A 60,948-nucleotide genomic window follows, 5' to 3' on the forward strand; every position below is an offset into this window, starting at 1 on the left:
TTTAATTGAGTTGTTTGTTATGTTATTATATAATCATGGGTATTAAACCTTTATCAGATTTATGATTTGGAAATATTTCTCCCACTCTGTGCATTGTCTCTTTACTTTCTTGATAGTATCCTTTGATATATGAAAGTTGTTAATTTTATTTTTTCTTAATGTAGTTTAATTTTATTTCTCTTATTAACCAAGTTTGAACCACCTTTCATATGTTTAAAGGCTTGTTTAATTTTTTCTGTTAATTTTTTATATTTATTGGGGTTTTCTTAAGTTTTTGTTTAAATTCCAGTTAGTTAACATACAGTGTAACATTAGTTTCAAATGTACAGATTGGTGATTCAATATGTACATACATCATCCAGTGCTCATCAGGGCAAGTGCACTCCTTAATTCCCATCACCTATTTGACCTGTCCCACACCCACTTCCCCTCTAGTAACCATCAGTTTGTTCTCTATTGTTAAGAGTCCATTTTTTAGTTTGCCTTTCTCTTTTTTGCCCTGTGATCATTTGTTTTGTTTCTCAAATTCCACATTTGAGTGAAATCATAGGGTATTTGTCTTTCTCTGACTACTTCACTTAGCATAATACTCTCTAGCTCCAAACATGTAAATGGCAAGACTTCATTCCTTTTATGGCCTAGTTATATTCCATTGTATGTATATACACCATATCTTCTTTATCCATTCATTAGCTGATGGACATTTGGGTTCTGTCCATGATTTGGCTATTGTTGATAATGCTTCTGTAAACATCAGGGTACATGTATCCCTTTGAATTAATATTTTTGTACTCTTTGAGTAAATACCAGAAAATTAAAGAAAAAAATTTAAATACATGTAAACAAATGAAAATAAAGACACAGTGGTAGAAAACCTTTGGATTACAGCAAAAGCAGTCATAAGAGGCAAGTATATAGCAATACAAGGCTACCCCAAGAAGGAAGAAAAATCTCAAATAAACAATCTAACCTTATACTTAAAGGAGCTAGAAAAAGAACAACAAACCAAGCCTAGAGTGAGGAGAAGGAAGGAAATAATAAATACTAGAGCAGAAATACATGATATAGAAAAAAAAACAGAGAACAGATTAAAAAAAAAACAAACAAGGAGTTAGTTCTTTGAAAAATTAACAAAATTAAAAAAAGAAAAATTAACAAAATTGAAAAACCCCTAGCCAGACTTATCAAAAAGAGAAAGGACCCAAAATAAATAAAATCACAAATGAGAGGAGAAATAACAACCAATACCACAGAAATACAAACAATTATAAAAAAATATTATGAAAAACTATATGCCAAGAAAATGGACAACTTGAAGAAAATAAACTCTGAGAAACCTAAATTACCAAAATAGAAATAGGAAGAAATAGAAAATTTGAACAGACCTATAACCAGCAAAGAAATTGAATGAGTAACCAAAAATCTCCCAATAAACAGAAGTCTAGGGCCAGATGGCTTCCCAAGGAAATCCTACCAAACATATAAAGGGTTGATACCTATTCTTCTTAAACTATTCCAAAAAATAGAAAAGGAAGAAAAATTTCCAAATTCATTCCATTTTCATTCCAAATTCATTCCATTCATTCCAAATTCATTCTATGAGGCCAGCAGTATTCTGATACCAAAACTAGATAAAGACATCACTAAAAAAAAGAGAACTCCTGGTCAACATCCCTGATGAACATAGATGCAAAAATTTTCAATAAAATACTAGCAAATCTTTGTGTCTGGTGTAAGAGAATGGTCTAGTTTCATTCTTCTGCACGTAGCTGTCCAATTTTCCCAGCACCATTTATTGAAGAGACTGTCCTTTTTCCAATGGATAGTCTTTCCTGCTTTGTCAAACATTAGTTGACCATAGAGATGAGGGCTCATTTCTGGATTCTCTATTCTGTTCCATTGATCTATGTGTCTGTTTTTGTGTCAGTACCACACTGTCTTGATGACCACAGCTTTGTAGTACAACCTTTGTAGTACAATATGGTTTTCTTTCTCAATATTCCCCTGGCTATTCAGGGTCTTTTCTGATTCCACACAAATCTTAAGATGATTTGTTCCAACTCTCTGAAGAAAGTCCATGGTATTTTGATAGGGATTGCATTAAATGTGTAAATTGCCCTGGATAGCATTGAAATTTTCACAATAGCAATTGCACTGCTGGGGATTTACCCCAAAGATACAGATGCAGTGAAACGGCAGGACACCTGCACCCCAATGTTTATAGCAGCAATGTCACAATAGCCAAACTGTGGAAGGAGCCTCAGTGTCCATCAAAAGATGAATGGATAAAGATGTGGTCTATATATACAATGGAATATTACTCAGCCATTAGAAATGACAAATACCCACCATTTGCTTCAACGTGGATGGAACTGGAGGGTATTATGCTGAGTGAAGCAAGTCAATCGGAGAAGGACAACATTATATGGTCTCATTCATTTGGGGAATATAAAAAATAGTGAAAGGGAATAAAGGGAAAAGGAGAGAAAATGAGTAGGAAATATCAGAGAGGGTAACAGAGCATGAGAGACTCCTAACTCTAGGAAACAAACAAGGGGTAGTGGAAGGGAGGTGGGCGGGGGGTTGGGGTGACTGGGTGATGGGCACTGAGGGGGGCACTTGACAGGATGAGCACTGGGTGTTATGCTGTATGTTGGCAAATCGAGCTCCAATAAAAAAAATATATACAAAAATACTAGCAAATCCAATCCAACAGTACATTGAAAGAATCATCCACCATGATCAAGTGGGATTTATTTCTGGATTGCAAGGGTGGTTCAACATTGACAAATCAAGCAACATGATACATCACATTAGTAAGAGAAAGGATACGAGCCATATGATTACTTCAATAGATGCAGAAAAAGCATTTGACAAAGGACAACCATCCATTGATTATTAACACCCTCCACAAAATAGATTTAGAAGGAACATACCTCAACATAATAAAGGCCATATCTGAAAGGGCTACAGCCAATATCATCCTCAATGGGAAAAAACTGAAAGCTTTTCCTCTATGGCCAGGAACAAGACAGGGATGTCAACACTCACCACTGTTATTTTATAATAGTATTGGAAGTCCTAGTCACAGCAATCAGATAACAAAAAGAAATAAACGGCATCCAAGTTGGCAAGAAAGCAGTCAAACTTTCACTATTTGCAGATGGCATGATACTCTATTAGAAAACCTGGAAGACTCCACCAAAAAAAAAAAAAAAAAAAAAAAAAAAAAAAAAAAAAAAAAACTTCTAGAACTGATAAATGAATTTAGTAAAGTTGCAAGATACAAAATCAGCATGCAGAAATATATTTCATTCCTATACACCAAAAATGAAGTAGCAGAAAGAGAAATCAAGGAATCCATCCCATTTACAATTGCACCAAAAACCATAAGAACCTAGGAATAAACCTAACCAAAGAGGTAAAAGATCTGTACTCTGAAACTATAAAATACTGATGAAAGAAATTGAAGATGACACGTCTGGGGCGTCTGGGTGGCTCAGTCAGTTAGGCGTCCAACTCTTGATTTTGGCTCAGGTCATGATCTCAGGGTCGTGAGATCAAGCCCCATGTCAGGTTCTCTGCTCAATGTGGAGTCTGCTTGAGATTCTCTCTCTCCCTCTGCCCCTCCCCTCACTTGCCCTCTCTCTCTTTAAAAATAAATAAATAAAATCTTAAAAAAAAAAAAAAAAAAAAAGGGCAGCCTGGGTGGATCAGTGGTTTGGCGCCACCTATGGCCCAGAGCATGATCCTGGAGTCCCAGGATCGAGTCCAAGTCGAGCTCCCTGCAGGGAGCCTGCTTCTCCCTCTGCCTGTGTCTCTGCCTCTCTTTCTGTCTCTCATGAATAAATAAATAAAATTTTAAAACAAAGAAATGCAAAAATATTCCATGCTCATGAATTGGAAGAACAAATATTATTAAAATGTCTATATTACCCAAAGCAATCTGCACATTTAATGCAATCCCTATCAAAATATCACCAGCATTTTTCACAGAGCTAGAACAAACAATCCTAAAATTTGTATGGAACCACAAAAGACCAAGAACAACTAAAGCAACTTTGAAAAAGAAAAGCAATGTTGGATGCATCAGAATTCTGGACTTCAAGTTATTTTACAAAGCTGTAATTATCAAGACAGTATGGTAGTGGCACAAAAACAGACACATAGATCAATGGAACAGAATAGAAAACCCAGAAGTGGACCCACAACTATATGGTCAACTAATCTTTGACAAAGCAGAGAAGAATATCCAGTGGGAAAAAGAATATCTCTTCAGCAAAAGGTGTTGGGAAAACTGAACAGTAACATGCAGAAGAGTGAGACTGGACCACTTTCTTACACCATATAAAAATAAATTCAAAATGGATGAAAGACCTAAATGTGAAACAAAAAATGTGAAACAGAAAACCCTCAAAATCCTAGAAGAGAATACAGGCAGCAGCCTCTTTGACATGGGCCATAGCAACTTCTTACTAGATACATCTCCTGAGGCAAGGGAAACAAAAGCAAAATTTAACTATGGGACTTCATCAAGATAAAAAGCTTCTATACAGCAAAGGAAACAATCAACAAAACTACAAGGCAGCCTAAAGAATGGGAGAAGATATATGAAATGGCATATCTGATAAAGGGCTAGTACCCAAAATCTGTAAAGAACTTATACACACCCAAACTCCAAAACCCAAATGATCTAATTTAAAAATGGGCAGAAGACATACTAGACTTTTCTCCAAAGAAGACATCCAGATGGCCAACAGACACATAAAAAGATGCTCAACATCACTCATTATCAGGGAAATACAAATCAAAACTACAATGAGATATCACCTCACACCTGTCAGAATGGCTAAAATTAACAACACAGGAAACAACAGGTGTTGGTGAGGATGTAGAGAAAGGGGAACTCTCTTGCACTGTTAATGGGAATGCAAACTGGTGTAGGCACTCTGGAAAACAGTATGGAAGTTCCTCTCTTTGCTTTTATGTCACATTTTAGACATATTTGCCATATTCATCATCCATAAACATTTGCTCCTCTATTTCTTGTAAGAATTTTATAGTTTTAGCTTATAAATATAAGCCTTTGATTCATTTTGAGTTAATTTCATCTTGGTATAAGGTAGGGGTCTAAGTTTATTCCTTTATACATGAATGTTTAGTTTTCTTAGAATTTCTTGAGAAAAATAAGGAAAAGTCTTTAATTTTGAAAAACTAATTTATCACCTCTTCCTTTTATTGCTTTTGAAGTAAAATTTCCAACTCCTACATCCCAAAGATTTTTTCCTATGTCTTTTTCTGAAATTTTAATAGTCTTTTTTTTAATATATTTATTTATGTTAGAGAGAGAGAGACAGAGAGCACGACTGGGAGGGACCGAGAGAGAGAGAGACTCTCTCTGACTGCACACATTGCATTGAGTCCAATGCAGGGCTCCATTTCACAAGCTTGAGATCATGACTTGAGGCCAAACCAAGAGTCAGATGCTTAACCGACTGTGTCACCTAGGTGTTCCTGAAATTTTAATAGTTTTACCTTTAACATTTTTTCCTTTTTAAAATATTTTATTTAAATTCAATTTGCCAACATATAGGACACCCAGTGCTCATCCCATCAAGTGCCCTCCTTAGTGCCCGTCACTCAGTTACCCCATCCCCCACCCCCCTCCTCTTCTACAGGCCTTTGTTTGTTTCCCAGAGTTAGGAGTTTCTCATGGTTTGTCTTCCTCTCTAATTGTTCCCCACTCAGTTTCCCTCCTTTCGCTTTTAGTCCCTTTCACTATTTCTTATATTCTGCGTATGAGTGAAACCATATGATGATTGTCCTTCTCTGATTGACTTATTTCACTCAATATAATACCCTCCAATCCCATCCACATTGGAGCAAATGGTAAATATTCATCCTTTCTAATGGCTGGGTAATATTCCATTATATATATAGACCATATCTTCTTTATCCATTCATCTGTTGAAGGACATCATGGCTCCTTCCACAGTTTGGCTATTGTGGACACTGCTGCTATGAACGTTGGGGTGCAGGTGTCCTGTACCTTTAACATTTAAAACCATTATGTGTCCATTGAAAGATGAATGGATAAAGAAGATGTGGTCTATGTATACAATGGAATATTACTCAGCCATTAGAAATGAGAAATAGGGATCCCTGGGTGGCGCAGCGGTTTGGCGCCTGCCTTTGGCCCAGGGCACGATCCTGGAGACCCGGGATCGAATCCCACATCAGGCTCCCGGTGCATGGAGCCTGCTCCTCCCTCTGCCTGTGTCTCTGCCTCTCTCTCTCTGTGCCTATCATACATAAATAAATAAATAAATAAATAAAAATTAAAAAAAAAAAAAGAAATGAGAAATACCCACCATTTGCTTCAACGTGGATGGAACTGGAGGGTATTATGCTGAGTGAAGCAAGTCAATCGGAGAAGGACAAACATTATGTGGTCTCGTTCATTTGGGGAATATAAAAAATAGTGAAAGGGATTACAGGGAAAAGGAGAGAAAATGAGTGGGAAATATCAGAGAGGGTGACAACATGAGAGACTCCTAACTCTGGGAAATGAACAAGAGGTAGTGGAAGGGGAGGTGGGTCGGGGGATGGGGTGATGGGCACTGGAGAGGGGACTGGATGGGATGAGCACTGGGTGTTATGCTATATGTTGGCAAATTGAACTCCAATAAAAAAATTCCAAGATAAATAAATAAATAAATTAATTAATTAATAAAAGCATTATGAGTTCTGACTTAATTTCTGCATAAGATGTGAACTTAGGTTGGGGGTCAATTTTTTGCCTATGGATATTCAATTACTCCAGTTCCATTTGTGAAAAGGTTATCTTTCTTCCATTGAATTGTTTTTGCATCTTTGTCAAAAATTAGTTGGACATGTTGGTTTGAGTCTATATCTAGTTTATCTGTTCTGTTCCATAGATCAGTATGTCTGTCCCTCCACCAATACTACACAGACTTCATTACTAGCTTTGATTGTACTAGTAATTACTAAATTACAGCCTTGATTGTAGTTTGTTTAAGATTTTATTTATTTATTTGACAGTGCGAAAGCACAAGCAGGGGGAGCAGCAGCAGGCAGAAGGAGAAGCAGGCTGAGCTGGAAGCCTGACTTGGGACTTGATCCCAGGACCCTGGGATCATGAACTGAGCTGAAGGCAGACATTTAACCAACTGAGCCACCAGGCTCCCTAGTTGTAGCTATTTAATAAGTTTTGAATTTGGTAGATTGATTCTCCCAAGTAAACATACAAATGGCCAACAGACACATGAAAAAATGTTCCACCACACTTGGCATCAGGGAAATACAGATCAAAACTACAATGAGATACCACCTCACACCGGTCAAAATGACTAAAATTACAAGACAGGAAACAACAAATGTTGGCAAGGATGCAGGGAAAGGGGAATCTTCCTTTTTTCTTTTTTTAGAGAATTTATTTATTTATTCATGAGAGACAGAGAGAGAGAGAGAGGCAGAGACCCAGGCAGAGGGAGAAGCAGGCTCCATGCAGGGAGCCTGACATGGAACTCGATCCCGGGTCTCCAGGATCATGCCCTGGGCTGAAGCCTGCGCTAAACCACTGAGCCAACAGGGCTGCCTGAAAGGGAAATCTTCTTATACTATTGGTGGGAATGCAAGCTGGTACAGTCACTCTGGAAAATAGTATGGAGGTTCCTCAAAAAGTTAAAAATAGAGCTACCCTATGACCCAACAATTGCACTACTGGTATTTACCCCAAAGGTACAAATGTAGTCATCTGAAGGGGCATCTGCAGCCCAATGTTCATAGCAGCAATGTCCACAATAGCCAAACTGTGGAAAGAGCTGAGATGTCCATTGACAGATGAATGGATAAAGAAGATGTGGTCTATATATACAGTGGAATATTACTCAGCCATCAGAAAGGATGAATACTTACTATTTACATTGATGTGGATGGAAATGGAAGGTATTATGCTGTGTGAAATAAATCAATCAGAGAAAGACAATTATCATATGGTTTCACTCATATACGGAATATAAGAAACAGTACAGAGGATCATAGAAGAAGAGAGAGAAAACTGAATGGGAAGTTATCAGAGAGGGAGAAAAACCACGAGAGACTCATATCTATAGGAGACAAACTGAGGGTTCCTGGGGAGGAAGTATAGGGTAATTGGGTGATGAGCAAAGGAGGGTACATGGTGTGATGAGCATTGGGTGTTGTACACAACCAATACATCTGCATCTGAAGGGTTCTTTGGCGCGAGGGTGTGATTAAAAATTAAATTTTATTTATAATTATGAGGCTACTAAAGTTATCTATTTCATATTGCATGAGTTTTGATTGTGTTTTCTGAGGAATTGATTGTTTTCAACTAAGTTGTCAAATCTATGTGTTCATAGAATTATTTATAGTATTCCCTTGTTATTCTTTCGAAAGAATGTTTGAAAATATAATGGTCACATCCTTCCCACATTTGATGTAAGATATGATTATACATATTTAAGAAGTTCAACAAGCTCCAAGTAGAATAAATACAAACATCTCCACAGTGAGATGCATTATAATCAAATGTAAATAAGCCCAAAACGAGAGAATCTAGAAAATAGCAAGAGAGAAGCAACTCATCACATACAAGGGATTTTCAATAAGATTAACAGTCATTTCTCTGATACTCTACATAGAAAACCCAAAAGACTCCACCCCAAGATTGCTAGAACTCATACAGAAATTTGGCAGTGTGGCAGGATACAAAATTAATGCCCAGAAATCAGTGGCATTTCTATACACTAACAATGAGACTGAAGAAAGAGAAATTAAGGAGTCAATCCCATTTACAATTGCACCCAAAAGCATAAGATACCTAGGAATAAACCTAACCAAAGAGGTAAAGGATCTATACCCTAAAAACTATAGAACACTTCTGAAAGAAATTGAGGAAGACACAAAGAGATGGAAAAATATTCCATGCTCATGGATTGGCAGAATTAATATTGTGAAAATGTCAATGTTACCCAGGGCAATTTACACGTTTAATGCAATCCCTATCAAAATACCATGGACTTTCTTCAGAGAGTTGGAACAAATCATCTTAAGATTTGTGTGGAATCAGAAAAGACCCCGAATAGCCAGGGGAATATTGAAAAAGAAAACCATAGCTGGGGGCATCACAATGCCAGATTTCAGGTTGTACTACAAAGCTATGGTCATCAAGACAGTGTGGTACTGGCACAAAAACAGACACATAGATCAATGGAACAGAATAGAGAACCCAGAAGTGGACCCTCAACTTTATGGTCAACTAATATTCGATAAAGGAGGAAAGACTATCCACTGGAAGAAAGACAGTCTCTTCAATAAATGGTGCTGGGAAAATTGGACATCCACATGCAGAAGAATGAAACTAGACCGCTCTCTTTCACCATACACAAAGATAAACTCAAAATGGATGAAAGATCTAAATGTGAGACAAGATTCCATCAAAATCCTAGAGGAGAACACAGGCAACACCCTTTTTGAACTTGGCCACCGTAACTTCTTGCAAGATACATCCACGAAGGCAAAAGAAACAAAAGCAAAAATGAACTATTGGGACTTCATCAACATAAGAAGCTTTTGCACAGCAAAAGAAACAGTCAACAAAACTAAAAGACAACCTACAGAATGGGAGAAGATATTTGCAGATGACGTATCAGATAAAGGGCTAGTTTCCAAGATCTATAAAGAGCTTATTAAACTCCACAGCAAAGAAACAAACAATCCAATCATGAAATGGGCAAAAGACATGAACAGAAATCTCACAGCGGAAGACAGACATGGCCAACACGCACATGAGAAAATGCTCTGCATCACTTGCCATCAGGGAAATACAAATCAAAACCACAGTGAGATCCCACCTCACACCAGTGAGAATGGGGAAAATTAACAAGGCAGGAAACCACAAATGTTGAAGAGGATGTGGAGAAAGGGGAACCCTCCTGCACTGTTGGTGGAATGTGACCTGGTGCAGCCACTCCGGAAAACTGTGTGGAGGTTCCTCAAAGAGTTAAAAATAGACCTGCCCTACGACCCAGCAATTGCACTGCTGGGGATTTACCCCAAACATACAGATGCAATGAAACGCCAGGACACCTGCACCCCGATGTTTCTAGCAGCAATGCCCACAATAGCCAAACTGTGGAAGGAGCCTCGGTGTCCATCGACAGATGATGGATAAAGAAGATGTGGTCTATGTATACAATGGAATATTCCTCAGCCATTAGAAACGACAAATACCCACCATTTGCTTCGAAGTGGATGGAACTGGAGGGTATTATGCTGAGTGAAATAAGTCAATCGGAGAAGGACAAACATTATATGGTCTCATTCATTTGGGGAATATAAAAAATAGTGAAAGGGAATAAAGGGGAAAGGAGAAAAAATGAGTGGGAAATATCAGAAAGGGAGACAGAACATGAGAGACTCCTAACTCTGGGAAACAAACTAGGGGTGGTGGAAGGGGAGGTGGGCGGGGGGTGGGGGTGACTGGGTGTCGGGCACTGAGGGGGGCACTTGATGGGATGAGCACTGGGTGTTATTCTATATGTTGGCAAATTGAACACTAATAAAAAATAAATTTATAAATTAAAAAAAGATTAACAGTCATTTCTCATTGAAAATTTAAAAAATACCTTATGACTACTTAAAGTGCTGCAAGAAACAAGGGTCAACCAAGAAATCTGTATCCGGTAAGCCACTCTTCAAAATGAAGACATTTGCAGATAAACAAAAATTGAGGAACTCTATTACTAATAGATCTACACCATAAGAAATGCTAAAGGGAGCCCTTCTATCTGAAACAAAAATACACTACATAATATCTCAAAGCCATTGTGAACAAATAGAGACCTCCAATAAAAGTGATACATAGGGCAGCCCGGTGGCGCAGTGGTTTAGCCCCATCTTCAGCCCACGGTGTGATCCAGGCTCTCTGCATGGTGCCTGCTTCTCCCTCTGCCTGTGTGTCTGTCTCTCTCTGTGTGTGTCTCTATGAATAAATAAATAAGTAAATAATCTTTAAAAAAAGTGATACATAAATATCAAAGCAAGTATTGCATATTTTGTCTTTTTATCTTCTACATGGCTTAAAGGTCAAATGCATAAAGATTCTCTCCCTCCCCGCCTCCCCCCACTTGTTATCTTTCCCTTTCTCTCTCCCTCTCCCTCTCTCTCTCAATTAATAAATAGTAAATAAATAAATAAACAAACAAATAAATAAATGTTTTTTTTTTAAAAAAACAGAGTTCAAAAATATGTGAAGTAATCATTAACAGGAATGAAGGGACAAACATAATTTTACAATAAGAATTGGAAACTTTAATACTGCATTTTCAATAATGGATAAAACTTCTATACAGAAAATTGATAAGAAAACCAAGGACTTGAATAACACTAAAAACCACCTAGACGGGGCGCCTGGGTGGCTCAACAGTTGAGAGTCTGCCTTTGGCTCAGGTCATGATCCCAGGATCTGGGATCCAGTCCCACATCAGGCTCCTGGGAGGAGCCTGCTTCTCCCTCTGCCTATGTCTCTGCTTCTCTCTCTCTCTGTGTCTCTCATGAATAAATAAATAATTCTTTAAAAAAAAAAACCAACTAGGTGTAACAGAAGACATACATGCAGTGCTCTACTCAACAACAGCAGATTATACATTCTTCTCAAGTATACATGGAACATTCTCCAGCATGTATGAGACTCAATAAATTTTAAGAGATTAAAATCATACAAAGTATATCGTTTACTATAATGGAATGAAGCCCGAAATCAGTAACAGAAGGAAAACTAGAAAATTAACAAATGTGTGGAAATTAAACAAATTCTTAAATTGCCAGTGGGTCAAAGAAGAAATCACAAGTGATATTAGAAAATACTTTTAGGTGAATGAAAATGAAAACACAAGAAAAAAAACTTATGGAATGTACAGAAAGCAGTGCACAGAAGGACATTTGCAGGTTTAAAAGACTACATTTAAAGGAAGATAGATCAAGGGGCCCCTGGGTGGCTCAGTAGGTTAAGCATCTGCCTTTGGCTCAGGTCATGATCCCAGGATCCTGGGATAAAGCCCCACATCAGGCTCTACAAATTCCTTCTGTGTCAGTACCCACAGAACTGTAAAACAGAGTGAACTTAATGGACTTTAAGTGAATAATGATATATTAATATTGGTTCATGGATTGTAACAAAGGTACCATGCTAATGCAAGATATAAATATTTGGGAAACATCATCCCAAATGATGTTTAGGGGATGTGTAGGGGGCAGGGGCAGGTATATGATAACTCTGCGCTATCTGCTCAATTTTTCTCTAAGCCTAAGACTGTTTTAAAAAAAGACATCTCTGATGAAAATAGATGCAGGACTCCTGGGTGGCTCAGTGGTTGAGTGTCTGCTTGCAGCTCAGGGTGTGATCTCGGCTCCGGAGATCGAGTCCCACATCGGGCTCCCTGCATGGAGCCTGCTTCTCCCTCTGCCTGTGTCTCTGCCTCTCTCTCTGTCTCTCATGAATCTTAAAAAAGGAACAAAAAGAGATGCAAGAATCCCCAACAAAATATTAGCAAGCCAAATTCCACAATATATTAAAAGAATCATACACCATGATCAAGTAGGATTTCTTCCAGGGATGCAAGATTAGTCAATATCTACAATCAAACAATATGATGTATCACATTAAAAAATGAAAATCATATGCTCATCTCAATAGATGCTTAAAAAGCATTTGACAAAATTCAACATCCATTTATGATAAAAACCTTCGATGAAGTGTGCATTTATAGGGAATGTACCTCAATATAATAAAGGTTATATATGACAAGTTCACAACTAACATCACACTTAATGGTGAAAAGCTGAAAGCTTTCCAAGATCAGGAATAAGACAAGGGTGCTCTCTCTCACCACCTTCATTCAACATAGTATCATAAATCTTAGCCCTCTGGCTAGGCAAGAAAAAGAAAGGCATCCAAATTGGGAAAGAAGTAAAACTGTTCCTACTTGCAGATGATAGAAAAAACTATTAAAACTATTAATGATTTCAGTAAAGTTTCAGGATACAAAATCCTGCAACACAATCCTATTGTATTTCTATGCACTAATAATGAATTATCAGAAAGAAAAATTAAGAAAACAATCTCATTTATAATTGCATTAAAAATAAATTTAACCAAGAGGTAAAAGACTTGTACACTGAAAACTATAAGACACTGATGAAAGAAATTGAAGCAGACAGAAATAAATGGAAAGATATCCTGTGCTGATGTATTGTAAGAATTAATATTGTGAAAATGTCCATACACCCAAAGCAATCTAAGACTCAATGCAATCTCTATTAAGATTCTAATGCTACTTTTTTCAAAGAAATAGAACAAATGATACAAAATTTGTATGGAGCCATGAATACCACAAATAACCAAAGCTAATTCTTTCACTAGGGATTCTTTCATTAGGGATTGCTAAGTGGTTACTAGATGGCACTGATTTTTAAGAGCTTTCTCTTAATAGCAATGTCTGGTTATCCTGAAGTACATTTCGCTCTGAAAAGATAAAATAAATGTTTTCCTTTAACTACTAATTTTAAGTATAAAGGCTTGCTATAATATTCACATGTAATTATGGCCAATTAATTTCCTTGTTTTCATGCCTTTTGTGGAAATTATTTCAATATGGACTTGGGAAAATATATATGTTGATTCAATAAACTATCGTCATTTTTCCTTAGGATATTTAAATTTCTCTAAATTGGGAAGTCTTGGTTTTTCAGATTTGGAAAATCTGGATGAAAGAGGAAGTCAGAGAAGAGGAGGAGACTTCTAAGCAGGGTATGGAAGAAGGGACTCTAAATTCTGACTTTCACTACATTGTAACCAGGATGCAGATATTTATTTCTAATATGCTACAGAACTCTGAATGTTCATAGCATTCTTATTTAATGAATCTTGGCTTAGATGATTGGTTTTCCTTGAAGAAAGACTCATGCAATAGAAATATTTTTTAAAAGCCCACAGTTCCTACACTTCCTACAAATATTCATTTCTAGGACTTAAAATTTTTCACATCATGTTTTGGTAATTCACAGACTCAAAGATACACCCAAAATACTAAAAATTCTGTTTAATATAATCTTATTTTTTGTGTTAATTTCAAATGGAATGCATAAATGTATTTACATGAAATTGACATTGCATTCTTTTAAAATGTTCTTCGTCAGAATGACTTAGTCTTTTTTCTCACTACAACACAGATTATTTTTAAAATTAGGCACACTTTATGCTTTTTGAAACATAGGGAGGGATGCCTGGGTGATTCAGTGGTTAAGCATTGGCCTTGGGGTCACGTCATGATCCTGGGGTCCTGGGATCGAGTTTCACATCAGGATCCCCACAAGGAGCCTGCTTCTCCCTCTGCCTGTGTCTCTTTCTCTCTGTGTGTCTCTCATGAATAAATAAATAAAATATTTTAAAAAACATTATAGGGATATAAAGAGATACTAAAATAGAATAAATTTAAATGTGTGATAAAACAAAACATGGAATTGTTCATGGTTTGGTATAGTAATACTATTATGGATAACTACAAGGGCCCATTTATCTGGCTACAATTTATATCTTATGTTAGAGAACATTTTTCTTTAATATCTGACATATGTCTAGAATTGTCATCTTATCCCAGCTGACTCTATTAACTTTAGTTATTCTTTCCTAATTTATAATCATGTAGGAGAGGATCTAGAATTTAATTCCAGATATTTGAAAAGAATTTGTTTTATTGTGTTAAATTTACTGAACCCCTCTAGAACTAAGACAAAAAATTTCCTTGTTGTAGTTTCACTAAGTTTTCTGTCATAAATAAGAGAAGGTCATAATAATTTAGAGAAAAATACAGTTGACCCTTGAACAACACAGGTTTGAACTGCATGGGCCCACCTGTATGCGGATTTTGTACAGTACAGTGTTATAAGCGTACTTTCTCTTCCTTATGATTTTCTTAACAACATTATCTTTTCTCTAGCTTATTTTATTGTAAGAATATGGCACATAAAACATACAACATACAAAATATGTGCTAATGGACTGTTTATATTATCAGTCAACCATAGGCTATTAATAGTTAAGTTTCGGGGGGAGTCAAAAGTTATACATGGATTTTTGACAGTGTGGGAGATGGCTGCCCCTAACCCCTGTGTTGTTCAAGGGTCAACTGCATTTTATCTTTTTATCAATAATATTTAATCTTCCAAAGGATTTTTCACTGCTCCTTCTCCCCAGATTTCAAATGATGATCTCATTGAGAACTTTCTTCCTCAAATAATCACCAGATTTTAATCCAGTTGCCAAATTATCACAGATTTTGAATTTGGGGTGTATATAAGCAAATTAAGCATATTCTCCAGTAGTTGATTATGAAGGAGAAGAAAATGATAATGGAAGTTACTATGGCCGAGTTCAAAAAGGGTGTTGCCTGTGTTCTCCTCTAGGATTTTGATGGAATCATGTCTCACATTTAGATCTTTCATCCATTTTGAGTTTATCTTTGTGTATGGTGAAAGAGAGCGGTCTAGTTTCATTCTTCTGCATGTGGATGACCAATTTTCCCAGCACCATTTATTGAAGAGACTGTCTTTCTTCCAGTGGATAGTCTTTCCTCCTTTATCGAATATTAGTTGACCATAAAGTTGAGGGTCCACTTCTGGGTTCTCTATTCTGTTCCATTGATCTATGTGTCTGTTTTTGTGCCAGTACCACACTGTCTTGATGACCATAGCTTTGTAGTACAACCTGAAATCTGGCATTGTGATGCCCCCAGCTATGGTTTTCTTTTTCAATATTCCCCTGGCTATTCGGGGTCTTTTCTGATTCCACACAAATCTTAAGATGATTTGTTCCAACTCTCTGAAGAAAGTCCATGGTATTTTGATAGGGATTGCATTAAACGTGTAAATTGCCCTGGGTAACATTGACATTTTCACAATATTAATTCTGCCAATCCATGAGCATGGAATATTTTTCCATCTCTTTGTGTCTTCCTCAATTTCTTTCAGAAGTGTTCTATAGTTTTTAGGGTATAGATCCTTTACCTCTTTGGTTAGGTTTATTCCTAGGTATCTTATGCTTTTGGGTGCAATTGTAAATGGGATTGACTCCTTAATTTCTCTTTCTTCAGTCTCATTGTTAGTGTATAGAAATGCCACTGATTTCTGGGCATTAATTTTGTATCCTGCCACACTGCCAAATTTCTGTATGAGTTCTAGCAATCTTGGGGTGGAGGCTTTTGGGTTTTCTATGTAGAGTATCATGTCATCGGCAAAGAGGGAGAGTTTGACTTCTCCTTTGCCAATTTGAATAACTTTAATGTCTTTTTGTTGTCTGATTGCTGAGGCTAGGACTTCCAGTACTATGTTGAATAGCAGTGGTGAGAGTGTGGACATCCCTGTCTTGTTCCTGATCTTAGGGGAAAGGCTCCCAGTGCTTCCCCATTGAGAATGATATTTGCTGTGGGCTTTTCATAGATGGCTTTTAAGATGTTGAGGAATGTTCCCTCTATCCCTACACTCTGAAGAGTTGCACTGTTGAGGATTTACCACAAAGATACAGATGCAATGAAACGCCGGGACACCTGCACCCCGATGTTTCTAGCAGCAAGGTCCACAATAGCCAAACTGTGGAAGGAGCCTCGGTGTCCATCGAAAGATGAATGGATAAAGAAGATGTGGTCTATGTATACAATGGAATATTCCTCAGCCATTAGAAACAACAAATAGCCACCATTTGCTTCAACGTGGATGGAACTGGAGGGTATTATGCTGAGTGAAGTAAGTCAGTCGGAGAAGGACAAACATTATATGGTCTCATTCATTTGGGGAATATAAATAATAGTGAAAGGGAATAGAAGGGAAGGGAGAAGAAATGTGTGGGAAATATCAGAAAGGGAGACAGAACATAAAGACTCCTAACTCTGGGAAACGAACTAGGGGTGGTGGAAGGGGAGGATGGCGGGGGGTGGGGGTGAATGGGTGATGGGCACTGAGGGGGGCACTTGATGGGATGAGCACTGGGTGTTATTCTGTATGTTGGTAAATTGAACACCAATAAAAAATAAATTTATTATAAAAAAAAAGAAAATGATAATGGCTTCATCATAATGGAGGCTCTTCTCTTCCTGCATCCCAAATTTCTAATGATGTCATCTCAGGAACAGGACAGACTTATTGAAGGAGCGTCAAAGGCATGGATGGGTTCATACTACTGAGAATATAACTAACTTTCAGGGCATGAGTAAATACAGTGTAGAAACAACTTAGGTGAAGAATGTCAGAATGTCCTGTGTCATTCACATAGTGGCCAAGTACGGACCCATGCTATTCCTCTGGCGGAGGGTCTCACTATGCTTTTGCCATTTTCTGGCCAGTCCCAGGAAAGTAGTCTCACAACCACAGAGCAGTTTGCAGTTTATGGCAAAACAGAGCAAAAATCTGGTATCAAGACCTGCTGTTCTCAGCTGGCTTCCCCACTCCTACACCTGAGAGTAATGCAGCACTTAGTCACCACTGGTTCTTCCTGCAACCCAGAAGATCCTCAGACCCCCCTGTCACTCTTGAGATTCCACCCCACTTTGTCACCTGAGCATCTTTAAGGTCCCCCACAGTGGTGGACTTCTAAAAGTTCAGATTTTGCACTCTGCTGTTTACTTTGTGGTAGCCCCCTAAAGCAGGCTCCTTCCTGCTGCCTTACCCACAGCTATATCTCCCCCAGAAAACTCTCTATACATCCGACCTTCCTAAAGGTGGCCACTTTTCTATTTGTATGCCTGCAGTCTTTGTTCTCTCGAGCTCTGATTGATTTCCTGGGTGTTTGAATGATTTGATAATTACCTGTGTTCAAGGGATGAGACAAGCTCAGGGTCCCCCTACTCCTCTGCCATCTTACCCACCAGCATCTGGATTATAGATTTTAAATACTTGGTTTTTTCCTAGAAATTGACCCCTTCATTCACTGGTTTTGAGAATGTGTGTGTAACCTATTCCCTTCCACTATTTGCTGAGATACAAAAGAATTGGCAGGCTGTGTGATGGAAGTTCCACTTTGTTCTTTGCTACAAAAACACCTCCAGACTTGATGTTTGGGCTTCTAGCTAAATTTAGCATTGTATTTGTGACAGAGCTCTGCCTGTTTTCCCATCTCCTAATTCTGCAGTACCATATTCTGACCTCCTACTTCTTCACAGAATACATATCAGTGCCTTGGGGTAGTAAATTCCAGTAGCAAGGAAGACTATTTGCTCCACCTTTCATCAGAGTCAGCTTCATTTGTTTAACCCAAATCTCTCTCTCTCCTTAATACAAAAATATATTCCATAGGAGAGTTTGACAGTCAAGAAAAGATTCACACTTCGTAAAGATATAGGCATTCTTCTCCCCCTAGTCACATGGCATTGGTATATTCCAGAGGGGATATTTGGCCTCCCTTAACTGTGCCAGTTGTTTCTCTGTATTTCTCTCAGTGTTTTTGGCATTAATTTCATGAGCATTATGTCAAGGGCAATGACTCCTATTACCTCTGGCTTCTATTAGAAATACATATTGATAAAATTATGGGGTGCCGGGGAGGCTCAATAAGTTAAGTGTCCACCTTTGCTTTGACTCAGGTCATGATCTCGGGGTTCTGGGATCCAGCTCCACATAGGCTCCCTGCTCAGCGAGGAGACTGCTTCTCCCTCTCCCTCTACCCCTTCCCCCTCTGCTTGTGCTCTCTCATTATAGATAAATAAATAAATAAATAAATAAAATATTTTAAAAAGTATATTAATATAATTAGATGGTTATAATAGATTTTTAGAATCACTTATTCCATCGTTCTTACTATTCACCTGGAGATTCTGAGGGGAAATATGATTATATATATATATATATATATATATATATATATACAGATTATATATACATACACATATTATATGTATATGCAACTCTCTCAAGCCAAAGTTAAGTGGTAATAAATAGTAAATCAATTGTTAGCAATCCTATATGCTCCATATATGTCATGCATTTGCTAAATGCTTTTCATATATTTACTGATGCATTCCTCCAACAACGCTACAATGAAAGTACTATTATTATCCTCCTTTTACTCATGATAACTGAGACAAAATCAGTTAAGAGAGCAGACAGTGCTCACCCAGATAGTGGAATCTGGATTTAAACAACGGCTATCTTGATCTAGGTTACAAACTACTAAATCCTTCATAATTTTGCACTTCAATAAATAAACGGTGAGAATGGTCCTGCTGGGATTGCTTACCTGGAAGATTCTTATTTCCCCTTGTCTAAAATTTACATCAAAAGGCTTTAGTGTCGGGATCCCTGGGTGGTGCAGCGGTTTGGCGCCTGCCTTTGGCCTAGGGCGCGATCCCGGAGACCCGGGATCGAATCCCACATCGGGCTCCCGGTGCATGGAGCCTGCTTCTCCCTCTGCCTGTGTCTCTGCCTCTCTCTCTCTCTCTCTGTGACTATCATAAATAAATAAAAAATTTTAAAAAAAGGCTTTAGTGAATATTTGTTAGTAAGCATCAGTGTTCCAGATGCTGTGGATCCAAAGACAAAAAAGTCAGAACCTCTGCTCTTGGGGAATTTGCAGGGGAGATAGAAAAGTAAACAAGAGCTACCATTAAATAGGGTAATGTGTGCTTTATTATTTTTTATTTTGTATATTTTTTATCGGAGTTCGTTTTGCCAACATATAGTGTAACACCCAGTGCTCATCCCATCAAGCCTATTGTACCTATTACTCTCTTTTAATATGTGCTTTAATGAAACGCCGGGACACCTGCACCCCGATGTTTCTAGCAGCAATGTCCACAATAGCCAAACTGTGGAAGGAGCCTCAGTGTCCATCGAAAGATCAATGGATAAAGAAGATGTGGTTTATGTATACAATGGAATATTACTCAATCATTAGAAATGACAAATACCCACCATTTGCTTCGACGTGGATGGAACTGGAGGGTATTTTGCTGAGTGAAATAAGTCAATCAGAGAAGGACAAACATTATATGGTCTCATTCATTTGGGGAATATAAATAATAATGAAAGGGAATAGAGGGGAAGGGAGAAGAAATGGGTAGGAAATAGCAGAAAGGGAGACAGAACATGGAAGACTCCTAACTCTGGGAAACGAACTAGGGGTGGTGGAAGGGGAGGAGGGTGGGGGGTGGGGGTGACTGGGTGATGGGCACGGAGTGGGGCACTTGACGGGATGAGCACTGGGTGTTATTCTGTATGTTGGTAAATTGAACACCAATAAAAAATCAATTTATTATTAAAAAATAAAAAAATAATATGTGCTTTAAAAGAGAGTAATAGGTATGATAGGCTCACGGAGAAGGGTGTGTGATGTTAGTGCCACCATGAGGTGAAGGGAAGATACACAAAAATGATTTCCTTGAAGGCATGAGTATTTGAGTTGAAATTCAAATGCTGAATAAGGGCAAGTCGTATTTACATAGAATTATTGTGGTTAAAGTGATGATTCTAGAGATGAAAAGGGTGATGTGATGATTCATAGACTGAATGAAAACACCATTGTTATCAGAATTTCTTATTTTTCTTTCCAAAAATAATGTTGTTTGCTTTCTCATTCACATGAAGATGAACAAATGTTCCAGTTATGTTGCCATAAAAAAAAATGTATTTTATCCTCAAGCTGGTATAGGGATCTCAGAAAACACCTTACTTATTTTCCTCCACATTTTAGTTTTCCTTGTGGGACCCAAGCTCAAGCTCACGGACCTGACCATTACCCACTTAGCTATAATCCATATAATGATGCTCTTCACCATGGGGTTCTTGGTGTCTACAGACATTTGGAGACACGGGGTATCCAGTGACTTCAAATGTAAAGTGATTGTCCTCCTTAACAAGGTACTAAGGGGACTCTATTTGTACTACATGCTTGTTGAGTGTGCTTCAGGCTACCAGCAGCCCCAGCAGCCCTGGGCGGCTAAATTCAAACTTAAATCCCATCCTGTGTTTATCTCTCTTCTTATGGGTCCTGAACATATCCATCTGTAGCAACCTGTTCCTCTGTACTTTGGCCACATCCATTGAGACCCAGGCTAGTCTTTGGTTCCTCGCTGAGCACTGTTCCTTTTTGCCCATAATCTATATCCACAGGGGCTTCTTTTTCACACTGAAGGCATTTAGAGCTGTCTTCTTCATGGGTCTTATGGTCCTGTCAGGGGGTTACACAATAATTCTCTTGTGCAGACATAAGCAGCAGTCAGAGCATCTTCACAGCAAGAGTCTCCCTCCAAAAAGCTCCCCGGAAAAAAAGGGCTACTCAGACAATTCTGCTGCTGCTAAGTTGTTTTGTGATCATATATTGTGTGGACTTCATCATTTCATTTTCCACAGGCATGACATGGACAAATGACCCAATCCTGGTATGTATCCGGATGCTCATGGTCAATGGCCATGACACAGTCCCTTGGTGCTAATCAGTGCTGAGAAACAAATAATAAAAATTATGCAAACCATGTGGGGGAGAAAAGGTCAGGGTTTAACAAAACAGCAATAGAAATATCTTAAGAAAAAATGTTTTCACTCTCATTAGAACAATCTTATGTTTCACAGAATTTTCTCTCTGAAAAAAATTGATTAAACATGGGATTATAAATTTTCTGTTGTAACATGGTAATCTTAATATATATGGATAAAAAGTAAATTGTAGATAATTTGGGCAGTCTTTTTTTAAAATATTTTATTTATTTATCCATGAGAAACACACACACAGAGAGAGAGAGAGAGAGAGAGAGAGAGGGAGAGAGAGAGAGAGGGAGGCAGAGACACAGGCAGAGGGAGAAGCAGTCTCCACGCAAAGAGCCTGACACAGGACTCGATCCCGGGACTCCAGGATCACACCCTGGGTGGAAGGCAGGCACTAAACTGCTGAGCCACCCAGGGATCCCCTGGGCAGTCTTTTTTTGAGAATTATGTTGTCTTTATGAAAATTCTTTTTAGGAAAAAATAGTTTCTTTATCTTTATCTTTTAAGGAAAATTCCTTCCACTCTTGGTGGTTTTAATTTCTTGTATTAAAGTATCCCATATTTTCACTAAAATTTGTCTACATGTGGATATCCTTACTACATTCATATTGTTATGTGTGTCTTATCAAGGCTCAATCAATGTACTTCCTGAGAAGTTTTATATCTTTATCACCTCAAATACTTGTTTTCCTTTTCCTCACTATTTGTGAAGTTCCAATTCAGTGTGTTAAACCTTATTATTTTTTTCTCTATTCATTAATCTTTTTCATATTTTCCACCTCTATTTCTATGAACTACATCCTGAATAACCCCTTTAGTCTAATATTCTAGTTCACTAATTCTCTCTTCAACTGTGTTTAAACAGCTATTTCACATATCCATTACTAGTATATTATATTTATTTTATTTTTTTGTTCCTAAGAGTTAGTTTCATTTGTTGTTTTTTTAATACACCTGGTAGTATTTTAAAATTATGTATTTTCTTCATATTTCATTATTTTTTGTATGTTTGTATGTCTTTAAGCATTTAAAAATGTCTCACTCAAAAAAAAAATAAAAAATAAAAAAATAAAAATGTTTCACTCTACCTAATAACCAATACTTGATATCCATGGAAATATAATCCCACTCTAGTTTTTGAGGGATATTCTCAGCAATTTAAAATTATGGTTTCATATTTGGCAAATGCTAATTCATAGGGAAACCCAACATACTAGTTGAGCCATATTTATGCAGAGAGGATTTGAATTTTCTCCCTCCTCATATACGGCACAGAGGAATTTTCAGATTAATTTTTGTTTTGATTTTTCTGGACTCTATACACATGGGGATAAATTTGAACTCTAAGCCAATATGAAAGCAAGATTTTGTTCCCCAAAAGAAGCCAACAAAGTGGCAGAATAATTTCATTGTTAAATTCCTTTATCAGATTTTCCTAGCTCACATTTTTGCTAAAGACTTCAATCCTTATAAACACAGGCTTTGTGTAGGAGTCCTCATTCCTCTTTTCTGCCTTATGTGGATTCATGACATTGTCTCCTGTCTGTGTATAACTGTTAAGATCCACATTTCCAGGTTTGGTAAATAACTCCAGAGGAACCCCAGCTTCTCAGTTTTGGATCCCTCTTCATGTTTAACCCCCTGAGGATTTCCCACACTATTTTGTAAACTATTATGCATTTTTAAGGTTGCTTTACACATGGCTTATAACACATTAGTGATGGAAAGTTCTTCCGTGTTTCTAGTCTGTTAAAGTACCAGAAGAACCACTACTTGTATATGAAAGTAAAACCTTTTAGACGAACTATATAATACTTTGTTAGGCCATAGTGTCTCATGAGAAATACAAATTTTGTGATGTCCTTACAAATGCTTCAAAAAAAAATTCCAAGGGATCTGTTTCCATTTTTACCTCTTAATTTGAGAATTAGTATGTTAAATTATTAATTATTATTTTAAACAGAATTAACCCTATTAAAACCACCTCTCAGCTTATAAAAAAAATGAGAGTCTATTCATATATTTGAAGCCCCTGTGCATCTTTCTCTAAATGCATTGAACCAAAACAACAAAAAATAAAAAGCTTCTCCCAAATGAATTGCTATCTTCATTATTATAATTATTTTCCTTTTCATTATTTTATTGTTGCTATATATGTCAATGAATATATCATTAAGATATGTAGTTCCTTTCACAGATTATTATATATGTAGATAATTCTTGATAAAGTCCCAATAGTTTATTTTTGCTTTTGTTTCCCTTGCCTCAGGAGATATGTCTAGTACAAAGTTGCTGCGGCCAAGGTCAGAGGTTGCTCCCTGTGTTCTCCTCTAGGATTTCTTGTTTCACATTTAGGTCTTTCATCTATTTTGAATTTATTTTTGTGTATGATATAAGAAAGTGGTCCAAGTTCATTCTTTTTGGTATGCTGCTGTCCAGTTTTCCCAACACCTTTTGTTGGAGAGACTGTCTTTTTCCATTGGATATTGTTTCCTGCTTTGTCAAAGATTAATTAACTAAACAGTTGTGGGTCCATTTCTGGGTTTTCTATTCTGTTCCACTGATCTATATATCTGGTTTTGTCAGTACCATACTGTTTTGATCACTAGAGCTTTGTAATATAGCTTGAAGTCCAGAATGGTGATGCTTCCAGCTTTGCTTTCTTTTTCAAGATTGCTGTAGAAATTCTATATTCATTCCTGGTGACTTGGTTCCTATGCTAAGCCTTGTGTTTTGAGAATATCCTTGATGCAGGAAGCTGTAGTTCATCAGCATTTCCATGGAATGGCATCACAAGAATATAACAAAATGTCTTTATCCAATCTTCTGGACTATGTGCATGTAACAAGGCTCCTCTGAATATTACTCTGGGTGTTTCCTGGTCACATGTATAATATTTTCTCTAGGGTGCATTCCATTGAGACAATTTGCTTATTCCTAAATTATGTCTGTGTTCATTTACATTAGTTTATACTAAAGTGCTTTCCAAGTGGTTTTATAAATTTACCTCCTATATCTGCAAGTGTGTAAGAGTTTTCATTCTAGCCAACACTATGATCAAAGTTTTAAAATTTCTCCAATCTGGTGAGTTTGAAATTATATCTTATTTTATTTTTGATTTTGTACTTCCTTAATAATGAGGATAAATATATTTTCAAATTCACATTAAACATTCTTGTTTCTTTTTCTCTGAATAGCCTGTTCATATGTTTTGCCCATTTTCCCACTGGGCTGTTCGTAGTTTTATTATTAGGAGTCCATTTGATATTCTGTATATCAATCATTTGCCAATTACATACACTACAAATATCTTCTCCTAGCTTGCAGCTTGTGTTTTACCCTGTTCATGGTATCTTTTTCCAATTTTAATCTTTTTATTATATAAAATATGGAATATAAACCAAAACAGAAAGGGTAGTATAATATCAGCTATGTATTTATTACCCCGCTTCAAAAATCATCAATTTATGGTCAATCTCATTTCATTTATATCCACTACTTTCCTATCTTATGCTGAAACAAACACCATTTATAAATTACTACATCAGTAAAAAGTCAATGTTTCCATTAAATATAGGAATTTTCCCTTCAAAACATAACCACAATATGATTATCACACCCAAAAGTTTAACGTTAATTAGATATATCATCAAATATCAACTGGTCTTATTTACTGGTTGTATTTTCTGTATGGTGTCAGGTCCCCAAGCCATAGGATGGCATGGAAATGGAGAGGCACATAACAAATAGCACAAGTAGTGGTTTGCTCTGCCATCCAAGAGCCAACTCTAAATTCCAGCCAAGTCATTTTCAGATTTACACAGAAGCAGGAAAGCTGTTTCTGACTGAATTAGTTTTTCTTCTTGTTGAAAGTCTCCTTTAAAAAAAAAAGTGTCCTTTAAAATTTTTAAATTTTCAAAAAGTCTCTGTAAGTACTAAGATTTCACATATTTGCAAATATTCTTGTGCCTTTTCCAGCCTAATAGTTTTAATTATATGTAGATTCTATTGATAGCTACCAATTACCGTGACCCCTCTGCATTTTGGAGACATTTACTCTGTTTATTACTCATCTATTTTGCTAATGAGAGATTCACTGTCATTTTTTAGTTACTGATTTTTTTTTGAAAAGTTGTCTCTTTTGTAGATAAGATTTTTTTCTTTTTTTAAAAAATATTTTATTTATTTATTCTCGAGAGACACAGAGAGAGAGGCAGAGACACCGGCAGAGGGAAAAGCAGGCTCCATGCAGGGAGCCCAATGCGGGACTCGATCCCCAGACCCGGGATCACGCCCTGAGCCAAAGGCAGATGCTCAACCACTGAGCCACCCAGTCACCAAGATTTTTTTTCTTTATTCTTGATTTATCAGTAGCTTCTCTATTTGTGTGGAACTTTTACCTTTGGACAAAAAATTTTAAACATCTGTATATAACTGTGCTGCATTCTGGTAAAGAAGCTCATCAAATCACATAATTTGTGGGATTTAGCAAAGGTTCCATTATATGAGTATGATGGATTAAATCACTGGTCACTAGTGATGTAACTAGCTTAAACTTGAACTCAACTTTTGAAGAATTTTTCCTTTCAACAATCTTTTTATACTTCTAGTGTTCCATTTTTTTTTTCAGATCTACTTGTATTTATTTCTGCTTTTTCCCCTTTTTAAAAAGATTTTATTTAAATTCCTGTTAACATACAGTGTAATATTAGTTTCAGGTATAAAATGTAGTGATTCAACAATTCGATACAGATACTCAGTGGTTATCATAAGTGTACTCTGAATCCCCTTCACTGGTTTCACCCATGTCTGTCCCTGCCTACCACCGTCAGTTCGTTCTCTCTAGTTAGGAGTCTATTTCTTGCTTTGTCTGTCTGTCTATCTGTCTGTCTGTCTCTCTCTCTTGTTTATAGCAGCATTATCTACGATAGTCAAATTAAGGAAACAGTCCACATGTCCATTGACTGATGAATGGATAAAGATGTAGTTTATATGTACAATGGAATATACTCTGGTTCCCCCACCCCGGGATAAAGTTTTTTTTTTTAAGTTTTATTGATGTATAATTCATACACTGTGAACCTATTTAAAGCATGCAACTGGCTGGGTTTTGACATACATATGCACCCGTGAAACTATCACCACAATTAAAATATCATCAACTGCAAGAGTTTCCTGAATTGCCTCTTCCCTCCTGATTCAACTGTATCTCCAGGTAACCACTGATGTGCTTTCTTTCTTTTTTTAAAGATTTTATTTATTTATTTGAAAGAGACAGAGGGATTAAGAGGCAGGAGGAGCAGCAGAGGGAGAGGGACAAGCAGACTCTGCTGAGTGCAGAGCTTGATCCCATGACTCTGAGATCATGACCTGAGCTGAAATCAACTGACTGAGCCACCCAGGCACCCCTGATCTGTTTTCTATCATTATGTTTGCACTCTATAGAATTTTTATAGAAATAGAAGCACATGGAATGTACTTTTTATTTGGCTTCCTTCATTAAGATTCATCCATGTTGTATCAACATTTCACTTTTTATTGCTGAGTATTCCATTATATGAATATAGCATAATTTAACCATTCACCTGTTAATGGACTTTTTAGTAGTTTCCAGGTTTTTGTTATTGCAAATCAAGCTACTATGAATAAGCTTTTGTATGGACATATGCTTTTATTTCTCTTGAATGAATAGGTAGGCATGAAATGCCTGGGTCATATGGTGAGTGTATGTTTAAACTTTCTAAAAACTGCTGAACTTTTTTTCCAAAATGTACCATTTTGTACTTGTACCATTTGTACTTGATTCCTTTCTCCCTACAATTGGGATTTCAATTTTTTTAATTGAGGAAAAATTCATATAACATACATTTGTCTTAATGTGTACAACTCAGTGCATTCACAATGTTGTGCAACCACAACCTCTCTCTAGTTTTAAAACTTTTTCATCACCTTCAAACATCACATATCCATTAAGTAATCACTCCCAATTCCCCCTTACTCCCTGGCAACCACTAATCCCCTTTCTATCGCTTTGGATTTGGTTGTTCTAGAAATTTCATATAAATGGAATCACACAATATGTGACCTTTTGTGCCTGACTTCTTTCACTTGGCATGATGTTGAAGTTTGTTGACTTTGTAGTATGCATCAGGACTGCATTCCTTCTTATGGCTGAATACATTTCACTGTATGTATATATCACAATTTGTCTATCCATTTATTCACTGATGGATATTTAGGTGGTTTACACCTTTTGGTTAAAGAGCGCTGCTATGAACATTAATGAACAAGTGACTCGGGGATCCCTGGGTGGCTTAGAGGTTTAGCACCTGCCTTCGGCCTAGGGTGTGATCCTGGAGTCCCGGGAATGAGTCCCACATCAGGCTCCCTGCATGGAGCTTGTGTCTCCCTCTGCCTGTGTCTCTGTCTCTTCTGTGTCTCTCATGAGTAAATAAATAAAATCTTTAAAAAAAAATGAACAAGTGACTCAATACTCATTTTCAATTTGGGGGGAAATACACCTAAGGAAATTGTGGGACCATATGATCATTCTGTGTTTAACTTTTAGAAGAAACTCCCAAGGTTCCTATTTCCAGATGCTTACCAACACTTCCTTTTGTGTTTTGTTAAAATAACAATCATCCTGGGACGCCTGGGTGGCTCAGAGGTTGAGCATCTGCCTTTGGCTCAGGGTGTGATCCCAGAGTCCCAAGATCAAGTCCCACAACGGGCTCCCTGCATGGAGCCTGCTTCTCCCTCTGCTTGCATCTCTGCCTGTGTATCTCTCATGAATAAATAAAATCTTAAAAAAAAAATAGTCATCCTAATGGGTATGAGATGGTAATCTCATTGTGGTTTTGATTTGCATTTCCCTAATGACCACTGATACTGAGCACCTTTTCATGTTGGCCATTTGCATATCTTCTTTAGAGAAATATCTATAGGATCATCATTTTGGACAGTAATAATTAGGCTATGAGCCTCCACCGTCTTGAGGTAATGAGGAGCATTCTTGCTTAGCATATGCTTTTTAACTTTCTATTATGGAAGATTTCAAACAGATATGAAATTAGAGTGATTCAATTAACAGTTCATAGATACCCCTTTTAGTGTAAGTCTTGACAATGTTGTTGGTTTTTTTTTGTTTGTTTGTTTTTGTTTTTTTTCCTTTTTTGCAAGGTGAGTTCCTGGTTGAAGCTTTTTTACCTAGACATCCACTTCAAAGATGGTGGTCTTTAATAAACACATTGCCAGCCACACTATAAAGAGCCAGCTGTACTCGCTCCTGCTCTAGGCTCCTTAGTTTTAGGAATCCTAGTCAGTTTCTATAACTGACCCTTAGGCCATTTGCTTTTTCTCTTCCTGCACTTTAAATTCCCACTCTTATATTTTAAATTCACCAATAAAAATGAACCCATGAAACCCTAGGCCCCGCCCTCAACTCTGATAAAAGCAGAACCCTAGGCCTGCTCACTCCCTTTCTGACCTTCTCTCCCACTTTCCGCCCAACCTCACTGTGTGGCACGTTATAATTTCAGGTTCCCTAAGTAATAAGCTTTTTAAAAAATTTTTTCAGTTTCCTGATGGTTACTGATGCAGGAGATCTTGCAAACATATATAAGAAACATAAGGGCTGGTCCAGCCACAACCCTGGTTATTGATAAGGTACACTGAGCACCAAACAGCCCTACTATCTTCCTAATGCCCAATTTTGAGGAACTATGTGCTTTTTCTGCCCTCTCTGGCTGATAAGAGGAAAAAGTCTTTCTCCTTATATTACACTAACAAGTGATTTCTACAAGTACAATTCTGGGCCTGTATCAGATCCTGAAAGTTATATGTGAAATTATCTAATGCATGTGACTTTTCTTTGGTTCTTCCTGGTGAATGAAAAGGCTTTTATTTTTATTTATTTTTTTAAAGATTTTATTTATTTATTCATAGAGACACACAGAGAGAGAGAGAGAGAAGCAGAGATACAGGCAGAGGGAGAAGCAGGCTCCACGCAGAGAGCCTGATGTGGGACTCGATCCAGGGTCTCCAGGATCACGCCCTGGGCTGCAGGTGGCGCTAAACCGCTGTGCCACCAGGGCTGCCCAAGGCTTTTATTTTTATATAAGGGCTCCTTTCTAGTAGTTTGGGCTACTAAAATGTTATTATCTTAATAACATTTATGGGTTACCAAAATGTTAATATTTATAGTTATAGAACTTACTGAGAACAAAAACAATGCAAGCAGAACAATATTCTGCTAAGAAGCATGACTGATAAGCTGCACCAGCCTGCATCACAAAATAAGAAAACAGACAGAAAACACTGCATGTGTGGGTAGCTGGTGCCAATCACTGTGATTCTGAGTCACGGCTTCCATCTTACTTTCACTTGCTCTCACAGAAACTGCCTGCCATGTTATGAGCTGCCCTAAGCAGGGGCCTACATGGCCAGGAATTGAGGGAGGACTCTGGCAGACAGGCAGTGAGGAACTGAAGCCCTCAGCCCAACCACCCACAAGCAACTGAATTTTGCCCCAAACTACCTGAGTGATTTTGGAGGTCTGTCAAGCCTTGAGATGATCACAACCCTGGCTGACACCTCAACCACAGCCTCATGAGACTGAGCCATGGGACCCAGGTAAGCTGTACCCAGACCCCTGACCAACAGAAGCTGTGAGATAATAAATGTTTGTTTCAAGCTGCTAAGTTTTAAAGTAATTTTTTACATGGCAATAGGTAACTAATACACCAGGGACAAATGAGGTATTGCTACATCCTGGCCTAAATTTGTCCTGCAGTTGCCTTGGGCTAGTTATCTAACCTGCAAGGGCTGCAGGTCCTTATCTTCAAGATGGGAAGAGCCTTCCCCACCTCACAAATTAACAGCAGTATCTGTATGAAGGATCTGCTCATTGACAAAACCAGCTGGCTTGCTAGGAATTCAACACAGAAAATTTTAACAGACTCAAACCAGCTTACCAGTATCTTCAAGGAAGAATTTCAGGGAGATTTCCATATTTCTATTTCCTTATCAAAAACATTTTTAATTAGTAAAAACAAAGGACACATTCAACATCAGGTAAAAATCATGTTTTCCTTTAATTGACTATTTAATTCACACCGCTTCTCTTAGCTGCTACTTTGGTAACAATTAGGTCCCCACCTCTCAAGAACATTGCATCTGAACAGACACAGAACCAGTGTGAACACAGGCCCCAAACCAGGGCTTTTGGAATAACACAAACAGCAAAACCAGCCTTTCTCTTCACTCAGAAAGGGATTATGAATCAGAGGGTCTAAAGCTCCAATTTCCAAACACAGAAAACATGGGAGCTCAACGTAAAAATTAAAACCAAAATGTATCAGAAATGAAATATAGTACCTCCTCATATACTCAAGGTCAAGATGGTTCTTGAGAAATAAGTATCTGAGCATCTGGCCTCTTGTATTAGGAATGGCCCCAGTCCAGCATTTTTAAAGGAAGATGGTTTTGTTTCTATTTCATTTCCCAAAGGGGTATAAAAATCTACTAAAAGGGATATAATCAATCAGAATAAATCAGCTCACTCACAAGACACTCTCAGATAATGATTTTTGGTTGCTGAGTATAGTCAGCACATTATTTTCAAAGTGGCAAAATTCAGGGTAATCTGAGAATTCAAAAGTGACAGCTACATTTGCTGATAGGTTTATGTGAGACACACATACATTTTTTTCCAGTGTATATGTCAAAGGACCAAGATCCCTGATCATCAAAATAAGTTATTTTGTACATTATATAGTGCACAGAACAACAGAGGGAAAGACACTTTCTCGGAGAATGACCAAAAGGCATTTTGCAAAAGGTTCTTATCACTCTGAAGCAGTAGGACTGGAGCCCAGTGCCTTCTGGCCTTTATTAGCTTGACCCCTCCTCTTCTTTGGTTGTAGTGGCCTCAGTGGCAGCTGTCTCTTCTAAACGTTCTGCTGGCTTCTTCTCCTCTTCCTCCTCTTCGTCCTCCTGGGGATAGAGGTCGGGATATTTCTGCATGCATTCCTGCATGGCCCGGAACTGGTCTACACAGTCTGACCCCTTGACATCCTCTGTGCTATAGTGGAAGCAGGAAAAGGCTGACTTGAACTGTTCCCCACAGGGGCCACTGGCCATTCCCCCAAGGCACGGGCAGTTCCAGTTAATGTCTCCATTTGGCAGGATCAATCCTAGAACAGGAACATAGGCAAGGAAAATGTGAGACAGGCTCTTAAAGATTTCTGAAAAAGCAAAACCAAGTCCAGTCCTCAAAAGCTACTTGGGAGGTACAGAACAGTAGGAACTGCTGCCTGGTACACCCTTCCCTGTGAATCTACAATTCGACTTGGATTGGGTTCAAATGCTTGGTGCAAATGCAGCATCCTTTGGCTTGGCTGGAGAGAAGCCATCATTGGCAACTTTCTCCATCACTATATATTCTCAGTAGCCTCCCGATGCGATGGCTGTGGCTGTGCTCCAGAGCTAAACACTGGAAACCACTTAATCCAAAGAAGAAGCCATCATTGGGTTGGTTAACAAGAAGCCTTTTCAAAGCCCCAACACTTTGAGCTAGGTATTGATCTTCTTTTGTTCTCTGCTCCGCTCCCGTTCAAATGATCAGGACCAGACCACCCCGTCAAGCCCCTCTGGCTCTACAACCATCCTCAGAAGCTCAGCTCAGTGTGAGGGCTGGCAAAGAGGAGTCTAAGCCTTCTGCACCAACAGGAAGATGTCCAAGACATGTTGTGTAAGGACAAAGCTAGTGGCATACCAGATGATGTGGTTCTAGTCTCATAACAGTGAAAATCTAGAGGGATGTTAACCATATGAACCAAACTGCTAAACAGCACATGTGTATCAGGGTGGGGTGCACCTACAGACTATCAGTTGCAATATTCTATAGGCCCCCCTACGTTTGAATTCTACCCTTTCTTGTCTTTGAACCTTATTCACATCTAAATAGTATTTCCTGGGGGCACCCCAGGTGGCTCAGCGGTTTAGCGCCTGCCTTCAGCCCAGGGCGTAATCCTGGAGACCTGGGATGGAGTCCCACGTCGGGCTCCCTGCATGGAGCCTGCTTCTCCCCCTGCCTATGTCTCTCTCTCTCTCTCTGTGTCTCTCATGCATAAATAACTAAAATCTTAAAAAAAAAAAGTATTTCCTGGTTTTCCAAAATGCTTTCAAGATGATGGCTTCATTTCCTTTTGTAATAGACAGGGAAATAGGATTCATATAGAAGTTTCTTACCTGCTTTTACAGGACCGAGGGTACTCTGTTAAGACTCTAAAATGCCCAGTGAAATTACACAGTTTTTCACTTCAACCAAGTACTAAGGCATGGCACTCTGAGTTAGTGTCCAAAGTCCTTGGCCTAAGCTGAACCCTGCCTCTTCATTCTAGCTCAGAAAACTTCAATGATCAACAGATCTGTGGCTGCAGTTCCTTACTTATAAAATGGGCTAACAGTGGGCATCTCAGTGGGTAGCACATCCCCAGCAGGCAATTCACCACTAGACCATCAGCAGCTGCAGGGCACGTACTCAAGTACCAAACTACTTGTGGTAAAACACGTAGTCTTTTTGACAACCTTCTTCAATATGTACTACAAATCGCAGTTTGCACATGAAATTTTTATCGTGTGATGGAGTCTAGTCAGGACTACAGCCAGGGCCCAAAGGATTCCCAGAGCCCAAGCTATCTCCCCCACATCTTACCACCTCTCCCTACGCAGGCCAGCATGGTACAGGTACATCTGTACACCTCAGAGATATTATGGGTTAGGTCACAGACACCACAATAAAGCCAGTATCACATAAAGCATATCAAATTACTTTCTTGGTTTCCTGGTGCATAGGAAAGCTATGTTTGTACCACAGTGTAGTGTATTCGGTGCATAATAGCATTATGTCTAAAAAACACTGTACATACATTAAATGAAAATGCTTTATTGCTAAAGAATGCTAACCATAATCTGAGCTTTCAATGAATTGTAAATTTTTGCTCGTGGAGAGTCTTGCCTGGATGTTGATGGCTGCTGACTGATCAGGGTGGTAGTTGCGGCAATTTCTTAAAATAAGACGACAATGAAATTTGCTGCATCGACAAACTCTTCCTTTCATGTAGCATGTGACGCTGTTTGATAGCATTTTACCCCCCAGCAGAACTTCTTTTAAACTGAAATCAATCTGCTTTATCAACTATTCTAAGTCTTTAGTTGTCATTTCAACCATCTACATAGCATCTCCACCAGATGTGGACACCTAAAGAAACCACCTTCTTTGTTAATCAAAAGCAACTTTTCACCTGATAAAGTTTCTTTTTTTTTTAATTGAAATATAATGAACATACAGTACTATATTTCTTTTCAGGTGTACAATATATATAATTCTATACCCTTCTCAATGTCATCAGGGTAAGTATACTCTTAATCCTTTTCACCTGTTTCACTCCATCCCCAGAAGTCATCAGTTAAAGCATGATCATGAGATCGAAGCAGTTCAGTCATGTCTTCAGGATCTACATTTTTTTTTTAAGATTTTATTTGAGAGAGAGAGTGTGAGAGAGAGCATGAGCAGGGGGGAGGGGGGAGGGAGAAGCAGATTCCCTGCTGAGCAGGGAGCCTGATGTAGGACTCGATCCTGGGACTCTAGGACCATGACCTGAGCTCCCAGGCTCCACTTCTAATCTCCAGTTCTCTTGCTATTTCCTCCACATCTGCAGTTACTTCTTCCCCTGAAGTGCTGAACCTCTTTAAGTCCTCCATGAGGCTTGGAATCTGCTTCTTCCAAGTTCCTGTTCATGTTGATATTTTGACCTCTTCCCATGCATGAATCACCAATGTTCTTAATGGCATCTAGAATGGTGAATCCTTTCCAAAAAGATTTTCAATTGATTTCACCCAGATCCATTAGAGGAATCACTATCTATGGCCCCTATAGCCTTATGAAATGTATTTCTTAAAACAGTAAGACTTGAAATCAAAGTGACTCTTTGACCCCTGGGCTGCAGAATGGATGTTTTGGTAGCAGGCATGAAAACAACATTCATCTTGTACATCTCCACCAATGTTCTTAGGTGACCAGGTGCATTGTCAGTGAGAAGTAATATTTTAAAAGGAATCTTTTTTTCTTTTTTTTCTGAGCAGTAAGTCTTAATACTGGGCTTAAAATATTCAGCAAACCATGTTGTAATAGAAGTGCTGTCTTCCAGGGTTTGTTGTTCCATTTATAGAGCACAGGCAGAGGAGATTTAGCATAATTCTTAAGGGCCCTGGGATTTTTGGAATAGCGAGCACTGGCTTCAACTTCAAGTCTGCATTAGCCGCTAATAAGAGTGCCCATCCTTTGAAGCTTTGTTTTTTTTTTCCTTTGAAGCTTTGAAGCCAGGCACTGACTTCTCTTCTGTAGCTATGAAAGCCCCAGATGGCATCTTCTTCCAACAGAAGGCTGTTTCATCTACGTCGAAAATCTGTTTAGTGAAGCCACCTTCATTAATGATCTCAGCTAGATCTTCTGGATGACTTGCTGTAGCTTCTGTATCAGCACCTGCTGCTTCACTTTGCACTTTCATGTTACAGAGACGGTTTCTTCCTTAACCCTCAGCAACCACCTCTGCTAGCTTCACATTTCTCTTCTGCAGCTTGCTCACCTGTCTCAGTCTTCACGCAATTAAAGAGTTAGGGCCTTGCCTCCATTAGGCTCTGGCTTAACGGAATGTTGGGGCTGGTGTGATCCTCCCTCCAGACCACTAAAACCTTCTTCCTATCAGCAATGAGGCTGTTTCACTTTCTTATCATGTGCTCACTGGAGTAGCACTTTTAATTTCTTTCACAAACTTTTCCTTTGCATTCAAGACTTGACTAACTGGTATAAGAGGCCGAACTTTCGGTCTATCCTGGCTCCTGACATGCCTTCCTCACTAAGCTCAATCACTTCTAACTTTTGATGTGATGTGACAAGCTGCACAACCTCCCCTCTCAAACACTTAGAGGCCACTATCAGTTATTAAGTGGCCTAATAATACTGCCATGTCAGGGAATGGGGAGACCCGAGAAGAGAGAGAGACAAGGAAGAGCCAGTCGGTAGAAAAGTCAGAACATATATTGATTAAACGATAACATTAATTGATTAAATTCCCCATCTTACACGGTTTGTGGCACCCAGAACTGCAATAGATCATCAATCAGTTAGTCCATGGCTGGGAAGGACACCTGAGAGCCCAACATTGGCCAGGACAAAATGGGAAAGGAATTTTGGGCATTCTCCCCAGGAAGGGTCTGTGGGTCCCCAGGAGGCCTGTGTCACTTACCATGCTCTTCATACGGATCGTTGGGATCATCAGCCACCAGCTCTGCATTGCTCGGAGTTTCATGGTCCTCTTTGGTCACAAATATGATTCGATCCTTCCCTAGTATTTGGAGAATAGAGGGAAGAAACATCTCACTCAAGAGCAGCCAAGCTGCCCCAAACCCAAAAAAAAGCCACACAAACCAAGTTTTAAGACTGTCCTATGCAAAACCCCAAAGCGAGGGGACCATCAAACTGCCCTCCCTGAGCTGCATCACTGAGTCTGTGTGATGGTCTAGCAGTCACTTCTACTCCGTGCCTGCAACCAAAACAGTAAATCCACCAAGGTCATGGTGAGGAAGAAGATGCCATATGCACCCTCCAGGTAGGAGATGAAATGCCTGATCTAATGAAACGCAGCTGCTTGTAGTCCACAGATTTGATTACTCTGGTGCAACAACTTTTTCCCTCTTCCCATCAAGAAAGGGGCAGTCCCATCTCAGAACGCCCATGGCATTCCAACTGTCCCCATTATGTCCCATCAACCCATGAAGGCCGCATCAACCTATCGTGTCTCCTATCCTCCCCAGGCCCAGCAGGGAGCTGCAAGCTTGCCAGCCTTCAGACAACTCTAATGGAATGAAGATGACTTGTGAGGGCCTTCGGAGTACCTGCCACTGGGCACCCCATCCCACTCGGGCTCAAATGAATGTGGGTGGGGAAAGGGTGGAAGGTTTAGGAAAAATGCATGCAGGGAAAGACTTGTCTCTAGCCCCCCATGGGCTTACCCACACCATTCGAATGCACACAAAGTCTGAAGAGAGAGAGCTTTGACAAGAGGAGACGGCAGTGATGTGGGTGCCCGGCCAGCATCCCCTCGCAGCCCACTTGGCTGATGTAGTCACTGAAGTGTGTCCAAGAAGGTGCCGGGTGGGAGATTATAACCGGCCTCTGAAAGGCCCAGGACACAGGTAGCCCCACAATTAAGCACCCACAAGACTCCCTCTGGCCTCTTGGCCCCTAATCATGGCCAAAAAGAAGGGGTCACTATGGTGGAGAATGCTGTGGCCATTCCCCATGTCCCATGAGGCCTGGGGCTGTTTCCCAACTCGTGGAATGACTGGGGGAGGAGAGATCGTTTCATGAAGTGCTGATGTTATCCACTTCTATGACAATCTGCAGTCTGTTATTTTTTAGAACAATCACCAAACCTAAACATAACAGGCTGAGCGGCAGGGTCAGCAGGAGGCCCTGCAAGGAGTAGCATCGTGAAGCCAGCGCTTCATGTGAACCCTGTGAACCAATCAGGCCAGAGCCCCTGGCCCTATGTGCTTGGCTGCTCGGGGGTCCTGAGCCTCCTGAGTGGTGGGAGCCAACTGCATGCTGTGTGAGGAGCGTCTCCTCATGGGAGGCTATGTGGGCACAGGAACGGGAATCAGTGTTGACTGAACTGGGATGGGTGTGATCCATGGCTTTTTATACATCAGAAAACCAGCCCGGAGTGGTTACTCAAAATCAACCAGCCGGCAATGGCAAGGCAATGGTAAGGCAGCCGCTCTCTCCCCTGCACCTTACAGCTGTCCACATTACTTTACCTTCCTAGAGCCAGTGGCCATCAGCTAACTACACAGCAGGAATCTGTCTGATATTCCTGTTGTGGTTGGAGCACTTTGTCTTCAGCACCCTACACACTCTGCATGTCATCAGTTTCCCCTGTGTCCCTGGAAGGCAGACTGGGGCCAGCATGTCCGCTAGCTCCTGCCATCCCATCACTAGCCTGAGAGGAGCCAGGAGGAGCCCCATTTTATAGGGGTGAGCCTAAGGCCCTAGGAAGTAATGTGCCTGAGCTCACACCAGTCTGGAATTTGAACCCAGCTCTGTGTGTCTCCAAAGGCCATGCTGTGGGGATCCTTTACCTAGGCCCACCATGTCCCCTACCTCAAGACACACAAGCATAAAAACAACAGGTGACACAGGGTCCTGAACATGATTCAGACACTGTCCTGAAAGCTTTGTGTGTTTAGGGCAGGAATAAATGTTTTGTACAGTAAAGCCCCAAGAAGCTTAGAATCAAGAGAATGTTTGCTGAGTGAATAAATGGGAGCTTTCTTCTAGGCTACTGGGTGCTCACCTGGGGAAAGGCAAGGACAAATTCAGTGACCCTATGACTACCCATTCTCATCCAGGAGATGTGGGACAACGGGACCTCATCTGGAATGGGATGGGAGACACCTGGCATTTAAGACTCCTCCAGGTCTCATCCAAACTGGCTGTTGGACAAGGCCTTTGTCAGTGGCCCAGAGTGATAGCTACAATGGGGGCAGATGCTGGGCCTGCAGAAGCATGGCTCTCAGAGCTGCTGGCATTTTCTCTCAGTATTGCAGCTGTTTTCCCTTCACATTTAGAAAAGTTCAGTCACATGTTTGTTAAGAGAGACCAAGGAAAAAGATGTGGGTCCACTCCACTGCACTGGGCTGGAATATTTAGGCAACAGGCGTGGGGAAAGTACTGGAGCTAAAGCCAGAGCCACACTTCCAGAGACAACTGTTCAGGGGACAGAGGGAAGGCACCCTTCTATGCCTCCACAGGGTCTCCCTCACAGGGTAACAGACAATTGAGGATGGCCAACCCTTGGCACGCTTGGGGACTGGGCCTCCAGCCCACCCGTGGTGCTGCCGTCCCATGAGCAGCTCCTGCCTGCGTGTCACATGGGAGCTCTCCCTCCATGCGCTCAGCTGTAGTCCTGTCCCTGACTGTGAACTCCTAGGATGGGTGCCTCAACTCCTCTACCCAGCCAAGGCCACACAACTGGGGAGTGCACAAGAGGAAGCAAGGGCCTGTCCACCTGCTGCTCACGTGAGAGCACCATAGGGCCCCCGTGGGTCTTTGACTGACGTTTGGTGGCCTCGTCGGCATTGTCATCACACAAGCAAAATGAGCTTCATCTGGAAATCCTTCAGATTGTAAGAGCCTCGAGAGCAAAGTACTGGGTCTTGCTGCTCCTCACCTCCTCCACCAGTCTTTTTACTTAGTGGATGTTTATTTAAACATTTTAAATAAAGTTGCACTTTATGGATACCTTTAGTTGATTATGGTGGCTTCACCTAAGTCTTACAGGCTTCACGGACAGAGATGAAGTGTGGGGAGAATGGGCCTGCTGAGCTCTGTCTGGCAGAAAAAGCAAGGATTCTGGGGATCCCTTGATGGCTCAGTGGTTTAGCGCCTGCCTTCGGCCCAGGGCGCGGTCCTGGAGTCCCGGGATCGAGTCCCACATCGGGCTCCCTGCATGGAGCCTGCTTCTCTCTCTGCCTATGTCTCTGCCTCTCTTTCTCTCTGTGTCTCTCATGAATAAATAAATAAAATCTTAAAAAAAAAAAAAAAAAAGAAAAGAAAAGAAAAAGAAAGAAAAAGTAAGGATTCTGAGCCTCACTGAGCAGCACTTTTCCTACCCTGGATGGATGTCTTGGTCTGTTCGGGCTGCTATACCAAAATACCACCACTGAGGTAGTTTATAAACAGAAAGTTACTGCTCACAGCTTTGGAGGCTGCAAGTCTAAAATCAAGGCCCCAACCTGGTCACCTTCTGACAAGGGCCCCTTCCTGGGTCACAGCAGCTGCCTTCTTGTTGTGTCCTCACAGGGTGGAAGGGGCTAGAGGTCTCTCCAGAGCCTCTTTTATGAGGGTATTCATCCCATATATGAAAGCTCCATCCTCAGTCCCTAAGCACCTCTCAAAGGCCCCACCTACTAATACTACCACCCTTGGAGGTCTGAATTTCAACCTATGAAATTGGGGGGACATATTCATACCCTAAAACTGGGGGAAAGAAGGTCCCCCAGGTGATCTATGGTTTCTGAGCAGGGATTTATCTTTGCATCCCTAATCCTGGTATCCAGATGGTGCTGTTTGTTACATGGACAAATAATAAGGGCTAGAAACCATCTGTAGAAAGAACAGAAGCACAGCTCTGAGCCTGAGACAGAAGTCCAGTTTTGGGAGGTCTGGCTCAGTGGCATCAATACCACAGAGCTTTAGGCCTGGGGTTCAAATATGGACTTAAGCACATAACAGGCTGTGATCTCAAGCACCTTCTTGTGGCCTCAGGAAACAGGTCCCCCAGCAGCTCAGCCTCTTCCTCCCATGGTCAGGGCAAGAACCACAAGACTTTGCTTAAACAAAAGAGGTGAAGTGAGTTTCTGCTCTCACCTGAAATTCCACTCAAAAGACAGTAATTTTTTAAATGGCATTAAATGACAAGGATAGAATGGCCACAAAAAGAGATAATCACAGACTAGAAAGGTCAGTAAAGTTTGAGAAGTGGGCAAGCTGAGAGCAGAGTGCTCTCTGATCTAACAAAGCTGAGCCCAAAGTCACATGGAGGGGAAGTCGGCTAGAAGAAAATCCATTGTCACCCCCGGACCCTGGTAAGAGTCAGGAATCAGGGGCCGAAGCGCCCACTCTGAAAGCAGGACTTAAGGGTGAGGCTGAAAATAGGAAGACTGATTGAACAGCTAGATACCAAGACACCTCCAATTCAGTAGTTTTTCCCATCCTTGACTCCTTTCTCTCAACCTCCATCTTCCAATCTGGTTGGCACTCTACCTTCAAATACAGGCAGAAAAATCTGCATCCCTCACCTCTAAGAGGCCATCTCCCACCACTTACTCCCTCCATTCCCACGCCCCCTTGCTTTTACTAGACACATAGGTGCACACCTACTCTAGGCCTGGGCCTAGGCTGTCCTCACTTCTGGAAGCACTCTCCAGATATCTTCACAACCACTCTCTCCCTGCCTTCATACCTCCTGCTCACATGCCGCCTTCTCTGACTGCTCCCCATCTCCCTTGGCCTGTTTTTTTCCTCCAGTGCTTTTCCTCACCTGATGTTTTACCATATATTTGCTTACCCCTGTCACCCCTATGGAAGTATCAGCTCTTCCTGGGCATGGATTTGTCTCTTCCATTCACTGAAGTATCCCCAGAGCTTAGAACAGTGCCCAGAACATGGTGGGTAATCAAAATGTGTTGAACAAATAAATGTAGAACGGAGAAACCAAACTGAAGACCTCAGCAAAGAACAGGAAGACAGAATCATTACTACCATTCAGTAGATTACAGCAAAACAACCTTGGATGGGTGGTCTCATTGCTCCCAGAAAGGGGAACGGAATACACGGAATCTTTACATGTCAAAATCTTCAGCAGATCCAACCCGGAAAGAGTGCCCATCTCTTCCCCAATGCTAAGAAGCAGATCATGTCATCTGTGCTCACCAGCACCTGCTCAGAGGCTGGCACATCACCGGGGCTCAATAAATGTTTGCTGAGGAACTGGAGAAAGCAGACAGCAATAGAGAAGAGGAAACAAAAAGAAGGACTGGTGTAGCACTGATACTGAAAAGTGTGGGTGGTCTCAGGCCAGGGAGAAAGGCAGAGTCCACACTATGGAACACCTTGGAAGCCAAAGCTTTTAACCCGAAAGCTGGAGGGTGGGGGGTGGGGACCCTTGAAGTAAATTTGCACAGGCAAGTGACTGATTCAGAACTCAGAATGAAGAGCCAGCCGTGGGAAGAGCTGAAGGACAGAGGTATCAGGCAAAGTACAACCAAGATGCAAGTGTGGCTCAGCAATGATGGGGTAGTTAGAAATCAGGCTGGAGAGGCACCTGGGTGGTTCAGGTGGTTAAGGTTCTGCCTTGGCTCAGGTCATGATCTCGGGGTCCTGGGATGGAGCCCATGCATTGGGCTTCCTGCTTAGTGGGGAATCTGCCGCTCCCTCTCCATCTGCCGTTCCCCCTGCTTGTGCTCTCTCCCCGTCTCAAATAAATAAATAAAATCTTAAAAGAAATCAATCAACCAACCAGTCAGGCTGGAGCCATATAAGGTAGGGGCTTTCAATTCTCATCCCCAAATTAGAGACAGATCTTTGACCCATAAAAAGATAAAGATCCATGCTTTGGTGGCAGATGGAAACTACCTTTCCTTCCCAAAAAAACCTGACTCCTAGATATCCTTACAGGCAAGGAGAGGTCTTACTCATCTGCATAGCCTCATTATATCTAAAAAGCTCAAAATTATTTGCTAAATGAAGTAAATCAGAAACCCAGAGGGAAAAAAAAAAAGAAAGAAAGAAAAAAGAAAAGAAAGAAACCCAGAGAAAGAAAATTTTAAAAAAAGAGGTCTACTAACAAAGTGGTGAGGGCAGAGAACTTTTGTTCATGGCACCACTATTTATCACTAAAAATAGTACTCAGGAGAGACATCAGTGAGTATTAGAAAAATATAGTATTATGGCTTTATGACCCCAGAAAGGAGTGGGTCCAAAAGCAGAATGAGGTACTGGGGAAAAAGCTTGATATTTTAGACTGAGCTGTTCTAACAGGATGTATGAAAGACCTTGGGTAGGTCATCTCCTCTGGTCTTCAGATCCCTGAAACAAACTAAGGGAACCAGACTGACTATTCACCAAAGAATTTCTGGGTGAGTTCCAACTCTCTGTGTAGCTTTACTTTCTCATGTGTCCACCATTCCTATCAACAGGCACAGCCAAGATGCCCGTGAGTGATCTGCTAAATGAATGAAGACCAACTTCTCATCTTACAAGACTGGAAACTGGGGCCTGGTTAGATGGCAGCTCAGGGACAGAAAGCTAGTTAGTGGCAGTGTGTGGGGAGGCCCTGGGACTCCTGGGTTCTTCAGCAGAGGTAGGAACAGATGAAGGAGACCGGAGAGAGGTGGGAGGAGATGGGCACTTTGCTGGAGAAGTGGAGGTGGTGGTGGAGGTGATAGAGGTGGTGGGAATGTTTGCTGGAGGTGGAGGTGGAGGTGGTAGAGGTGGAGGAGGTGGAGGTGGTGGAGGTGGTTGGAGGTGGTGGTGGAGATGGTGGAGGTGGTGGAGGTGGTAGTGGAGGAGGTGGAGGAGGAGGTGGAAGTGGAGGTAGAGGTGGAGGAGGTGGTGGAGGTGGTAGTGGAGGAGGTGAAGGAGGAGGAGGAGGAGGTGGAGGTGGAGGTGGAGGTGGTGGAGGTGGTGGAGGTGGAGGTGGAGGTGGAGGTGGTGGAGGTGGAGGTGGAGGTGGTGCTGTTCCAGCTGAGAGCTCCTGGAATCCAAGGGGCACCAGACTGGGCGGTGATCAGACTGCGGCAGCTCGAACCCCAGCTCCAGGGCCGACGGGGTCCGGTGCCTCAGGCGTAGTAGGCGCTCGGTAGATGCACCGGTGGGTGGCACGTTGAGCACTCCTGTACAGCGCGTGCGGAGGAAAACGCGCGACGTGTGGTCAAAAGCGGTAGTAAAAACAATAAATCCCCAATTACAAGCCAGAGAAAGCGGGCTGAGCACTTCCCGTGCCCCCCCCAGTTTACAAGGCTCCCACGTGCCGATCCTACGGAGGTCCGGGTTCGAGGCTCAGAGTGACCTTGGACCAGCCTCATTCCTCCCGGTCTCCGTCCTCTCATTTGCAAGGCGGAGGTGGCGGCCCCACCGCCAGGCCCTCCCAAGGGTCCCGAAGAGGGGGCCCCGGGCCGCGCCTGCAGCCGCCCGCGCCCGCAATGGGGTCGCGGGACGCCGGGGCCTGCACGGCCGCGGGGGGGCAGCCCCGCATGTCCCCTGCGGGCCCTCGTAGGCCGGTCTCCATGGCAGCCCGACCTCCTTACCTTCCTGCCGGCAGTAGGCCATGGCTGCAGCCCCGGGGCTCAGACCTGGCGGCGGTAGCGGTGGTGGCGGCACAGGCGGCAGCGGGCTCACGCGGTGACCTCTTCTTAGGCAGGGCGGGCGGCGCCGAGGCCCACGCGGACCCGCCCCCTCCAGGCCTGCCCGCCGCGCGCCTGCCTCCGCGCCCTCCCAGCCCCAGCCCGGCCCCTCTCAGCCGGGAACTACATTCCCCAGGGATCCGCGCGCGGCTCGGGGCTCTGAGGCAGTAGGAACTACATATCCCTTCATGACTTGCGGTGCGCAGGCGCATCAGTGAGGTCCGCGGCGCGTTGCAGCGTGGTGGCTACGGCGCCTGCCCCGGAACTACATATTCCAGGAGGCCTTGCGGCGCGCTGGAGCGGGAGGGCGGTGGCTCGCGGGCCGGTGACTGCTGCGCGTCCTCCCTGATTCTGGGGTTCACGCGAATTCTCGCAGCTCCCGAGCAGGCGGGAGGCCGCCGGGCTCTGCCCGCAGGCGGCCAGCCCCTCCCGTAGCCGAGCAGAGCGAGGGCGAGCGCCCGGCCGGGTCGCAGGATGGCCGCGAACGTGAGTGTCTCCCGGTCCGCCGGACCCCCCAGGCTTCCCCGCTCCTCGTAGCGGCCGCCGGGGTCCGGCTTGGCGGCCTGGCGCCCTCTGCGGGGCCTTGTCCGGCCGTCCGGGCCGCGCGTTTGCGGGGCGGGGGTCTCAGGAGACGCGGTGGGTGCGCGTCGGGGTCTGTGCCAGGGCCCCTCCCGCAGCCCCTGCGTCGCTCTGGGTTCCCGCCTGGGCCCTTGCGCTCCTCCTGCAGGGGCTGCGGGGGCCGGCGCGACCTCCGAGGAGCCAGGGAAGCCCGGACCGCCCGGGCGGGCCCCATCTGCGGACCGACGGACTGCGGTGTGCGGGCGGCGGGGGGATGCCGCGGGAGGGTGCGGGCGGGAGTGCGCGGAGGACCGGGAGCAGGCGGACCCGCGGCCCGGCCCTTGTGCCCTCGGTGTGTTTGGCTGGAGGGGCCCTGGCCGAAGGTGGTTCCCTCCAGAGGCCTCCTGCCGTGTCTCCCCGCAGCCAGCCTGCCTCGGGGACTTCGCGATGTACGCCCAGCATTCATTCAACAAACCGAGCAGCACCTCCCACCAGGGTGCTGGGTGTGGGAAGGCTGGTGACTCACCACTCCCCTCCTCTGTGCAAGTGCTTCTGGAGCCAGCCCTGGTGCCCTGCCAGCCCCAGGACACTCCCTCCCTCCTGCTTTGCTGGAGTGGCCTAGCCACTGTCCCCTGGCCTGTTACACCCTCTTTCCAGCCTCTCTAATGTCCCCGAGGGTCCTCCCTGCCCTCCACGCCCCTGGAGAGGCAGGGTTTGTATCACCCACAGCCCTAGGACGCTCCACCTCAGCCAGAGTTGTCTGGGAGACCTAGAAGTCGTGAATGCTGCGCCTAGGAAAGCCTCAGGGGTGGCCCAAGACCCAGGGGCTGCCAGGGGAGAGGACAGTCAGGAGACCAGCCTGCCCCAAGGTAGACCCCTGTCTGCCCTCATACAATATTTTACAGATTGAGGATTTGCCCACTAGGCAGGCACTTGCCTGGGGTCTCACAGCCTGCGTGGCCAGCTACTGCATGGGAAGATGCTGAAGAGCGCGGGCTTTGGAGTCAGGCCGACCTGGGAGCAAATCCAGTTTCTTCCTCTGAGAAGCTGTGTGGCCTTAATCACTCTGGGCCGGTGTTTCTTCGTGGGACCTGTTAGTGTGAAGTTTAAGGGAGTCAGCCTGTGACTAGCACAGTGCCTGGTGCAGAGAGGGTGCTTACTTAATGCATGAAAAAAAAAAAAATCTAGGTTCACAGTCTGCCGCAGATGGCCCTGGTGAGCAGAGACTCTCTTGGGTGTACTGGCACCTGACCTTTGCCAAGGAATGTGTATGAATGTGGGTATCTTCTGCAGCCAAACCTTTGTTGAGTCATCCAGGCACGTTTACAGGAGCCACCAGGCCTGGTGAGGAAGAAAGATCTGAAGGTGGTGGGGTGGTGCAAGGAGGTGGCATGATTTCTTCATCGATGTAACAACAAAACTTCCCTGTGACAGAGGTTCTGATCAGAAGGTTAGATAGCAAGTAATACAGGGTAATTTTCAGGGCCTGTGTGTAACCTCTGTTCCATCACTCATTGCTCTTGCTCAGGAGCCTAGAGTGCTCACTGAGGACATGCATATGTATTCAGCACATATCAAGGAGCCAACATCAAGATAAGGGGCTCAGAGGTGGCCTTGAAGGGGGAGAAGAGAGGCACTGGGAAATAGAGTGGGTAGTGAACTGTGGGTGGAGGAAATCTCTATGATCCTCCATCCCAAGACCATCCATGTTTACTGGATTTTGTTTTGGAATGTGGGCTGAGTGTGTCATGTCAGTGCCCACCTTGCCTGAGCTGCACCCTCCTGTGCCTCTCTTTCTTCCCTTCAAGGTCTTCCATGAGCCGCTCTCCTTGATGTGGCTCCTAGATGTATGCTGAGGGGAGGCCCAGAGTTCTGGAAGTCATGCCCTCTGGCTTCCCAGTTGGGGGCTGCACTGCTAATAGCAGGATGGACTCCCTTTCCTGACACTCTCTGCTGCTGGCTCCCAGCATTCGGCTCTCCTTATAGCCCAAGAAGTGAGGAATGTGGCTTGGAGCACAGTGGTAGAAGAGTGGCCTCTGGTCTGTCCAGATATGAAACCTAATTCTCCCTCGTAGAGGCTGGGTGATCTGGGCTGGTGACTTAACTGGTAAGCCTTGGTTTTCTCAGCTCTGAAATGGGATAGCGATAGCTTGCCAGTGACTGGCCTGTGATAGACTGGCGTGGTGCCTTCGTCATCATTATGATGGTGGATGGCCACCTACCTGCCTGCAGTGAACCGCTCTATTAACGTTTCCCAATGGAATTGGAAGTTAGACCATTTCTGAGTGTAATGAACATCTGGTCCCTGCGGGCCTGGGCTGGAGCATTGGGGGACAGTCAGAGATTATGGCATCAGCCTTATTTGGGCAGAGGCTGACCTGAATCTCTCCTCTGGTCCCCCGTGCCAGGCGCTTGGCTCACTCCAAGTGCGCATCTCAGAACCACTGTCCACCTTTGTGACTTCTGTCAGCTTACCCCCAGCCGTGGCACCAGTCTCGGGTGCCTGTTACAGAGAAAGCTGGGAGCATTCCCACCAGCTAGCACCTGTACATTCCATCTTGTGTCCTGGGCACTGAGCTGCCTGATAATTAAGTCCTTTGGTTCTCACCACAACCCTGTGTACTGGATTTTCATCCCATTTTACTGCTGAGGAGATGGAGGGCATAAGAGGGATAATTGCTCACCCAAGGTCTCATAGCCTGAATACAGACCCAGCACTCTGGCTCCAGGATCCCTTGACGATGATACTCAGTCAGCAGTGGACACACCTCAAACCATGCTTCTGTTATCAGCTGGATAAAACCTGACCCACTGACTCTGGAGATTGAGGCCTACCACAAACCCACCTGTGTCTGGTTGCCCTCCTCTCCCTCCACCCTGTGCCTCCCCAAACCCAGCCAGAGCTCTGCTCCCAGAACTACTTCCTGCTTCCTCACCATTGCTCAAACAGATCCCCCTCCGAGGGATGCTTTACGCCAGGGTCTGCCTCTGAGATCCCAATCAAACGCCCCCTCCTCTGGGGAGCCTGCTGAGATTCCCAGCTGGAAGGGGTCACCCATTTAGCCCTGGATCTGCTCCTCACCAAACACTCAGCATGGCCTAGTACCGTGCATGCCTGCAACTCACTGGCCCTGCAGCCTATCTTCCCTTCCCTCACTCCTAGAAGACCCAGCACGGCCCTTGGGAAGCTGAGCCACCGTGTGTTGAATTGAATGAATAACACATGCCTAGTTATGGCTTTGTACAACGGTTTGACAGTTTCATAAAAACACACCTCTTCCCTATGATTCAGCAATCTCACCCCTCTGTGGGTATTCCTTACCTAGTACCCAAGGAAATGAAAGCCCTATGTCTTCACAGAAACTTCTCCAAAAACGTTCATAGAAGCATTGTTCATGATAGCTAAGAACTGGAAGTAACCAAAATACCCACCCACTGGTGAATGAGTTGACAAACGTGGTATACTCATAGGTGCAGCGCTACTCGGCCGCATACAGGAGTGAGCTACTGATACACACCACAGGGTAGATGACCCTCCTCAGAATCTGGACAGAAAGAGTTTGTGGTGTGTGATGGCCCCATTTGTTCCATAAGAGGTCACCTCATCTATAATGATACAAATTCAAATCGTTGTTAACACTAGGGAGTGGGAGAGGAGAGTATTGGCAGGAAAGAGGCACAAAGTAACTTTCTGGGATGATAGGAACAATCCCTATCTTGATCTGGATGCTGTTCAAATGGAGTAAGCATTTGTCAAAGCCTATCAAACCAGATGCTTAATATCTGCATTTTTACTGTATGTAATCGAAACTCGAACCATATAAACAAATAGCAAAATAACAAAATTCAGTTTATTTTTTAAAAAACTAATTTTCATTTTGATTTTTTTTTTTTTGTAATATTCTTTTTCTCAGTATTCCAGTACGAGTAACAGGAGAGAACATGTCAAAACTACGACCAAGCCCCAGCCAGGCTTCTTGGAGCGGCTCAGCGAGACCTCGGGTGGGATGTTTGTGGGGCTCATGACCTTCCTGCTCTCCTTCTACCTAATTTTCACCAATGAGGTAAAATGTCTAGAGTCCCTCTGTGCAGAGTGAGGGTCCCTGGAGGATAGTCTTCCTAGCAAAGGGTGTGAATCCAGAGGTTGAATGTGGCCTAGATTTTACAACAGGTGGGATGGAGGGGGACAGTGATGGTGCTGAATTAATCAGAATCTTTCTCGTGTGACTTATCTCATAACTGACTTAAGTAGGAAGATGAATGGATCAGTTCACAGGCCTGAAATCCTAAGGTAGGACTAGCTTCGGGCATGGTTGGATCCAGGTGCTCATGTTGGGTCACTAGGAATCTCCATTTTTCCATCATTTGCCTCTGCTTCTCTGTTGTGGGCTTTTCTTTGACAGGCTCTTCCTTTGTGGTGGTAAAGGTGGCTCAGCAACTCCAGGGTCACATGTAACCAGCTTAGCAACCCCATCTCTTTCAAAATCAGTATAGCAAAAGTTGCAGAGAGAGGTCTCAGTGTCCTGGCTTGTCTCAGTTCTCTCTCTGAACTAATATTTGTGGACAGTCGACCCCTGTTTGATTGGCTCGGCCTAAGTCACATGATACAATCCCCCCCCCACTTAAACCACAAGAACTGAGAAGAAGGCAGGCAAGAGGGTGGGGGAAGACAGGGAGGGAGCACACAGCAGACAAAAGCACCAGCTGCTCCCAGCATGGGGTAGTGCTGAGAATTAGAGGGTGTGGGGTGGGTGGGGCAGGAGGAAGAGAGCTGCCTGGAAAAGCAGGAGCTTTGGCTCTAGTTCCAACCATGCCACTTGCTAGGCCTCAGTTTTCCAACTGTAAAATGGGGAGATAAGTCCTCATGCTTCCTGAGGCCCTCTCCTGCCAAGATACATTGCAGTGAGCACAACTGTGCTGAACCACACCTGAGTTGAAATCCTCACTCCCTTTTGCTCCCAGGGCCGTGCACTGAAGACAGCAACTTCCCTGGCCGAGGGGCTGTCGCTTGTTGTGTCCCCCGACAGCATCCACAGTGTGGCCCCGGAGAATGAGGGGAGGCTAGTGCACATCATCGGGGCCCTGCGGACGTCCAAGGTAGGTGTGGTGAAGGTTGTGGGCCCCACAGCTCAGGGTACGTTGCTAGATGTTGTCTGGTTGAGGATTTTTGAGCGACCGGGCTCTGGCGAGGGACACATGGGTGTGACTCCCGGCTGCACCACTCAGCAGCCACGTGGACCGATTGCTCCCGCATCTCAGCACCTTCATAAAATACAGAGGATAACTGTAACAACTCGGGCGTGGGGACAGCTTTGAAGAGTCCATGGGATTAGATAGCTAATCTCCTTGCACGGTCCTGGGCACAGGGCAGGGGCCTTACAAGTGGGTGCTTCAGCGATGATGATAAGCCTGTGTGGCTGGTGTACGGCTGAAAGGTACTCTGGTTATCGGACCTCCTGTTTGAGCTCTAAATACACTGTCATTGGCACCATGCCATTGGGCCGTGCAGCCCGAGCAGGACCGGGAGGCTCATGGTCCCGGGCATTGGGTGTCAAGGACTTAGGACAGGCAGCCTTACCTGATCTTCCTGCCCAAAGCAGCCATGGAGGCCTTCATTCTCTCCTTGTCCACTGTAACCTCTTTCCCATCTAGTCCCACTTTTCTCTGGCATCTTGGGCTCACATGAGTCTTGTCCTGTATTTTATTTTTTTTTCTCTGTTTGATTCTCTCCGAAGCTCTTGTCTGATCCAAACTATGGGGTCCACCTCCCGGCTGTGAAGCTGCGGCGGCACGTAGAGATGTACCAGTGGGTAGAAACAGAGGAGTCCAGGTGAGGCCCCGAGGAGTGAACAGTCCATCAGGGATAAAGAAAGTGCAGGTGGCAGGATACGTTGCAGGTGGCTTTTTATTTTGACACTTCCAAAGTTTAAAGTATGAAATCTTCCACTCAGAGAAATGTCAAATTATCCCAAAGTTCTTAGTCAATGATCTTTTGTGTGGAGGTGGCAGGAATCTAATGCAAGTGGCTCAAAGAAGGGAGGATGCTGCTTGTGGTAGAAAGTCACCCAGGGATGGGCAGGCTCGAGACATGCCTGGATCCAGGCTGCAAACGGTGCTTTCCTCTGTGTGGGCTCTATGGTCTCTCCCATGCCAGAGCAGAGGTGGCCCCGGGTTCCATCCTGTCTGTTCCAACACAAGCTGTCATTAGGCGAGGGTCGCTTAGAGCTGAGCGGCCTGGACTGTGAGTAAGGGATAGGGGGGTGGCTCAGGGAACCAGGGCATCTGGAGGGGGGCTCCAGGGGACTGTGCTAGAGCACAGGGTGAAGCCAGGTTTCTGAGCCCAGAGGGTGGCCAAGTGGAGGCACATTTTAGCTCAGGATGAGAAAGTTCTTTTCTCCAGCGTGGGCCTCCAAAGGACGGAGCTGGCTGTGTGGCTGGGAGTGAGTACCTGGTCTCTGGGCTGCTGTAGACAAGGTCAGCTCCATTTGGGGATTTTGACCTGGCAGCCCCGTGTTGCTTCCAGCTGGAGATACTCAGAGACAGGAATGCCTCAGGGGTGATAGGCTGACTCTGGGGCTGCCTGTGCTTTCCCTGCAGGGAGTACACGGAAGATGGGCAGGTGAAGACAGAGACAAGGTATTCCTACAGTGAGTACCACCCCCACCCCCCTGCACACACGTGGTCTCTGCCCTTAGCCAAGGCTGACAGCAGTAGGGAAGGCATAGAACCAGGCATTGGGAGCCCTGGGTGCCCATCATGGGAGTCCTGCTCTTCCATCTGTCCAGTGAGGCTCTAGGAGCCACCCCTTCTGCCCTGGAGTGGCCACGGGCTTAGATAAAAGGACACAGAGCCAGTGGTCCTCAGACATATGGCCACTCTTACTATGGTTTCCGAGTTATTCCCTCTCCCTGTCACAGACACTGAATGGAGGTCAGAAATCGTCAACAGCAGAAACTTCGACCGAGAGATCGGCCACAAGAACCCCAGGTGAGAGCTGGGTGCCCAGGCCTGAGCATAGTCTTGCCTGCCAGTGGCAGGCCCCCAGCCCCAGCTTCCCCATCTGAGTGATGGCGTGGAGCTGCTTCTGCCTCATGAGTTGATGAAAGTCGGGGACATGGTTCTGAGGCCGGCTCCTGTGGCACATGGAGGCAAGAGCTGACTTCCTGAGACCACACAGGCTCCCCTCAAGTCGTGAATGTGAGGCCTGGACTGAGTGCCTGAAGGAACTTGCACATCCAGTGCCAGGGAAGCATTCTGTTACCGGCTGTGGGGGTGGGAAGACAATCAGAAGGACTTTCAGGAGGCCATGAATTTGATGTAGGCCTTTGTAGGATGTTGGCAGAGGGCAGCTAGCTCAGAGACATGGGGGTGGTGAGATGGGCTTAGTGGTGGAGCCATGGGAGGGGCTTTGAGTCTGCACCGTGGCTGGCACGGGAGCTCCCTGTGGCTGGGGAGGGCCTGGGAGGGTCTGAAGTCCATCTGACAACGGGTGGCTGGGGAGGGGAAGGCCGGTAGGGGCCCTAGGTGAGAAGGTATGAAGCTCTGGGAGACAGGAAGAGGGTGCTCCACCCAGGCGAGGGGGACAGGAGTCTCCAGGGGCAGGTCTGGTAAACACAAGATGTCCCCAGTGCCTGGGCTGGTCTGGACTGGCAGGAGCGCCTGGGTGGGAACCCTGCCTGGTACAACCCAGAGACCCAGAGGGCTCCTGGCCAGTACCCTGCTCTGCCAATAGCTCTTTCTGCCCCACAGCGCAATGGCGGTGGAGTCCTTCACGGCAACAGCCCCCTTCGTGCAGATTGGCAGGTTCTTCCTCTCAGCAGGTGAGTCTCTGGCCCCTTCAGATGACCCAGCAGCACCCAGAGGCCGTGTGCTTCTACTTGGCCGCCTCGCAGGAGCTGGGGTCCCCGCTGCCCCGGGTGTGGGATCGGCCTGCGCTTTCCCGGCATCATACGTTGGGCTGGGGGCCAGAGGGAAGGCAGGTAGGTCCCTGGGAGGTGGGAGACTTGTGTAGAGCAGCCCCATCCCAGCCAGGTTCCCCTGAACACGGTTTCTTCCAAGTACTGCTGGTGCCTGGTCTGACCAGACAGAGCTGAGAGCCTTCCTAAGCGGTCCCAGAGCCAGCGGTAGAGACAAGGCTGCCCCCCACGGGCTCCACCTCTGAGCCCCACCCAGCGTGCAGCAGTTCACTGCAGGCCCCTCCGAGTGACTCCAGACAGAGGCTTTCCAGGGACAAGGCAGCACTGCCGGCCACAGTGACTCCTGGGGTGGGAGAGAAAGCACAGGCCCCAAATAGCCAGGGTAGGGAGGAGGGGTGGAGGCCCAGCACAGTCAGGGCAAGGGAGGAGAGGCCGGGCCCTAGGGCCTGGCTCGTGTGGCTGCCGTGCTGCTGGCTGCTGTGCCTGGCAGCCCTGGCCTCAAGTGTCATGCAAGCAGCAGGGGAGCCAGGCTCAGGCAGGGGCTCAGGCTGTTCTCAAAGCCGCAGCCACTCTTGCTGCCCCGAGAGACAGCCAGGGAGGCTTCCTAGAGGAGATGGAGACTGAAGGGGGCAGCAGTAGGGAAGGAGGGATTGGAGATCCCGGCGCTCCCCTTGGGAAGGAGGTCAGGCTGTGGGGTGTGCAGGTGGTAGGGAGGTTGTTTGCACACCAGTGTTGTAACCGCTGCACACTCCTCAGGCCTCATCGACAAAGTAGACAACTTCAAACCGCTGAGCCTGGCCAAGCTGGACGACCCGCACGTGGACATCATTCGCAGGGGAGACTATTTCTACCACAGCGAAAACCCCAAGTACCCAGAGGTACGCAGGGCTTTGGGCTGTTCACGTAGCAGAGATCAGGGCCTTGGAGTGCCCCTCCCCCCGTCTTCCCGCCCCACAACATAGAGGAGGCACATTCCTGTTTGGGACTCGGATTCGGTTCAGTTTAATCCACCTGGCCAAATGAAATTGGAGGGGGCACCTGGGCCATGGTATGGAAGCGGGAGAGCAGTGTGAGCCTTGGGGTTTGGCGGTGCTGGGGACATGGGCCCAGGCTGGCTGCCCCGGGCCTCTCTCAGCCCCCTGCTCTTCACTCCCAGGTCGGAGACGTGCGCGTGTCCTTTTCCTATGCGGGGCTGAGCGGCGACGACCCGGACCTGGGCCCGGCTCACGTGGTAACCGGCTTCCCCCGCGCGGACCCAGGCAGAGCCACCTCACCTCCCGCTGTGCACGGGGCCCTGAGCGCATGGGACCCTTCCTGTGTGCGTGCACTCCCGTGGGCACACGGCGGGCGTGCCTTGAGCGGCCTCAGCCCTGTGTGCACCACAGCTATCCATGGACACCCGTGGGCCCCAGGATAAGGGGCCTTTCTCCTGCTGCTTTAGAGGGCCCTCCTGGGAGAGTTCCTCCAATTCACACTCCTTTTCTCCCCCCAGCCCCCAGGCTTTGCTCTGTAAATACTTGGTTTCCAGTCTGTGACCCTGTCACATGTCACATGCAGTTTCACCCCTGGCCCCGGCCCTGACACAGGCTTCTGCGCCAGGTCCTCCCTGGAGTTGTGAGTGGGCTGGATCTCCTCACTCTCCTTGCAGGCACATGGTGCCAGGGCTGCCGGGGCCTGGCCGCCTGATCCCCTCAGCTCTAACCCTGAGGTCTCTGACCAGGTCACTGTGATTGCCCGGCAGCGGGGTGACCAGCTGGTCCCCTACTCCACCAAGTCGGGGGACACCTTGCTTCTCCTGCACCACGGGGACTTCTCGGCAGAGGTGAGCTGCTGCTGCCCATCTGTGTGTTGGAGGGGCAGGCGTCTCCCCCTTCCCTCGCCCCTCCCGTGGTTATTCAGCAAGCGCCCCCACTGGAGGCACAGCCAGCACACTGAGCAGGGGAGAAGGTGGCAGGAGTATGTCTCCTCGTGTGTGCAGCAGACCATGCATGGCATGGAGGACAGAAGGGGGGACACAGCGGACCCCTCCTTCTCCAGCCTCCCGTCTCCTGGGGGGAGGGGACTTGCCAGGAGAACCGAGGAGTGAAGATGCCTTGCACTGAGTGTTGTGAAACGGAGGCGGGAGATGGACTCTGGGGAAGCCTCTCCCAGTGACAGTTTTGCTGGGTTACAAGTGACGAGAAAGGGGTCAGAGCCAGTAGCATTGGGATCAGGCAGGAACAGGAGCAGCAGCTGCCACCCAGAGAGGACATGGGCCTGGGAGGCCCCCGCGACAGGTGGGGGCCTCTTTCCGAGCATTGGGGACCGTGCAGGGATCAGAGCAGCTGATCCTGGCACTGGAAGGAGGGCTGGCACTGTTCCCCATCTGTAAACACCTTCTTTGTGCAGATGGTGACTAGTTCAGTTGCAGCCCTTAAAAGTTAGCCTCTCGTTTCTAGGCAAAACCCGTGTCTTTAAGTTCCACATTGTTGACCGCACAGCACAGCGGTCAGCAGTGGGAAGTTCTGTTCCTGCCTGGAGGGCTGCGGGACTCTTCAACCCATAAAGTGGGCAGGGTTGGGGTGGGGGGGCCTCCTGACCCTGGTGTTAGGCGCTCAGCTGCCATCCTTCCCACCCCAGCCCCAGCCCCAGCGGGGGATGGGGCTCACCTTCCCCCTTATCCAGCCAGGACCAGGGTGTGGCAGGCAGCTCGCAGCCTCAGGGCGGGGTTGCCACCTCCCAGTTGGGTGAGCATGAGTCATCCTTTCCATCGGTGACTCTCTGGGAGTTGCTAAAATTAGGAGGCCCCATTCAGGCCTCCTCTCCCTCCTGCAGCTCTGACCCCTCCCCACACTTACCTCCTGCAGGTGGAGGCCCAGGTCTCAGAGCTGTCCCCCAGAGAGGCGTGCTCCCAGGAGGGAAGCCTCAGACTGTGCTGACCACCCAGGGCCTCCGGTGCAGGGTCTGGCATCTCTGCCAAATAGGGAGAGAAGGCCCTGAGCTAAGTAGGTGGTGAGGGCCCTGCAAGTCAGGACGCCCAGATTCCAGTCCCAGAGGCAGGAGGGTTCACTGTGGACAAGCGTGGACACTGGGGTGGCCCCAACTCAAGCCCCGCGCTGCCTTCCTCTGGCTATAGGGCCTTGAGCCAGCTGTTTATCCTTTTGGATGAGAAGAATTATGATTACCTGATTTGGTTGTTGTCAAGATTATTTGTTCATTTATTCAGAGTCTCAGTGTCCTTACCTGTAAACTGGAGGTAAGTGTGTTGACCTTGTGAAGTTAGTTTGAGAATTAAGAAAGGCAGTACTTGTAAAGCACTGAGGACAGCAACTGATAGATGGCAGGCAGTAAGTGGTGGTATTGTTATTGTCCTAGGAAATGACAGGGGGACTCTAAAGAAATGGCATTAAGGCTGACACGAGAAGAATGCCAGTGGGCAAACTTGACTGTGGGTAAACTTGTTCCAGGTGGAGCAAGCACATGTGCAAAGGCCCCGGGGCAGGAGGACACTTGACCTGGTCCCCAGACAGGCAGCAGGGCCTAGGGGGTGGTAGAAGCAGAGAGGCCAGTAGGGAGGAGGCTCCTGCAGTGGTCCTGCTGGGAGAGGGTGACAGTGTGAGAGATCTGAGGAAACATGGACACAGCATTCGCAGGACTTCTGGGACCAGATGGGAGGTGGGCCCTGCGGGGGGAGCGAGCCAAGTGTGACACCCCTGTTTTGGCTGGTGCAGGTGGTAAGTGGCTGTGGCGTTCACTGAGGTAGACATGACAGAGGGGAAAGGTTGGGAGGGAGGCTGCAGGGTCCTGTCAGATGGCACATGGGCAGCAGAATGCCCAGGGCTGCAGCTGGAAACCAGGGGCCCTGGCAGGGAAGCACCAGGGAAGTGGATGGGGCTTGCAGGGAGGGCGGAGAGCAGCCAGAGGGGGGCGCAGCCGTGGGCCCTGAGAAGTGGGGTGGGTGGGGGTAGTGGGGAAGCAGAGAGCGAGGGAAGGGTGTCGGGGGTGAAGCAGCACACGGGACGCCCTTGTCCCCCAGGAGGGAGGAGGGCCCAGTTCATCCCAGATGAGGCAGTGGGCTAAGGACTCCGTGCCTGCCCCAGAGGCCCCTTCTGCCCCGGCCTGTGCTGTGCGCGACCGGCAGACACTTAGGCCCAGGCAGGGGATGTGCCCTCCCCTCCCCTGGTCTGCTCAGAAACAGCCAGCGGCTCCTGAGTTGTCGTGGAATAGATCCCTCGGCACCTGCCCTGCCAATGGGGGAGGCCGGTGGCCCCTCAGAGACACAAGACCTGACACCCCTCCCTCACCTCATCCCACAGGAGGTGTTTCATAGAGAACGAAAGAGCAACTCCCTGAAGACATGGGGCCTGCGGGCGGCTGGCTGGCTGGCCATGTTTATGGGCCTCAACCTCATGACCCGGATCGTCTATACCCTGGGTAGGTGTGCAGACAGGTGGGGGGACCTCGCTCACCCTCATGCAGCCCGTGTGCCACCTCTGTGCCTCTCACCACCAGTGGGCCTTCTGGCTGCAGTGCTCCTCAGGGCGGAAACCGGGCATTTGGCCGGGGCTGTGTCCCACCCGCAACACTGAGATGAACAGGCTGAGGAAGGCAGACGGGGCTTCCAGGGAGGGGGATCAGCTCCTGGGGGGCTGGCGTAGCCGCTGTGATCTGTCCCCAGCCCACCTGCTCATTCCTTTAGCCCTTCATTCCACAAGTGAGCGGGCGAGGAGACAAGCCAGGCTTTGCAGAGAGCCAGACCTGAAGTCTGCACGTCAGAGCTCTGGATACTTGGGCCGTTCCCTTTCCTGCCTCAGCTTCAGTTACCTCACCCTCATGGGTGGAGTTTTGTGAATGTTTGGCAACTAGGACCCCCCCCCCCCCAAAAAAAAAAAAACAACCCATAACACTTCCCTCCTCACCTCAAGACCTGGGCTAGATTTGGGGCAGCCAGCACGTTGGAGCACACGGCAGAGTGCTGGGCTTGCTCATGGGGCCAGACTCAGTTGCTAGGTCCCCACGTGGCAGAAGGCTGAGGCCCCAGGTGACCGAGTCTGAGCCCACGCTGTGGAGCTGGGAGATGGTGCTCCTCAGGGGACTTGCGGCAAACCTTACCCCAGTGTGTTCCTACCCAGATGATCCCATCCAGCCCACACTGGGCCCCGGCAGGAACCTCTCCCCCAGTTACCCTCTCTAGCTGGCAAGAGGCCTGGCTACAGTCCCTCCCAGGCTAGGAGGGGAAAGGATACTGTCCCCCCTACCACCACAGCTGGCATCTTGCACACCATTTGGGAGAAATCAGAATCCAATCAGAATCCCCCAACTTCCCTTTGCACTGAGCCCCTCACAGTTGTGTGACCCCAGGCAGGCCATTTCCCCACTCGGAGCCTCCTTCCCCCACCGTCAGAGGACCCTGTGATTCTCCCCTCATCTGGAATGCTGATGCTCCAGACACAGGGCAGAGGTTAGGGCCTGGAGGGGCTAGAAGTGCAGGTGGAGGGCCTGGGGGAAGCTACAGAGCAGAAGCATTCCTTTGCTCTTGTTTGGTCCCTACAGACTTAGTGAGCACCTGTTGTGTGCACCACACCGCTGGAGGCCCTAGGGTGAGCAGTGAGCAGGACAGACAAGGTTCCTGTCCTCTCAAGGCTCAGAACCATAGCTAAGAGCTCAGGCTCTGGGCTCAGTCTTGGGTTTAGATCCTGGCTCTGGCACCTTCTAGCTGTAGGACACTGGACAAGTTGAACTCCCTGGGCCTCGGTGACCTTGTTGGTAAAATGAGGGTAAGAACTGTACCCGCGTCCCTGGGCAGGCAGGAGGATTTGGGGAGATGATCCACAGAGTTGAACAGACCAAGATGAGCCAAGGGGTGGCCTGCAGGGTCCTGGAGTCATGGCAGGGCAGCAGGCCTTGCTCTGCAAACCCAGTGGCAATAGACCCCCAGGGCCTCCTGGAACCAAGTGAAGATTCCCCCCACAGACAGACGTCAGCTTCAGAATGCCAACCTGGAGGGGTCGACAGGCCAAGGACAGCTTTAAGTCCAGGTGGATTAGCTGTATCCCAGACTTTCCCATGTTGTGCCAGCGGCCAGGGAGATCCGTGACCGGGAAGGGGGGGGCGGGCAGCTTAGGCTAATTTGTTTCCCTCAGTCCTGCACAGACAGAGCTGGGCACAGAGATAATTGGTAATGACTTGAATTAGAATTAACAGACTCCTCCAGGAATGGCTGAGGCACCCAAATAGGCACCCGTAGAAGGTTCTGTGCAGTCCCCTTTGTGAGTGTGCAGCAAATAGAATCTGCCACCATCACGGGCACATGTCTTCTCTTGGCCTCAGACTGACAGCCACATTCATAGTTGAGAGGTTACAGGCATTTCCTCCTGCCTGCTCCCCTGGAGCGGTACGTGGGTCGAGGTGTGTACCCCTCCTCGGGACCCGCCAGCTCTCACAGGAGGTTGTCTGCCTCCCACCACCACCCCTGTCCTGTCCTCACTGGGCATCAGGGACCCTTCCCCATCTGTAGACAGGAAGGATCCGCTCACCTCCTATGACACACAGCGTGGTGGCCTCGGAAACCTCATGGCCTTTCTCTTCCTCACAGTGGACTGGTTCCCCATCTTCCGAGACCTGGTCGACATCGGCCTGAAAGCCTTTGCCTTCTGCGTGGCCACCTCACTGACCTTGCTGACCGTGGCTGCTGGCTGGCTCTTCTACCGGCCCCTGTGCGCCCTCTTCATCAGCTGCCTGGCCCTGGTGCCCATCATCATTGCTCGGACACGGGTGCCAGCCAAAAAGCTGGAGTGAAACAGGCCCTGGCCCCCGCCCAATACCCACATGGTCCTCAGGATCCAGCTCCCCCAGCCTCACCCTCCCCTGCCCCTCACCCAACCATGAGTCCACGACGGTGCTGCTCTGCTCCTCAAGGGGTCAGACTTGGCAGTGTGCATGGACGTCAGGTTTGGTGTTCAGCAGTTCACGTCTTCTTGCCCATGGGCAACTCTGGTGAGCAGAAGGCGTTCTCCTTGCTTCCTCCTCTCTTGGGACTGTGCGTGGCCAGCTCATGTTTGCTTAGCTGATGTCTGTAGACAGTGAGGTGGTGACACTACACAGACCTGCTGCCTTAGCACTCACTGCCCCTCATCCTTGGAGATAGGCACCAGGGCTCCAGCACGGCCACCTCCTGCTCCATGGTCCCGCAGGGCCAGCCTCATCAGGCACCTCCAAGCCGTGCTGGAGTGCCCGTCACACTGGCCTGCACCCCCTAACCAGGGTGCCACACACCCAGCCTGGGCATAGAACCTGCCTTGGTACTTAGAAACACCACTTGTGTCATGGCGAGGAAAATTGAACGTCTGTTGGGCTTTACATGTTATCTTATGGTTTGGCCAGAAACGTCAAGGGTAGTATTTCCAAAGGTCCTGTTTGTTGTTTTCCTTTGTTACATACTTCCATGTATGTAACATATTCTCCTACCTGAAGGGGGATTTATTGCAAATCAGATTTAAAGAAACAAAACACTGCTTGAATGATGAGCAGCTCAGACTGTTACAGAAAAACTTTTAATCCATCTGTTGAAGTCGATTCAGGCTCAGGAGGGTGTTAAACAGGAGTGTGACTCAGTGGTTTCACTTGGGGCCGTCTACTTGGGGCCAGTGGGAAGCTTGAGGATACTTTTGAAGCCAGTGTCAGCCAAGGGATTACACTCAGGGAGGAAATGGGAGTTTGTATGAGGTGGAGGAGGCATTTGCTTTCATCCTCTGGCATCAGAAACTATTGATTTACTTGAAGATGAATTTTTTAGTCAGCCATTAAAGGAAAAGGCTGGAAGCTTTCTGATCCTAAGTGGGCTCCCTCGTAGTGACCCCCACCAACCCAAATCAGGAGTCGGGGGCCTGAGGCTTGTGTAGCTCTCAGGCCTCATTCCTTTCATGGTGGGTGTGGGGCGGGGGGGGCTGGCTGGTGCCTGCCTCTGAGTGGCTTCTGTCACATCCTGCATCCACAGCTTCACTCCTACATACCATCTACCCACACTTCACTCCGTTCCTCTCACACTCGATGAAAGATCAAGTATGTTGTCACCTTGATGGTTTCAAAGATCCTTCGTATACCCTTTATCTTGTTCCTTGGACTTGTTCTGCCTGGCTGGGAGTGGTGGCTTTAGCAAATTAGTTGGTGGTTGAGTAAGTGATTGGAACTCCTCAAACAAAAAGCCTCACAATCTGTTAGCCTGGGAGGTCTGTGATGTGACTGGAGATTCTTTATACTGAAAACAGCCAGTCCCAGAGATGACTTGTCTGGATTTAAGAACTGAAATAGTATTCACTACTGCTTATTGCACAGCAGTTGTCACTGAATCGCTCCACTCTTAAAGGATGCTTCTGGAAAACAGTACAACTAGGTAGTAGCTAAATACAAAATCTATGAGATTTGGTCTGTGTCTTTTTCTAGTACAGATTTTAAGTTACTACGAATTTCAGTAGTGTTCTTCAAGAGCAAAATAATGTTAAGAAATATTTGAAATCTTTGGGAAATCATGAAATTTGTATTATCTTTGTATTTTTTATAAAAATTCAAAATAAATTTCAAAATAGCTTTTTAAGACCTTGTCGTTACTTTTTTTGAAATTTTCTCTTAAATAATTCAGCCATAGAACTAATTTAAGAACTGGGTGAACTTTTAGAACTCCGTTCTAAGTAGGTTTCAATTTTTCTTAAATGGGCAACTTGGTATTTTTAGCACTTAGGAGCCTTGCCTACCAAAGCCCTTTGTTTTGGATTGATTTAAAGGACTCAGACCTCCACCAACTTCAGAACACATCAGAAGAGGTGGCTGGAGCCAGAGTGACACTGTCTAATGGGCTCCCCCAAGGCTTTCTGTTGGCACAGACCCGAGCTCCAGC

General features: G+C 45.1%; 2 protein-coding genes across 3 annotated transcripts; one reads left to right on the forward strand and one right to left on the reverse strand.

The window, feature by feature from the left end:
- Window positions 1-30,641: 30,641 nt before the first annotated feature.
- CHCHD4 (coiled-coil-helix-coiled-coil-helix domain containing 4) lies at window positions 30,642-43,709 on the reverse strand. Its single transcript, XM_077857691.1, has 3 exons — window positions 43,507-43,709; window positions 35,883-35,981; window positions 30,642-31,766 (listed from the first exon to the last, which is right to left on the reverse strand). The coding sequence occupies exons 1-3, from the start codon at window positions 43,526-43,528 to the stop codon at window positions 31,465-31,467; spliced, it is 423 nt and encodes a 140-aa protein (XP_077713817.1). The 5' UTR covers window positions 43,529-43,709; the 3' UTR covers window positions 30,642-31,464.
- A 170-nt stretch (window positions 43,710-43,879) lies between these two features.
- Window positions 43,880-60,648, forward strand: TMEM43 (transmembrane protein 43). Of its 2 annotated transcripts, none has more exons than XM_077857689.1 (12): window positions 43,880-44,088; window positions 48,075-48,224; window positions 49,123-49,257; window positions 49,896-49,990; window positions 50,758-50,807; window positions 51,078-51,147; window positions 51,910-51,980; window positions 52,833-52,954; window positions 53,233-53,307; window positions 53,725-53,898; window positions 56,372-56,489; window positions 58,651-60,648. In XM_077857689.1, the coding sequence occupies exons 1-12, from the start codon at window positions 44,077-44,079 to the stop codon at window positions 58,851-58,853; spliced, it is 1,275 nt and encodes a 424-aa protein (XP_077713815.1). In that variant the 5' UTR covers window positions 43,880-44,076; the 3' UTR covers window positions 58,854-60,648. The 2 variants fall into 2 exon arrangements, with proteins under 2 accessions (XP_077713815.1, XP_077713816.1); XM_077857690.1 differs by having other exon boundaries at window positions 43,881-44,088; window positions 53,797-53,898.
- Window positions 60,649-60,948: the final 300 nt, after the last annotated feature.

This window comes from Canis aureus, chromosome 19 (assembly GCF_053574225.1).
Source record: "Canis aureus isolate CA01 chromosome 19, VMU_Caureus_v.1.0, whole genome shotgun sequence".
In the NCBI taxonomy this organism is placed as follows: domain Eukaryota; kingdom Metazoa; phylum Chordata; class Mammalia; order Carnivora; family Canidae; genus Canis; species Canis aureus.

Excerpts from the sequence above, each read along its gene's own strand:
- TMEM43 (XM_077857689.1), top strand. Across the intron at positions 52,955-53,232 it reads AAAACCCCAAGTACCCAGAG|GTCGGAGACGTGCGCGTGTC; the intron begins GTACGCAGGGCT and ends CTTCACTCCCAG. Across the intron at positions 53,308-53,724 it reads ACCTGGGCCCGGCTCACGTG|GCACATGGTGCCAGGGCTGC; the intron begins GTAACCGGCTTC and ends CTCTCCTTGCAG.
- CHCHD4 (XM_077857691.1), bottom strand. The coding sequence starts at position 43,528 with ATGGCCTACTGCCGGCAGGAAG. Across the intron at positions 35,982-43,506 it reads GGCCTACTGCCGGCAGGAAG|GGAAGGATCGAATCATATTT; the intron begins GTAAGGAGGTCG and ends TCCAAATACTAG. Across the intron at positions 31,767-35,882 it reads CGATCCGTATGAAGAGCATG|GATTGATCCTGCCAAATGGA; the intron begins GTAAGTGACACA and ends TTCCTGTTCTAG.